The sequence below is a fragment of the Calidris pugnax genome, unplaced genomic scaffold, assembly GCF_001431845.1.
Source record: "Calidris pugnax isolate Ruff unplaced genomic scaffold, ASM143184v1 scaffold516, whole genome shotgun sequence".
NCBI lineage: Eukaryota > Metazoa > Chordata > Aves > Charadriiformes > Scolopacidae > Calidris > Calidris pugnax.
The window spans coordinates 151,138-221,074 of NW_015091408.1; the positions used below are offsets into that span (position 1 = coordinate 151,138).

Consider the following 69,937-nt stretch of genomic DNA (forward strand, 5'->3'; position numbering starts at 1 on the left):
CTGCCTGTGGACCAGGAAGAACTTTTTTGGTGTGAGGGTGGTGAGAGCCTGGCCCAGGTTGCCCAGAGAAGCTGTGGCTGCCCCATCCCTGGAGGGGTTCAAGGCCAGGTTGGATGGGGCTTGGAGCAACCTGGGCTGGTGGGAGGTGGCCCTGCCCAGGGCAGGGGGGTTGGAACTCAGTCTTTAAGGTCCCTTCCAACTCAGACCATTCTATGACCAGGGCTGCAACCCCGAGCATCTCCCCTCAGGGTGCTGCCCCAAGTCAGCTCACCTGGAGCTCCTGGAGCTTGCCCCAGGCCCATCCACAACCCCTTTTTGACCTCCGCTTTGTGTCTGAGATTAGCATCGTGTTTGGCAGGTTAAACAAAGCCCCAAAGAAGCCAGCTGAATCAGCAGGCAGAGCATTTTAATGAAGAAGCACTGGAAAATCTCGTTTTACTCTCGATCTGAGCTGCTCTAAGCCTCTGCAACACAGAAACAGAAGAGGGAAAAAAAAATAAAGCAGAAGCCACAAAGCGAGGACACAATCCTAAAAAGTAAACATACACCTTTCAGCCACGCCTGGTCTCCACAGCTTAGAGCACATCTTGGGTGGGGAGAAACCACCCTTCATTCAGCTCATCTGAAGAGCTGTAATGAAGCTCCTGGAGCTCCTCCAGGTCCGGAACCCTCCCTGTATTATTTGTCTTTCGTAGAGCCGTTTGCTGCAGGCAGGGGATGGTCCCCCAGTGGTGGGACACGGCCTGTGTCACACAGGCCACCCTGGCCATGGTGGGCTGTGCAAAGCAGCAGGATGGTGGGATGCTGTTGGGTGCAGAGGACCATGGCAGTGCTTGCATGCACCAGGTCTGCCAGGATGGGGATGCTACGGGGCCAAGCAGGGCTGGGTCAATGGGCAAGTGCGGGCACGATGCTGTGGGTCCCTTTTGCCTCATGGCATGAAAAGGCACCCCTGTAGAGGAGAGTGAAACAGGTGAAATCAAAGAAGCTGAAGCGAATGAACTTCTGTCAAGAGTTGACAGGGAATTACAGCCCCAACAACCAGGTGGAGGGGGTGAAGGGGACACGGCCATGCCCTGGCCACCTCCCTGCCAAGGCAGGCAGAGTACGTGACATCAACCTTGAGGGGAAAAGCCACAGAGATCCCTTTTAAGGAACTACCCTGGAGCCTTAAGCAACGTACAAGTATGTCATGAAGATGGACTGGAATTGGGTGAAACAAAGGCGTTTCACAACCGGTGGCGTGGCACAGGGGGACGGCCAGGCTATAAGAGATGCCGCACTTGGGACCGGCCCTGCTCCAGCCTGAGTGGATCTCGCTACTTCGTCAAGATGAGCAAGGCAAGTCCAACGGGTGACTCGGGCACGTAAGGTCTCCATGCTCTTTTCCAGGTACCGGCTGGGCCATCGGAGGTGCAAGGACCCTTGAGGACCCTTCTCACCTTACGTGCTGCCATCAGTCACTGGCAGGGGATAACCATCTCTACTCAGGCTCACGCGAGTGGAACCCACCAGGAGATGTGTCTCCTCCTGGAAGAACTTCCCCACAGCCCAGTGTGACCACCAAAGGAGATCCTGGGCATCAGATCTTTGTATCTCTACAGAGATTTTTGCAGGGCCACCAGCTGCTTTGAGAGTCTGGCTCCAACAGCGTCTGACTTACAGAAGGCATATTTTGGGGGCAAAAAAGTCAGCTCTCAGCTATTACCTGTAGCTGCAGATCCTAGAGCAGAAGCAGCCAATGGCTGCAACCCCTCTCTGGTCTCCTTTGGCTTATCTATAAGAGAAAACTCAAGCCAAAGGGCTCAAATTTATCTCCCCTCAAAAAAGAATGAAAGAATGACTGAACAAAGCCAGGCTGTGTCCTCATCTCGGGTGAATTTGGTGGCTCTACGGGACCCTCGCTTGTTTACATCAGCCTTCCCCATCTATTGTGATTCCTGACATTACTCAGTGTCACTTTTTCTTTTCCAGACCCCCCAGTCCCAGGAACAGCTCTCCGAGCTGGAGAAGGCCATGAATGTCATCATTGATGTCTTCCACCAGTACTCAAGACGGGAGGGGGACAGAGACACCCTGACCAAGAACGAGCTGAAGCTCCTGATTGAGAAGCAGCTTGCAAACTACCTGAGGGTGAGTGGGGTTTCTTCTGACCCACATGGGGATGGAGGGGGGCTGGACTCTGTTGCCTGAACACCCCCAGGGGTTGGGTTCACCCCCTCCCCACTCTGGTCTCCTGCTCCCCAACACCTTCTGCCCAGACTCTCCCTGTCCAACTGCTGCTTTCCAACCGTGCTCCATAAAGACAGACTAAGGGCTTGGTGAACCCCCAGATGGGTATTTACCCTCATCACCTTATCTGCAAAAATCAGGGTCATGTTGCCCAAGAGCTCCTTTGCCATCTAGGAGTGATGATGTCAGAAACATCAACCCAAAAAAGCCCTTTTTTTCCCCCCAAACTAATTTGGCTAAGGCAGAAGGTAAAGCTTTTAACCCAACATGCTCAAGGAGAGGTTTGTGGCTGACATGACACAGCTGCCTTCACCAGTTTCTACATCATACAGTGTCCTTGCGTTGACACTAACCTGCTGCTCTCCGGTTGCTTCACCATCACGGGTGGATCATTGCTGTACCCAAGCAACGGGTGATGATGGCATGAGGCTGGAGCCACACGCAGCACCCAACTCTTGGGGACCTGGCACCCGTGAGGGTCCCAGACAGGCTGGGGGAAGCTGTGAGTGACAGGACTTCACCCTCGCCCTGTCCCTTCCTTTTGCAGAACGTGAAAAACAAGGCCACCATCGACGAAATCATGAAGGACCTCGATATCAACAAAGATGCGCAGATCTCCTTCTCCGAGGTGATGCTGCTGATCACCCGTGTGACCATCGCCACCCACGAACACCTCCACGACGTCGAGGACCACCAGCAGCAACACCAGCACAAACACCAGCACCACCACTGAGGTGGGAGGTGGTCCCCGGCCAAAGGCAGCCATTCGGTGCTTGGAGCTTTCTCCACCCCTCTCTGCCCACTTCCCTCCTCCCCTTCCCTCGAGTTTAATGCTTTTGCTGCCAAATAAAGATTTGCCCTGAGGCTGTCAAAGCTCATCTGTGTGTCTGCGTGGGTTTTCCTCCAGGCAAGTCCTGCACCTTGGTCTCTCCTGGCTTTAAGCTAGGCAAATCCACCTCAGAGACAGGTTTCCAGGGGTGAGGTGGATGCCTGGGGAGGGCAGGGTTCATTGTAGGGGGTGCTCACAATGCTCCTCACATTATAATATGCTCCATAGTTCAGGGAAGGCGGTATAATTTGACAGGTCTTTGCATTTCTAACTATAAGAAAAACCTGTTTTGGCCTGAAAACACTCTGTGTGTCTCCTAGGACTGAGCTGTGGTGGTAGGCAAGAGATGGAAGGAAGAACAGGGATGGAGAAACACCTTTTTTGGGGCAATTTTGTTCTGCGAGGGCCCTGGCATGGGGCTGGAAGGGAGCTGGGTAAGAGCTGGAAGGAAGAACAGGGATGGAGGAACACCTTTTTTAGGGCAATTTTGTTCTGCGAGGGCCCTGGCATGGGGCTGGAAGGGAGCTGGGGGGTGGATGAGTTTAGTTTTAGTGCTACATCGAGGTCTGACTGCTGGGATTTGTGTGGGCAAGAAATGAGAACAACCCCAGCTCCTCACTAGGAGAATCCAGAGTTTGCACCGAGGAGGTGCCCCTCATTGATCGTTGCTTTCCAGAGTGGGTGGCTGGAAATGCACATGAAGCTGCCGAGCAGCCTCCCACTGTGGGTGCTTAGAGCCTGGCTACCGATTTGCAAACGCCTTTTAGAGGTGGGGAAGGGGGAAAAAAACCAAAAAGGAACAGATGTGATTTCCTAAGGGTGATTCAAAGCCCTGAAATCACCCCGAGCTGCTGAAGGAACTTGCCACGAGCTTCCCCAAACCAGCGGGGCTGAAGCAAGCCCCCTGGTTAACACAAGGCTGCCCACAAGTTTGCTTCACCCCTGCTGGCCGGGTTGCTTCAGCTTCCTTTGGAAGTCCATTTTGACATCTGAAGTGTCAAACACCTTCTCATGAGGTGAAGATCTGCTACAGGGACCGGCGTCCGCTCAGCTCTGCCTGACCCTGCCCAGGGTGGCAGGTCCCCTCTGGAGTCAGTTCAATGCTCAATGCTGCACCCCAAAATGAGTCACGCTCCCCCAAGACTCAATCCTGCACCCCAAAATGAGTTATGCACCCCATCCCACAGCACTTTAGGGTCTCTGGAGCAGATACAAGCCCCGAGGGAGAGAGAGTGGAGCTGGATCATTGCCACTACCCTGCCAGGGCAGAAGCACATCACCTCCAAGAACTGATCTCATCCCAGGGTTGTCCCATAAGAATCATGGGATCATTTTGGTTGGAATAGACCTCTAACATCATCAAGTCCGACCGTTAACCCACTACTGACAAGTTACCACTAAGCTGTGTCCCTCAGCACCACAACTACCCGTCTTTTAAGTACCTCCAGAGACGGTGACTCCACCACAACCTGTTCCAATGTTTGACCACCCTTTTCAGGTCAAAATTTCAGAAGAAATTTTTCCTAACGTCCATCCTAAACCTCCCCTGGTGCAAGTTGAGGCTGTTTCCTCTTGTCCCATCGCCTGTTCCTTGGGAGAAGAGACCGATAAGGGGATGTCCAGCTTTTGGGACAAGGGTGATTTGGGTCCTATGTGCAGCAAACCAGCTTTTCAGGAGCTCAGCACCCTGCCGGTGGGTGGCCAGCCCTTCTGCTCTCTGCAGCAGAGGGGTCCCCCTGTGCGGGAGTCAAGCACATAAATCTGGGTGCTGGGGGCACCCACAACCCACCCCGGGACCTTCTCCCCAGGTCCAGGCATGAACCAGCCTCTTCAGCGGTGCTGATGCAACAGGATATTTGCCAAGACAGTAGGACTTTATGCACCCCTGAAACCCGGGGTGCCAGACTGTTGTTGTGTCACCCACTGGGGCTGTTGGACCATCACACCAGAGGTGGAGAAGAACGAGCTACCACACATCCTGAGCAGAGCAGGACCAGGATGCAAGCAAGCAGAGGTGATCACCGGGTCCTCCAATAATAGCAGGACAGTCCCCAAATCCATACGCATCCTTTTGCCCCCAAGCAGAAGCCACAGCTCCCAAAAAGAGGGGACGTCAAAGCAACGCAAGGAAGAGGGTGTTGGATACACCTTGGCCATGCCACAGAGGGATACTCCATCAGGTGGGTGGGCAAAGTGCTCCTCTACCCATGGCCACGTTGTTTGGGGATGGCATCTGGGTTCCTCCAGCCTTGCTGCCCCCAGAGCAGTTCTCCAGCAGCACCAAGCAGGGGGTGTGCAGCCCCCAGCCCCCCTCTCCGCCTTCACCCCTAGGTTTTAAGGCCGGATTCCATCTTTGCAAGCTGAGGACCAGGCCATCTGCGGCAGGTTCCTGCTGCCACCTGGTGGCATCTGCCACCGAGGCTGCTGGGGGGGCCACCAGCCCGGGGAACCCCACAGTCCTGCCCTGCTCCCTAGGGTGGCACCCCGACCCACTGATGGGAGGCAGAGCCTTGTCCTGTGACCCCCCCTCTTCGTCACACCCCCTATTTCTACACCACAGAGCTGTTTGCAATAAGTAGGATTATTCTGATTTATGTGTCAGGAACTAAACCTAATTTTTTGGGCTAAGCTGGCATCACGAGGACATGCACTGACTTGCAAACACCCAAGACTACTCTCTCACACCCCTCTGCTCAAGCCACCGTGTGATTTTGCTGGTATGGGTTCTTTTTTTTTTTTTTCAGACTCGATATTTCCACATCAGCTCTTCTTACCTGTGTCCCGTGAGGAGCAGGAGAATGGAGAAGCACCATGGTTCCTCCAGGGGACACCTCAAAGCAGCAAGCAAAAGGTGGATGCAGATGAATGCTAAATCCTCCTCCTTTTCCTTTTTTTTTGGAGGGGGTTGTACCCCACATCCCTCTCCCTGAGCTTTGCCTCGATGAAGTGCAATGCCATTGGACCCTGCCTACGGACTATGTCTCCCCCAGCTGCCACCCTGTCCTGTCCCATCAAAACAGCCTCGGGGTGGCCCTCACAGTGCTGAGCCCCTCCCAGAGCTCCCAGGCTGGAGAAAAGTGGTTGAAATCCCCGAGGGATGGGTTTTATGAAGGACTCTGCAAGCTCAAAGCAGCAGGCAAAAGGTGGATGCAGATGAATGCTAAATCCTCCTCCTTTTCCTTTTTTTTTTGGTGGGGGTTGTACCCCACATCCCTCTCCCTGAGCTTTGCCTCGATGAGGTGCAATGCCATTGGACCCTGCCTATGGACTATGTCTCCCCCAGCTACCACCTTGTCCTGTCCCATCAAAACAGCCTCAGGGTAGCCCTGCCAGCTCCTCACACTGCTGAGCCCCTCCCAGAGCTCCCAGGCTGGAGAAAAGTGGTTGAAATCCCCAAGGGATGGGTTTTATGAAGGACTCTGCAACGAGGGGATGTGATCCAGCTGGGGTTGAGCAGTGCCTCCCAGCTGGGACCCAGCACAACATCCCCAACCTGCCTGGTCTCCTTGCCCACCACGGACCCCCTCCACCCATGGTTGACCTCCTCCACCTGCTGCAGACTCCCTTCACCCCCTGAGAGCCCTCCACGCAGGTCCAGCAGCCCGGTGGCTGGCACAGAAAGGGTTGCACAATGCCCAGAGCTGTGGCAATTGGGGACTTTGATGCACTGCGCGCGTCGCGCTTGTTATCAGTCTAGACACGCCGATAAGGATGAGCCACAGAGGGGTAAAACTGGTCGGTCCTGGGGCGCCGGTGAGGCCCATGGCCAGGAGCCGACCTGCTGTCGTGGGCAAACTGGTGCCCAGAGCCCAGCAAAGCCACCCTGACGCCGCTGTGGATGGGGACGTGCTGCCGCAGGATGGCACCGTGGTGGCAGCAGGCTCGGAGGGAGTAGCCGGTGGAAGGGACCAGCTCAGGCTGATTCAGAGCAATTTTCCTCCCCTATTCCACTCATTCCCCGGGCGGATGTGTGCTAATCGGGGCGGTAGCGGTGGAGGGAGGAGTACGGTGGTTGGAGGTGCCATTGCCATGTGTTGCCCTCCCGTCCTCCATCCTCCTTTACAAGTGCTTCCTGCCTGGTGTGGTGGCTTCCTCACCACCATGCCTGGCCACCCTCCAGTGTCCCCAGTCCTGGGATCCTTCCTGCAGCTGGGCATGCACTGTCCCCATGGCAGAGTGATGCTCTTCCCAGACCGTTTGTACAGAGATAGGGTCCTACCAACATAAAGCCTTAAATCCTGAGCACTTGGCCATCAGGATGGCTCCAGGCCATAAGAAAACACTCTTGTGTCTCCATCAAGGGCATGGCCGGGAGCAGCAGGAGCTCCAGCGATGTTGTGGGGATGTTGGTCTCTCTGTGGGGTTCGTGCTAAGCAACCTGGCAAGGCTGTACCCCAAAAGATTGCGGGGCAAATCGTGCTGCTGTCTGTGCCCAGTTGCCCAGCCACCCCAAATACAGCCCTGAAGTGAGTCCCCCAGGGGTGGGGGTCTCTCAAAAACTCTGGCTTCCAGGGACCATCTACTGCAAGAACAGCCCCTGGGCTGATCAAGCTTCTACCAAAAGCATCCGTGTGCCGAGCAGCCTTTGCTGCTGAGGGCCTGCAGCGACTTGCTGCCTCTTGCTTCATTGTGCCAAGGTAAAATTTAGCTCCAGACCATGGTCTGCATCTCATTTGCAACCCACTTAATTGCAGAGGTGCCTTGTGCTGCGCTGGCGGTGTCAGCAGCCGTACGTGGGCGGCACAGGTTGGCTCCAGCAACCCCTCCTCTCCCAAAAACGCTGCTACGAACCCGGCCCTGCGAACACCGCCTGGGAAGATTGATGTCGAGCGTGATCTCATCTGGCTTCGTACCGTATCTGGCAATCTTGGGACGGTGCCTGAGCCCTTAATGAAAGCTGGCACACCCTTCATAGCAGGGATGGCTTGTTACACCCCCTTTCCAGGTGAGCAAACCTGGGGTCATTGACTTCTCCGAGACCACACAGAGAATCGGCCGAGAGCCAGGCGTCCTGCCCCAATGCAGCATCCCCACAGCCCCTATCCTGTGCCTTGTTCTTTCCCTGGGAGCCCTGGGGCAGCCTGGCCCCACGAATGGCTTGGTCTGCTCCATCGGGGCTGAGATTCATCCTGTCCCGATGTGTGGCTCGGTTTGCTCCAATCGGGGCTGAAATACAGCCTGGTACCGTGGTCTCACTGCTGGGACGGGTGGTGCCTGTCCCTGTCCCATCGAGATTCTGTGATTCTATGATTCTACAACTCTGTGAGATGTAGAATGGGCCACACCAACCCCCTGCAGCGCTACAGGCTGGGGGAAGTGTGGCTGGAGCTGCCTGGAGGAAAGAGACCTGGGGGTTCTAGTTGCCAAACGGCTGAATATGAGCCAACAGTGTGCCCAGGGGGGCAAGAAAGCCAATGGCATCCTGGCTTGTACCAAAAATAGTGTGACCAGCAGAAGTAGGGAGGTGATTGTGCCCCTGTGCTCGGCACTGGGGAGGCCACACCTCGAGTGTTGTGTCCAGTTTTGGGCACCTCAATCCAAGAGAGATCTGGAGGTGCTGGAGCGAGTGCAGAGGAGGGCAACGAAACTAGTGAAGGGCCTAGAAGACAAATCATATGAAGAGCGGCTGAAGGAGCTGGGGCTGTTTAGTGTGAGGAAGAGGAGGCTGAGGGGAGACCTCATCACTCTCTACAACTACTTGAAAGGACACTGTAGAGAGGTTGGTGCTGGTCTCTTCTCACAGGTAATTAACAATAGAACGAGAGGGAACGGCTTCAAGCTCCAACAGGGGAGGTTTAGATTGAACATTAGGAAGGAATTTTTCACCCAAAGAGTGGTCGGGCGTTGGAACAGGCTGCCCAGGGAGGGGGTGGAGTCCCCATCCCTGGCTGTGTTGAAGGGCCGTTTAGATGCAGTGCTGAGGGACATGGTGTAGGGGAGGACTTTGTAGAGTAGGGGAGATGGTTGGACTCGATGATCCCAAGGGTCTCTTCCAACCTCAATGATTCTATGATTCTATGATTCTATGATTCTATGTGTAGTAAATGATTTTCCCACCGGAGGGAGCTCATAGCCCCGTTGGCCATGGCCAACCGGGGCTGGCGTCACCAGGCGTCCCCACGTCCCACACTCTTGGGAGCACGCTGCCCTGTTTGAAAAGCAGCTCAGGGCTCTTTCTCCGTGCTCGTAGAAGAAACCACAGCTCTGCTGCCATTGTCCAAGCCGGGCAAACGTGAATGTGGCCAGTGGCAGCCCATACGAGACATGTGGGACAGCCTCAACAACATTTTCTAAGATTCTATTGCAACCCCCCATGAACTCACAAATGGTTGTAAAGGAGAAAAAGAAAAAAACCCATGGGGAGAAGCTAAATGCAAACTTTCATGTATGAAGAGAAAAAATAAACCCTTTTGGGGCAAGATAAATGCAAACTTCCATATATGAAGAGAAAAAACCCTTTTGGGAGAAGCTGAATGCAAACTTCCATGTACCAAGAGAAAGAAAACCTTTTTGAGAAAAGCTAAATTCAAAGTTTCGTATACAAAGAGAAAAAGAAAAAAAACCTTTTAGGGGAAGCTAAGTGGAAAGTTTCGTATACAAAGAGAGAAAAAAAACCTTTTAGGGGAAGCTAAGTGCAAACTTCCATACACGAAGAGAACTTCTCATTAACTTTTTTGTTGACCCAAGGAGATGTCTCCAGTGCTAAACCCCGGTGTTCCCCGCTCGGATCCTGGAGGAACGCCGGCGGAGAGCGGAGCTGCAGGCTGACCTACATAGGTCTTTCCCAGGTGTGCTGGTAAACATCCTTGCCGGGGGAAGGATAATAAGGGAGGCTCCCTGGGAAGCGCAGCAATGCGGAGAGGCAGCCCCAGAACAGGACTGACCGGAAGAAATCCTCACCCTCCACCCACTCCCCGGCAGCTTGGCAAGGAGTTTGCCGAGAGCTGCTCCCACCAGTCCCATCCGCGCCCGTCGGCTGGTTGATGCAGGTGAGCAGGGTGAGTCTCCGCCGTTTCTTTTTCATTTATGGACTTGAAATGAGCTTTTATGTTTTCGGGGTCATTTTTGCAACCGGTCTTTCCCAGCGGGGCTCGGGGCAAGCAAGGACTAAAAAGACACAAGCACAGGATTAGCTGCCCGGGCTCCCTCCGCCCAGCCCCGAGAGAGGGGGGTGTGTAGACACAGCACTTTCTTTAGCTGCAAGAGGTGATTCATTCAACCCCACAAGCGCCTGAGATGGCTACAGGGAGCTCCGACCTTTTAATTTAAGCAGGGAGTGGGGAAGTGGAGAAATGAAGTGAATTAAGGTGAAAGTTCCGAGAGGAGCCAGGGTGGTGGGCAGCATCCACTGGTTTATTTTTATCTCTGGTAAAAAAAAAATTAGAAACACTTAAAATGAACTGAATATCTTTTGAATTATTGGAAGGGAATGTGGGGGTTTTCCTGTGGGCAGCGCTGCCCCCTGCCACCTCGCTGCCTCCTGAAGTTCTGCTCCTTTCCAGGGCTGGAGACATGTCTAAGCTCATTAAAGCCATCACAGACATGATGGAGAGTTACCAGGGCAATGCCAGGAGGGGGAAGAAATCGGAGCCCTTCAGCAGAAGTGAGTTCAAGAAGCTCATCCAGCAGGAGTTTGCTCCTGTCAAGGTAACTGTACGGGGTCAAGGGTGCAAAGAGGGATGGGGAAGGTGGTACTTGGGGGCGGTCAGGGGTGATGGGGGGTCCTGCAACATCCACCCCACATCCAGGGGTGGAACTAGATCTCTCCAATCTTTCATTTTCCCTGGGGTAGAGCATCACGGGACGGGGGTGGTCAGGGGTGATGGGGGGTCCCGCAACATCCACCCCACATCCAGGGATGGAACTGGATCTCTCCAATCTTTCATTTTCCCTGGGGTAGAGCATCACGGGACCCTCTCAGTCCCACTGACCCCATTTTCCTGCCAGGAAGGGGAGGTGGAGGGTGAGGAAGGGGTGTTTGGTCCCACTGTGCCTCAGTTTCTCCCCTGGGCAAATCCAGGTGTAACACCATGCTACAAAACCTTAGCATTGGACTCTGCACAGCCTCTGCTCCCTGCTGCAACCAGCTTTTTTGTTGCATTGCTCTTGCAATAATATGGGCACCCAGCCCTTGCTGGACCTCCTTGTCTCTTTGGGAAAGTCTGATGGGCTCCTGTTCTCTCAGAGGTCACCCACCAGCAAATACAGATACATCTCCAACCTGCCGGATTCGGACACCGAGCCCATGAACAAGAAGGAGAGGGGCTCTGTCAAACACTGCGTGTATTGAAGGGCAGCTGCTCCTGGGGCACCGAGGCGAGGAGGTAAGGGAGGGCTCGGGAGTTCAACAAGTGGGCAAAGCTCTGGAACAACATTTGCATTGCCTCGTTAGGTGGGGACAGATTCCTTCGTTGGGACCGGTGTCAACCTGAGGTGGTGCATGGCTCCCCAGGTCTGATTTATCATAGAATCACAGAATGATTTGGGTGAGAAGACACCTTAAAGATCATCTAGTTTGAACTCCCTTGTCACGGGGGGACACTTCCTACCTCCCACCAGCCCAGGTTGCTCCAAGTCCCGTCCAACATGGCCGTGAACTCCTCCAGGGATGGGGCAGCCACACATCCAGGGATGGGGTTGTCCCAGCAAGCCCAGTCCAGCTACAGCTCCACGGGGACCCAGAGGCTATTTAATCAGCTCTAATAACTCCAATAAATTTGCACAAGTTTATCGGGCACAAGCTTAGTGTGAAGCAGAGGTGTTGCAGGGTGGTCGGTGGGGAATTGGGGGCTGTCGGGGAGGGATGCAGGGCTTTGGGGTGGCTGTAGGTGAATTCCCCTACAGGGTTTTCTTCCCTCTTCTCTAGGATCCCTGAATTGCCCCGTGGGTGAAGGACAGAGACGCCAGCACCCTGTGGGCACGGTATGATCACCTTTTGGGCTTTCCCTGCCCCTCCGGTGCCCGCAGCACCTGCCCTCGCACCGGTGGTGATGGGAGAGATGTGAAGACCGTGCCCTGCTCCACGTATTACCTCCGTGAGGCAAAAATAACCCCGGGTCTCTTATTTTGTCCCCAAGCTCCACAGGCGTCTCTTTGGGGTGCTTTGCAAATGCAGCTTAAGGACAGGGGCAGATTTGCTGTTTTCTTCTCCTAAACACAGCGGCAGAGCAACGGCTGATGCATCAACCCCTTCTTCCACGAGCTCCTTTTTTTTTTAATGAGTAGAAAGTGAAAAATCCCCAGTCAATAGGGCTGGAATGAGCCATACAATTAGTTGAGTCAGGCTGTATAGTAATGATGAATGAAGAGCAGCAATTCTTCAGGGAAAATTAAAAGCCTGCGGTTGGGAGGTAATCTCCGGCTCATTTGAAATGAACGGCAAAATTCCTACAGGTTTCAGGGGGGGGACAACACAGCAGAGATGCACCTCAATATCCGTGAGGACATTTCAGTCTAATAAATGCTGGGGCAGCATACAGGCTCTATTTTCCATTTGAAAAAAAAGGGGGAAAAAGGGAGGCTTAGCCCTCATTATTTTTTTATTTTAGGAAAGCCTTTACCCATGTCTTCGTGTAATTAACCTGCAAAGAAACACTACTGAGAGTGAACGGCCAGAGGACTAGGAAAAGGGACTGTTTTCCTTGGCTGTGTTTGGTTAAAACGTTGCTCCCCGATATAGAAAGCAGTAAACAAGGCCGTTTTAATGACAAGGAGGGGATGGTAGAAACCCTGAGTTTCACTGGGAAGAAATCTTACAGATAGTTATCAGATTTGTAATAGTTATATCCTCACCTGCACGTTTTTTTGGAAAGTCAGGGGAAGACGTGTCGTTTCTGACAAGGATTTGCTTTATGGTCACTTTGTGACACAGATGGATGTTTTCTGCAGTAGTTTGTTCCTCTCAAGCGATGGAGGTCCGGTCCTTTGGCTGCCACGTGACTGAATGGGTTAATACATCAGCTGCCTTAACTGTGATGTTTCTGCATTGTAAATAGCCAGAAGGAATTTTGGGGGGCTTATTTTTCTCTTTCTTATGTAAATGGTTGTAACACCATAAAAAAAAAGCAATAAAAACTGTACAACACGATGCCTGCCTGATTTTTGTGAGCCACCAGGTGACCACCAGTAGCCCCCCTGGGCAGAAGGTTGCTCAAAGCTGTGTTAATAAAGCTGTCATGGTGGAGAAGCCCCAAGGGGATGGGGCAGGAATGCAAAGTCCTGGGGGTCTTGGGGCACCGGGGGCCATCCTGGGTATCTAGAACCATCTCCACACCCTGGATGTAGGGCCCAGACAGGACATGCTGTGGGATGGGGAGAAGTTTTTGTGTTTTTCCCATCACCTGGGACCTGTTGGCCCCAGCTGGTGGAGGAGAGCTGGTGGAGGAGAACAGAGCTGGTGAGCACCCAGGCATGATCCACGCTGGTTGTGGCTGATCACTGGAGCATCACAAGGGTTCAGAAAGAAAATAGATCTACACAAATGGCACGAGCATGTTGGTTAATCCAGCTGCCCCCCTATAGCACAGACAGAAAACCACAGAACCACAGAGCCACAGAATGATACATGTTGGAAGGGGCCTCTGGAGATCATCTAGTCCAACCCCTCTGCCAGAGCAGGGTCACCCAGAGCAGGTTGCACAGGATGGCATCCAGCAGGGTTTTGAATGTCTCCAGAGGTGGAGACTCCACCACCAAATGAGGATGAGGGGCTTAAGGAAAGACCGACACAAGACAGGTCTGGGGAAGTTCATGCTTTATTGTCTCATGGGCACCTCATGGGGCCAAAGCACAGCCTGGAGCATCAGGCGGAGGCAGCAGGGAGGCACACGTGATGCCCCTTCCCCAGGGAGTGTTGCTTCTTGGGGGGCTGAGGAGAAGGTGCACGTCCGGGCAGCCCCGGGGCTTGCAAAGCTTTGGGGAGCCCAGAGGGAGCTGGTCCGTGCGTGGCCTTTGCTGCTGGAGACACCCCATCACTTCATCTTCTGCGAGGGCAGCTGGTGGACCTGCTGCTGCTGCTGCTGCTGGCAGTGGACCTGGGGCTTCCCATGGCAGCCACCACCGCCGGAGCTGTGGCATCCACCACCGCCGGAGCTGTGGCATCCACCACCACCGGAGCTGTGACAGCCACCACCGCTGCCGCCGGAGCTGTGACAGCCACCACCACCACTGCTGTGACAGCCACCACCGCCGGAGCTGTGGCAGCCACCGCTGGCCTGGCGGGTGTAGCGCTCCTGCCTGTGGCACTGGTCTTTGTCCTGCCGGGAGCACATCGTTGTGTTTTGGGGTGACCTGTGGGGAAAGAGGAGCTGTCAGGGGCTGCTGCGCTTCCCACCGCCCCTGGGATTGCCCCACCGCCCCGATCTTGGGGTCTGCCCCAGTCCCACCGCCAGCACTGTGGTGCAGGATTCCAGGAGACCCCCACAGGTCTGGAGCAGTGCCCTCCATCCCACCAATGGAGGATTTCATCACCAGCCTCCCTCCATGCACCCCATCACCCTGTGAACATCCCCTCACCCCAACAGCGACGTTCGCATTAAACCCGCGCTCCCCATCCCTTGCTGGGAAACGAGCCCCCAAAGGAGGAAAATCCACCCGTGCTGCCAGACTTACCTGAGCTTGGGGGGAAAGCAAGAGGAGGGAATGAAGATCCCCAAGACTGGAGCAGTTTTATAGAGGTCTCGGGTCCCTTTGCCCGGAAATGAGACAGCTCCCTGTCATAACGATCTATTAATTTAATACCCAATCCCCATCAAACCGCCCTCTGTTTACATCTCTCGCCTGACTCATTTGTGATGGGTATCATTCCTTTTTTATCTGTTTCCTGTGCCACATAAGTATCTAATTGCCAGCCTCACCTGCCCATCATAGGAAAACCCGTGGGTGCCTGTGTTTCCAAAGGCTCGTCTGTTTGGGGTTTGTTTTGTTAAATTAAATCCAGGCATAATTATAGCCCCGTCCCATGAGGCTCTGCTCACAGAGTCTAATCCCTGCTATTGAGTCGGCATGAGATAAAGCCAGAAATAATCCAGGTAGAAAGGAGTGGAAAGTTGCTCTCCTCCCTGAGATGCTCGGTCTGAGGGAGCTACTGTGGCCATGGGGACAAAGTGGTCCTGGGCTTCCTCTAGAGGATGGCCTCAGGTCTTCAGCAGGGGTTTTCTAGCACCCGTCTTTGACCTAAAGGGTGTGAATTACCCCCAAAAGGCACCGGAGAGGTAAAAAGACAGTCTTGGGGACTGCTGAAAGCCTTGCAACCCTCCTGTATTCACATACATCTGAGTAAGGTCCCTGAGTGTTCCGTTGACAGAGACTAGCTATTTCCATCCTCTTAATGACAAAGATCAGGAAATGAAGCCTGAGGAATTAAAAAACCTATCTGGTCCTGGCTACCTCATTGGTCTGTCTTCTGGAGCAAAGCTGGAGCTCCAGAGATGGCCCGTCTGCACAGCCCTGTCCTGGTTGAAAAGCTGCCCCACGCTTCATCACCCCACAAAGTACATTGACCTCTAAAGGCTACAGCTCCATATTTAGAGGATAAAGGCAAGAAAAAGTCTGAGACGTAGAAGATAACCTTGGGAGCTGCTCAAAACAGACATGGAGATCCACCTTGTTGCCAAAGGGAAATGTTTTGGTAGCTCTCCAAGGGAGGAGGGGATAGCACCGACAGACACCTTGGACTCTTTGAGCTGAACTCCAAGACACACATCAATGAGGGTTATTTCCTTGTGCTCAGCACCGCTAGTGACACTGAAAATTAGCTCCTTCCAGCTTCTCCTGGACGCCGTTGGGTGATTTCTGTTTGGCTTCAGGCAAACACCCATTGGCAGGGGGTTGACCTGGCCCCCGGGGTCCCTGCGTCCTGCATGTGGCCACTCTTGAGTAGAGGGGGATGTGGTGACGACAGGATGAAACCTCACTGGAGGTGTTCCCAGAGTGTGGGTGGCTCACTCTGCTCACACCCAAAATTTGGGATATTTGAGCTGTTCATCACGAACCTCCCACCTGGTGGCGAAGGCTGTCTGTCCCACCCGAGGGGTCGGCTACGGGGAGGATTGCAACCTTCTCCTCCAACCTCCCAGACCTGTGGCTCAACCAGCACGAAATGCGGTCGGCATTTACCGTGCTGACTGCTGCTGATGTCATAAAATTTCATACAGAAACCGGTGGCTGCGGTTGTAATTAGCAGAGGAGCCGGGCAGACACCCACTTGGAGCTGTGTGTGCTGGAGGCAAAATCCATGTGGCTGGTGGAGCAAGTGCCTGTGTGCACAGAAGGGGACGGTTCCTGCACGGGCTGAGAATGGTGTCCACGGGGCTTCCTGCTATTGCTGTGTGCACCCCTCCTACCACCCAAAATAACGACTGGTGACTAAAGTCTCAAGGACAAATGCATTTCTGGGCATGAGTCTTTTGCAATCTGTTTTTGTCTTTTTTTTTTTTTTTTTTTTTTGAGGGTTTTTTGAAAAAGAGTACACTCGTTTTTTGCTAGCTCCCTTCCATTTTGCATGTCCACTAACCCTTCTACAGATTTTTTTTTTTTTTTTTTTTTCTGGAGGATATTAATAACAAGTCGCGTCTGGCCCGGGTCAGGGGTGATGTTCTGCACCGGAGAGTTTAACTCTGATTTGCTTTTCATGATGATGATCTCGTTCATTCAATGAGGAGGGACATGTGAGTGTTGTCAGTGTAACCAGCTCTGCACCAAGTTTCATAAAGGCTGGTGTTTTTCTCGCAGTCCCCAGACTCTCAGACATGTTAGTTCAGCTTTCAGTTCAGAGCAGAAACCACATCAAAACAGAAGCAGAGAAGCCTCTGTCCTTTTTTTTTTATTGTGGTTACAGGAAAAAAATAAATATCTTTAAACAGTCAAAAACCTAGGGGGCAAAAGAAAGGAAGATCAAAAAATACGGCTAGTAATCACTTGTAGGGTTTTCTTGGGATGAGAGGGGTTAGCAGCAGGGGGTGGTTGAACTCCCCAGTTTCCCTCTCTCAGCCTCAGCTGTAACACATCTGGGCCAGGCTGCTCCCAGTTTCAACCCCCCGGCACCAGTTGCTTTTCCAGCAGCACCTCTGCCAGGTCCTGGCTGTGAAGGGAGATGGATTTGGCTCTTCTTCCCTTGACTCTTGGCATCCCTTCGCCCAGCTCATGGGGCCAGATACCTGCTGGGTTCATCTGCCATCGGCACAGGCACAACAAGCTTAGGAAAATGCAAGAATTAAAGACTTTGCTGAGCTTAATTGCACTGTTTTAGGCAGCAAAATCATTCTCCCTAAAAGGCAACGTTAAATGATCTCCTTGTGCACACCGGCTGAAGGGCTTGGTGCTTTCAGGGGTGGATTCCCCTGGTTAAGATATATGACCTGTTGTATAGACCCTATATTCCTCTACACCCAGTTGTCCCCTGCCTATAGCGTGCATGGAAAATGAGGATGAGGAGTTTAAGGAAAGGCCAACACAAGAGAGGTTTGGGGAAGTTCATGCTTTATTGTCTCATGGGCACCTCATGGGGCCAAAGCACAGCCTGGAGCATCAGGCGGAGGCAGCAGGGAGGCACACGTGATGCCCCTTCCCCAGGGAGTGTTGCTTCTTGGGGGGCTGAGGAGAAGGTGCACGTCCGGGCAGCCCCGGGGCTTGCAAAGCTTTGGGGAGCCCAGAGGGAGCTGGTCCGTGCGTGGCCTTTGCTGCTGGAGACACCCCATCACTTCATCTTCTGCGAGGGCAGCTGGTGGACCTGCTGCTGCTGCTGCTGCTGGCAGTGGACCTGGGGCTTCCCGTGGCAGCCACCACCGCCGGAGCTGTGGCATCCACCACCACCGGAGCTGTGGCATCCACCACCACTGGAGCTGTGACAGCCACCACCGCTGCCGCCGGAGCTGTGGCAGCCACCGCCGCCACCACCGGAGCTATGGCAGCCGCCGCCACCGGAGCTGTGACAGCCACCGCTGCCACCAGAGCTGTGACAGCCACCACCACTCCCGTGGCAGCCACCGCTGGTGTGGCGGGTGTAGCGTTCCTGGCTGTGGCACTGATCCTTGTCCTGGCGTGAGCACATCGTTGTGTTTTGGGGTGACCTGTGGGGAAAGAAGAGCTGTCAGGGCCTTTCCTTTCTTTCTGCTCTTCCAGGGAAGAGGAATCTGGATGAACATTTATCCAGTCTTAGTCAGATCCCACAATCGTCCTTAAACCTTACACCAGCTTCTTATACCACCCCTGGGATTGTCCCACCAAAGCCATAAAGATGCTGGGAGCATCCAGAGCTGACCATGCCTGGCTTTTTGGAGTCATCTCACTCCTGAAGGGAGCAGAACACCCCAGAGACAAGTCCAAACCTCCCTTCTCTCCTTCAGCATCTCTGGTGCTCCCTCCTCACCCCACCTCCCTGCTCACAAGCCCCAACCCAGTACAAGCCATGGGGCTCAGCCTGTTCCCAACCCATCTGGAGGCTTCCAAAGCCCCGCAGCATCCCCGGTCTTACCTGAGATGCTCGTGAAGCGAAGGTGCAAGGAGGGAATGAAGCTTTCTGGAACGGGACCGCTTTTATACGCTCCCAGCGCACCCCAACTGGAAGTGAAGCACCTCCCTGTCACAGAGGTTTGTTCATTTTAATTCGTCGATGGCTTTTGGTTTTGGGTTTTTTTTTTTTTTTTTTTTGCCTCCCCACTCTTCAGGTTGCCCGTGTGACTCACTCCATCCGCGCCGGGTCTCGCCTCTCGTTATCGGTCGTCTTTCCTGTGCCGCAGAAATATTTAATTGCCAGCTCTGCCTGCCCATAGCTCCAGTGGGGGAGTCGTGTGGGTGGCCCCGGTTTCCACAGCTTTGCCGGTTTGGTTTTGGTGTTGATCACATCCTTTGGGTTTAGTGGGGGGATTTAAGTCATATATGTAAATCACACCATCCTTTTAAAATGTCTTGGGGTGCCTTAGTCCTGCAAATGCCCATAAACCCAGAGATGAGCCTATAAGTACCAATAATGTCTTTGGAATGGTAGAACAACTCTTCCCGAGCAGCAATTTAGCTGGTACCACCATTGGCTGGTTTTGCTTTAAACCAGGTGGTGGAATGGTGAAGAGAGAGAGAAGACAGCCCCTGTGGAACTCTTTTTGTCGGTCAAAAGTTTCTTGCTGTTGCCAGAATTCTCCACCAAAAGCAGTTGGGATTTTTATTTTTGGAAGGGGCAAGACCTGCCCTAGGTAGTGATCCAGGATTAACGAGGTACGTAATTACGTGGTTAACTTTCAGTCGGTGAGTAATGCCGGAGCCGAAACGCCGGTGGTTTTTTTCCAGGCTGTGAGTGGCTCCGGTGCTGTCACACGGAGGAGAAGGGCTCCCGTGGGTGCTACCTTGGGTGACGCAGGGTGGCCTGGGGTGGCTGCCGCATTGCAGGGAGCTGGCAGACCCCAGGGACTTTCTCCAGACTCGTAGGAACATCATTTTTTGGAGCACTTTGCCCTGCTCCCCAATTAGCTCGTAATTGGCCAACAAATCCAAGTGTTATTTGGATGCACAAACCCACACAAACCTTGAGGCCAGGCCAGGTGCCATGTTTGCAGTGAGAGCTAATTGTGAAGAATAATTTGAGTTATTCCCTGTACCTTTTCTGTACCTCTGTGACATCAGTTGGGAAGTGCTTAGGACCATGGACCTTGTTTTGCCCTTTTCTGCCACTACTCATGGAAGCCCTTTCAGTTATTAAACAGGCAGCAAATAAAAGACTAAAATAGGTGTTGTGAGCTGAAATAGGGGACTGCTGTGATTTTCTCAGTGCAAAACACTGACAAAACCCTTCCCCATCCCTGGAGGAGTTCAAGGCCAGGTTGGATGGGGCTTTGAGCTGCCTGGTCTAGTGGGAGGTGTCCCTGCCCAGGGCAGGGGGTTGGAACTGGATGATCTTTAAGGTCCCTTTCAACACAAACCATTCTATGATTCTATGAAAAATGCTTGGAAAACACTACCTGAAAAAAATTTCACCTGCCTGCAGAGATGCTGGAGCATTTGGTATTCTTGACCTGTCTTTCCTGCCTTTTGTTTGGCTTTCTCCATGCTGATGAAGTTTTTATGCTATTCCCAAATGCTGACCACGGTGAGATGGAGCCTTAACTCCATCCCGCCTTTGCTAAGGCTGTTGGAGAAGCATCCTCTGGGAAGCAGCTGGAAAACTGAACAAGCTGCCAGGCACCGAGGGGTCTCTCCAGTCTCTTATGAGCTCCTGCTTTGAATGCAGGTGCCTTCATTAAGGCACCACAAGTATTGAGTGGTTCCCACAACCCGAAAAACATCTGACACGTTTGCTGTTGCTGAAACATGGAGGATTTTTGGAAAGGCGGGCAGACAGGGCAGGGTTAATGAATCAGGTATGCAACCTAAATGCTTCTTTTGTATTGCTTAATTGCTATAATGAACGAGAACAGTGTCAGGGCAAACTGTACCCAGGTTTGATCACTTTTGTTTAATTGTGTTTTGTTCTGCCATCAGAAGAAATATGGTAAATACTATCCGTGAAAAAAGACTCGAAGTACTTTTTGCCTCTCAACATTGTGCTGCATTCACAGAAACACAGAATGGTTAGAATTGGAAGGGACCGTAAAGATCATCTAGAACAACCCCCAGGTTGCTTCAACCTTGGCCTTGAACCCCTCTAGGGATGGGGCAGCCACAGCTTCTCTGGGCAACCTGGGCCAGGCTCTCACCACCCTCACACCAAAGAAGTTCTGCCCCACATCTCAGCTCAATCTCCCCTCTTTCAGCTTAAAAACCTTCCCCCTCATCCCATCACTCCCCTCCCTCATCCAGAGTCCCCCCCCAGCTTTCCTGGAGCCCCTTGAGGGACTGGAAGGGGCTCCAAGGTCTCCCCAGAGCCTTCTCTTCTCCAGGCTGAACCCCCCCAACTCTCTCAGCCCCCCCTCCCAGCAGAGGGGCTCCAGCCCTCCCAGCATCTCCGGGGCCTCCTCTGGAGGTCCATGTCCTTCTTACGTTGGGGTCCCTTGAGCTGGAGGCAGAGCTCCAGGTGGGAGTTCCTCATGTTAGAATTGTTCTGAGTTTGTTGAAGATCAGCAGCACCCAGCCAGCAGTCCTGGGCACCTCTAGATTTTGTGGTTGGCCACCTTAAAACGTGTTGAAAATGGGGTTTGTGATGGGGCTTAAGGCAAATGCCGGAGTCACACAACCAGGCTTTTCAAACCATTCCTACACCCAAAGCCTGTTCAGGGAGGCATCTGCTGCTTGCACCCTTTTCAGCAATGCCAGATATTTCTGATCATCGTGACACACTTGAGAATAATCTTATCAGGGCGACATCCATTTCATGAATGGCAATACCAAACCAATAAATTACACAAGCCATTTAATTACAAGCTGAGAAGAAATTTATCAGTTCATTGTGTAACGCTTGGCATCTTGCAACGCCCCTGGCTTGACCCAGGACTCTTGAAATGCTGAGGAGAGGGTTTCTAGAAAGGCTTGTTGAGGGGTTTCTGCAAGGATGTGGAGATACCTGCCCCAGGGGTGATGCTTTGGGGCCAAATGGAAAAAAAAAGGGGTTCTGTCCCATCCCAGGATGCCTTTGCTTATAGGACTTTTTCTGCCCCATGGTTGTGCCCATAGCCAGCCCCGAGGGCTTGTGCAATGCAGCCCATGGGATCTTGGTGGGGGATTTGGGTCTCCAGTTCTGTAGGAAGGTGGTATGGAGGAGAGCTGCCTACACTGCAGAGGCCTGAGATGGCCTCCTAAAATGTCAGCATTTAAAATTCTTTATTCTCTCTCTTTTCCTTTGGAGTCCACAGGGGAGAGTGTGGCAGTGCCCAATCCCTGTTGCCTGAGTCTGGGCAGGGTAACTGCAGGGCTGTTGAAGAAGCACAAGGTGTCTTGTGTTGCGGTATGAAATACAAGGTGAAAGAAAAATCACGAGCACGAAAATCATGAACTCTGAATTGATGATACAGAGAAAACCGCGCCAGTGTGAATGTACACAGTTTAATTTTAGCACCCACAGCTAAGCTCATCGGAGGTACAGGACTCCCCAGGGGAGGGAGAGGAGACATTTTCTTTGAAGATTGCTAGGAGACATGCAAAGCTTTCTGAACTCAGCACAACATCAAGGACATACATGTGGATGACACACAGATAATGTCCTGCTCACTTCATCTTTGAGGAGACTTGATAAATTTGCTGCTGGCAATCCTGTGGCTTTCCATGGCAGGATCCTCCGCTGCTCCCGTGGCATCCAGATCCACCACTGCTCCCATGGCAACTGGATCCTCTGCTCCCATGGCAACTGGATCCCCCACTGCTCCCATGGCATCCAGATCCACCACCACTCCCGTGGCAACTGGATCCTCTGCTCCCATGGCAACCAGATCCACCGCTGCTCCTGTGGCAACCAGATCCATGGCTGCTTCCGTGGCATCCGGATCCACCACTGCTCCTGTGGCATCCGGGTCCACCACTGCTCCCATGACACCCTTCACTGCTGTGGCATGAGGATCCTTCTTGCCGGTGGCACTGGTCTTTGTCCTGGCGGGAGCACATCTTTGCAGACCTACCAGAAAGACCTTAATCTTTGAGCGGGTGCAAAGGCAAGAGGCATTGTGATGTTGGTCAGCTAACAGTAATTGATGTCTAGTGAGATGGAATTATATATCAAGAATAAACTCTCATTATAAACCAGATTCTTGAAGAAGAGAGAAAAATTAGTGTTGCATGTAGCGGTCCCTGAATTTTACAGAGTACTCTGTGGATCTTCTTTTGATCAAGTCTTTCCTTTCTCTTTTATGTTTAGGAAATATATAAGATAGAAGTTAAAGCACTTAGTGATTAGTGAGAAGTGGTGACCAGAGTCCAGAGCTAGACCTGAAAAGTCCAGTCCTCAGCTGTCTGAACCAGTAAGTTTTAAGTTTGACTCATTCCTTCCTACTATTTATGTATGGACATGGATGGGAAAGACAACCCAGGCAGAAGGACTGTGTCCAGAGAGAGTCACAGAGATGAGATGTGTAAGAGAAGTGGTCAAGACCCCAGGATCAGGACAAAGCTGACGATCATTAAAAGTGCAAAAGTCTGATCAAGCTCGACTTACCCTTTTCGGCAGGAATTTGAGAGGAGGCGTGAAGCTGAGACAACGAGGAGAATGGGGGTGCAAGATCTTTTATAGGGCGCCCAGTATTTTTCCTCCGGAAACAAGATGAGGTCCCACCGGAGGGACTTGATTGTTCACCACCCCGAGCACTTTGCTAATTGGAGAGTTTTTACACTCCTGTTTTGACTCATGGTGTTGCAAGCAGATCAATATCCCGCCTTTGGGATCGCCATTCCTCTCGTTACTCCATAAAAATGTTAATTGCCCACCACGCCTGGTGTGGTTCATGCGTGAGGATGGGGAAGTTTCTGGATGGTCTTGCTGCTTTTGCCTAAAACATTCACCTGTTTCTTGTGCCTATTGCAAAGCAGTCCAAATTGGAAATGCGAAAGTATTAGTGGATGGGAAGGTGGGATAGTGGGGTGGGCTGGTGGACTGGGCTGCAAAGGGACCCGGAAAATAGAAGGGGCTTGAAAGAGCAGAAATAGGGCCACAGTGGTGCGTAGGGAAAATGGGTGCGTTTGGGCAGCTTGGGAAAAAAATCTAGGTTGTGAGTGGGCGAAGGAGACAAAGGGAATTAAGGATGCAGGTATGAGCACATGATGGGGCGGCAGAAGGCGAGCACAGAGCCTGGGGCTGATCTGTGTGTGGGGTGCCCTGAAAACAAGGAGTGTGAGCATCCTCCACTGAGTCCTGGGGCCAGCACTGGCCGTCTGCCTCTGCTGGGGCGATGGGGCTTGGCCCTGGTGGGTTACAAAAGGAGTCAAGGTGCCTCTGGGCTCTAAAGCCATCACTGAGGTTTGGGGTTTAGAGGTGGGAGACGGCAATGAGAGACTTTGAAGCAAATTCCTGCTGGACGTGTCTGGTTGGAAGGATGGGAGTGGGCAAACGCAGGTGGTGGGATGTGGCCGGGGAGTAGCATCAAAGAGAAGCCTATTTCTGAGCAAAACAACAAAGAAGCACTAAAAGGAATGTTGCAATATTACAAGTTGGTCCTTTCTTTGCTCAAAGAGAGACTTTTAACCTGAATAGAAAGTTTTAAAAACCCCACAGGAGACAGCATCCAGGCAGGATGTTCGGAAGGACAAACGGTTTTCAACAGCGTCCCATTCTTACGATATTTGTTCCAAATGTCTGCTATTAGTTACCATTATTACATTGGAGAAAAAAGTTGGGAGAAAAGTGTTGAGCTCTCTCTGTGCCCCAATCCTCACATATACATTGGGCAGGGTGTCGGGATCTGCGTCGTCTCTGCTGATTAAATGCTCTGCTTTGGGGAGAAAAGTGTCTTTCTGCCTCCAGAGCACACCAGGCCTGATCTCACCCAGGACTCTAGAGGCCACTGTAATATTAACAATAGCACAGATCGAATTAAAATAGAATAGAGAGTCGAGGACCAACTGATGGAGCTGAATCACTTGAACAGATTGATACATGAGGAAATCAGACCGTGTCTGAGGATATTTCACAAACGTCGGAAGAACAAAAATTCTTGTGAAACTATTATTCACGATTCACTAATTACACCCTAGATCATGTGGATGGTGACAAACACATTTATCACTTCTCTCGGCGATAGAGACAATCTGCCTGAGCGTAGCCTGGTGGGGAGAACGCTCACGTGCACTGGATGCGTGTTCAAGACAGGACCACACTGACCCTAGAGCTGGTCTCTGAGCCCCACATATCTCCTGCAAAGCTCCTAGTTTTTGGGAGAGGCTTCCCTGCATTCCTTGATCCTATTCTGGGTGGATGACAGTGTTTTCCTTTGGGTCGTTTAATGGTTTTATGGAAGGAATTGTTTCAGGAGCCGGTTTGTTCCCCAGTTTGGATCACGGTTTCTGGGTGCTTTATATTTGGTCATGATTCTTCCATATTTCAGTTATAGGTTTTCTGCTTATGAAGGAGGTACATGAGGCACAGAAAACCCCAGGATCTTAGGAGGATCTGGGGGACACCAGTTAAAACGTGCAAATCCCTGAGAGGTGATTTAAACACAAAGAAGATCTCTCTTTTGTTTCAGACAGGGATCGCTTGTGTGAAATCCCTCTCATTAGAGGTTGGACAAATATATGTCAAAATAGCTTAAGCAGAACAACTCCTTCCCTGGGATGTGGGAAGTGGGAGCCAGCCCTCTCTTCCACAGCCCAGCAAACTCAGAAGTGGGAGCTGCCCTCCTGAGGTCTTCTCCAGCCCTCTCTTCCACAGCCCAGCAAACTCCAGAAGTGATTGGAAAGTGGATTGTGATGCCTTTTCCACCACCCCATCCTTTGCTGTGATACTTTTGCTGGCACTTTTCTTTCCTCAGAGCTCCCCGAGGCTTGCATGAGTGGTGCTGCCATTGCAGCCCACCATACAGCCCGTGGGGTGGGCATCTGGGCTGCCCCAGCCCACCGAGCCCGTCGGGGACTGTGTGCTCTGTAACACATGTTGGCATCAGCCTCTGCACGTGGTCAAAGAAGAGGATGGTGAGGAAGGCTTCTGCCGTGTCCAGGCAGAGCATGTTGGCAGCCCCCGTGTGTCCACCATAAAACCTCCATCCCAGTCAGGGGCATCCTGCACCTGTTTTTATTTCCTTGCCTTATCCAGAGAAATCTCCATCATTAACATTGCAAAGCAGCTGGTTCTGTGATGTGTCACTTCCTGCCGGCTGGGCCAGGCAGGACACCGGGAGATGGAGACGATGGAAGCTCTCGGCCGGGCTGGGTGAGATGTGAGGAGCCACCTGGGACACGATGCTGTGAGTCACTGACTCCAGATCCCTCCTTTGCTGCAAAAAGCCTCCTTTTCCAACCCGACCAGGCCGTATCTTACAAGGAATTTGGGGCTTTTTGTTCTGTTAAAGAGAGCGGGTCCAACCAAGTCCCCCCGTGATGTCTACAAACCCCTTTCTGATTTCCATTTTCATGTATTCCTGGCCAGATGATCCTCATTTCTCCCTGAGCCAAAGTCTTCAGCTCTGAGAGGTCTCACCCTCCCCTGGTCTTTCCCAAACCTCTCTCAGCCGTCGGAGTGGCACCGAGCATCACTGAACACCGGCTACTGGAAGACACGTAGGTCTTGCAGGAGCTGCTTCCCTTGGGGTCAAGATCTGTCATGTTTGGGGTCTCTGAATGTCTAATGGACCATGGACCAGAGCATTTCTCTTTCACCAGCTTCAGCATCCCCTCTTGCTCTGCACTAGCTGTACCATTCCTCTTTCGGAATCCTCTTCCTGGCTTTTTTCCTGGAGCTTATTTTGGAGGCTTCTAATATAAATCAACCTGCACCCATTGCCTCATCCATGAATGAAATGATGTGCTGAGCACACCCTCGCATTTTTACCTCCCTGATGAAGTGTATGTTTTTTTTTTTTTTTACATGAGTATATTACTATTTAATTGCTGGGTTGCATCAAGAGTCCGTGGTGAAAACTGTTAGTCCCTTCTCCACGAGGAAGTTGTCTGGAGTAGGAATAAAAAGACACCAGGTTGAATCAACCAGCAACCTCGATGTGAGGGGAAACAGGAACACCGCAAACACCAACTTTGGCCACAAGAAGGAACAGAAGCAATTCAAAGGAGTGAAGCGGAAAACACTGATGCAAGGGGGTTACGACCCATAATTCTTTATTACCTCCACGTCTGCTGTGAAATAAGGAGATGAACAGCACTTAATATTTCACAGAGACAGTGGGTTACACTTTCAAAGCACGTTACAAGCGAAATAGGAAGAGTGGAGATACACGGGCGACATGGGACATGCTGACCATCACGGCAAAGTTGCAAAAGTGAGAAGTTTCTCTCATTCATCCTCATTCCTCGTGTCCTCTACTTTATCTTCCGGGCTGGCACTTTGCAGGGTTGCTTTTGCTGCTGGCTTGGGATGCACTTTACCATGGGTGGCTGTGTTGGGATGCATTTTGCCACGGGCTGCTGTGCTGGGATGCATTTTGCCACGGGCTGCTGTGTTGGGATGCATTTTGCCATGGGTGGTTGGCTTGGGATGCACTTTGCCACGGGTGCACAACCTTGCTGCACCGGAGGAGGACAAGTTGGAACGGGGCAGCACTGAGGAATGTGTCGTGTTGGCTTGCTGTAGCATGGCTTTCCCCCCTGGTAACCTCCTCCATGGCATGTCTCGGAGCAGACCGACCTCCCATAGCCGTGGCATCCTCCTGATGACCCACAGCTGTACGTGGGCCTCCTGACACAGCTTGAACCACCTCCATGGCATGAACCTGAGGACCCTTGGCATCTCTCAGAGCAGACCGACCTCCCATAGCCCTGGCATCCCCCTGATGACCCGTAGCTGTACGTGGGTCTCCTGACACAGCTCGAGCCCCCGCCGCCGTGGCATGAACCAGCTGCAGAGTAGCCATGGCATCTCTCGGAGCAGACCGGCTGCCGGTAGCCGTAATGCCGGTAGTTGTGCCCTCTCATGCCTTCAACGCCTTCGCCCTCGCACCCTGAGGAGCAGGTGTTGTAGCCATAGCGGAAGGGTGTGCGCCGGGTGTCCAGCCAGGACCCTGAGGGATCGTACCAGGTTGAGTTCAAGTTGAAGTACGATTCTCTTCCAGAAGAGTATATCATGTTCGAATTGTAGGGAAACACCTGAAAATCACACGGACAGATAGGCTTGCATTTCCATCTCCCCCGTTTTAATTTAATTTCCCATAAATTCACTTTAGTGAGCCATTCATAGGTCAATCTTGCTTTATCCTGAAAGCCTGGATCTAAAGAAAATTCCTGCAGTTGCCCAATACTGGTCATATTGTGCCCAAACCCTCCTTCTGACTTTACTCTTGAGTTTTTTCCCCTCCAAGAACAGATATAAGGCACCGCAGCACATAGTGACATTGCAGTAAATCCCATACTCAGTCCCCCAGTAGCTTCTTTCTTGGCTTCACCCACTGTCCTCTAGTCCTTTTGTGTAGAGCATTGTCTGAAGGACAGTGCAAGCGTGCCAGGACTGTGATCTCCTGAATCCAGACACCCATCCCAAAAAAAACCCCTGGCTGCTCCAGAATGTGTCTTACCCAATTCGTGAGGGAAGGCAGACGCTGACCAGGAGACCAGATTATGAGAACCAAAGGATCGGAGGCCTTTTATATGGTTCCAAGTCTTCCCCTTGTAAATGAAACACGCTGCAGGAACGAGGACTAAATTATTTATTGGCAAAACATCTCCTCCATTTAGATGCTGTTCCCAGCACTTGGCATGTTCTGCTTGACTCATGATTCCTGATAAGCATCTCTTAATTATAATGTAGTTACCGAGTGGTGCACATAAAGGACTCACATCATTTAAGCCACACATTGGCTATGTGAGGCAGGTAATAATGTACTTATTCACCATCTCCAAGGGACCGAGACACTCAGTGGAGGCTGACGGGTGACCTGTGAGTCAGGAGCTATGATGGGCACAGTGCTAACATCCCAGCCTTCCCCTTCTGCTACCCATGAGGAGCATTTCCAGGTGCCTGAAGCACAAACAGGTGATAGGGAAGAGCCAGCTCAGAGTCACCAAAAACAAATTGTGCTGATGGGTTTCGGTGATGAAGAGGTTGGCTCTGTGGATGGTGGAGTGTGATGGATGGTGCTACCTCAGCTTTTGCAAGGCTTTGGGCACAGTTTCCCATGGCAGCCCTGTAGTTAAACTGGTGGAGGTATGGACCAGATGGGTAAACTACATGGTGGATGAAAAACTGGCTGATACTGGTACTGGAGCTGTTTGACAGCCCTGAGGAAAGGGACTTGGGGGTGCTGGTGGAGGAGAAGCTGGACATGAGCAGGCAGTGGGCACTCACAGCCCAGAAGGTCAATCCCATCCTGGGCTGCATCAAAAGCTGCATTGCCAGCAGGTCCAAAGAGGGGATTCTGCCACTTTACTCTGCTCTGGTGAGACCTCACCTGGAGTCTTGTGTGCAGGTCTGGAGCCCTCAATAGAAGAAGGACATGGACCTGATGGAGAGGGTCCAGAGGAGGGCCACGAGGATGATGAGGGGGATGGAGCACCTCTGCTCCGAGGACAGGCTGAGGGAGCTGGGGTTGTTCAGCCTGGAGAAGAGGAGGCTCCGGGGAGACCTAATAGTGGCCTTCCAGTACCTGAGGGGGGGCTACAGGAAGGCTGGGGAGAGCCTGTTTAGAAAGGGCTGCAGTGACAGGACGAGGGGCAATGGCTTCAAGCTGGAGGGGAACAGATTGAGACTGGAGATGAGGAGAGGGTTCTTCACTGGGAGGGTGGTGGAGCACTGGGACAGGTTGCCCAGGGAGGTGGTTGAGGCCCCTTCCCTGGAGATATTCAAGGTGAGGCTCGACGAGGCCCTGGGCAACCTGGTCTAGTTGGGGGTGTCCCTGCTGACTGTGGGGAGGTCGGACTAGATGGCCTTTGGAGGTCCCTTCTAGCCTGGGCAATTCTATGATTCTATGATTCTATGACATCTTTATTAATGCCCTGGATAACGGGGTGGAATTGGTAAATCTACAGGTGGCACCAAATTGGGGTGAGAGACTGAAACTGCTGGAGGATGGGACCTGGGCAGGCTGGAGAAATGGTTCTGCGGCTAACTGGGCGGGCTAACTGGGATGGGAGGGCTGGGGCAGCTGGTGAAAAGCAGCTGGGAAGAAAAGATGGACCAAAGTTGATCTGGAAACACCTTGGTCTGTGGGCTCTGAGTCAGACCCTTGGGCACCGCAATGGGACGGTGCCTGGGAACTGGCTTCAGTGAGAAAAGGCTGGGAAAAAAAAAACAAACCAAAACCCGACTAATAAAAAAAGGGATTTCTGAAAGTTCATATGAAAGTGGCTTTTTGTTTGGTTAAAATTAGACATGAGAAAAATAAATTGCTGTGGTTTTCTGCGTTTAAAAACCGAGAATTAATTTCTTTTTTTTTGTTCTTTCTGGTTTTCCTTGGTGGTTGCCAGCAGCTGTGAGGACACACTGGGGCTGTGCTTAGGTGCTACAGAGAAACAACAATAAATATTTTAGTGCACTTAGTGGAAGGCTTTTCGGGCAAAAGGAGAGAGAAACAGCACATTTCCAGTGTGCCTGTGAGAGCTGGGCAGAGGGGAGCTGCGGGGGAAGAGCCTGCACCGAGTGAAAGGCATTCCTGGCATGCACAGACACGCCTCACGTGCTGGGGCACACGCTTATTATCATAATTAACATTTCCATGATGGATGGCCTCCCAGTGCAGTGTTGCTGTCTAGCTAATGAAGGGGATGGCACACTTTGTAGAGCAAACTGTTTATACCTAGATCACTCGCCGATGGACCACAGCGAAGTCCGTCCATTGGTCCTGCGGTGGGTGACCACAATGGAGAAGGCTTTACAGCACACAGATGGACTTCATCCTGGTGTAACCACTACAGCTGGAGCTGAGATCCTCGTGTGTGAGCTCTGATTTTGGTTTTAAATATACAAATTTCTTTGTGAGAATTTAAGTGACTTTTAACATCATCTCATTGTCAGGTTGGCGATATTTTAGGGGGTAAAAAAAAAAAAGGAATCGAGTGTCAGCTAAATATTTCCAACTTTATTCTTGAATACACAGGGAGAAAATCAAATCACATGAGTCCTTGATGCTCCTGCAGTCACAGTGTGTACTTTTTTCCCAGTACAGTCCTTTGTTTGTTCTCGAACAGCCTTGAAATCACAGTCTGCTGAACCCATGAGAGAAGGCAAATCCAAGGCAGGCAGTTTCCCCGTCCTTGCTCCAGCTCTTTCCCTTTGGTTTCTCCATCTCCAGGGTGTTCATCTTCTCAGAAGAGCTGTTCTACCCTCAGGAGGAGCAAAGTGGGGTTTGGATGGTTAAAGCCTGTTCCCTGGCAGGGCAGGACCCTGCGAATTTAAAGTGTCGGTGCTGGGGTCAAGCAGGGGACTGCGGACCCCGGATCCAGTGTGCAAAGAGCAGCAACGAGCCACCGGCCACGGCGGCGTTGTCTCGTGCCAAAAGCAGAGGGAGGAGCATCGGCAGTTTGGGGCAAAACATCCTGGTTTGAGTCTGTTCAGCAATTTGACTTTTTAGCTAGTTAGCTCCTCTAACTAACTGAACTCTCTGAAATTAACGGCATATTGTGGAGACACTGTTCGTTCTCAGAGTGATAAGATCTAATTATTTATAATTTATGCCAGGGAATGGTATGCAGAAAGGCTCCTGCTTCTACTTACTGCTATAGCAACCGAGCTCAGCTAATTTTGGTTTTTTGCCCCATTGGAGGGTCAGAAGTGGAAAAAGTGTAGAGGGGTCGTAGTTGCGGGGAGGAGCAGACAGGAGAGGTGACCCCAAAGTGACCAACAGGGTATTCCATCCCATCAGTATCATGCTCAGGATAAAAGCTGAGAGATCAAAGGGGTCAGTCGCTTTCTTCAATGGTTGGTGTCCAAGGAAGATTCTGTTCATCTGCCTTTGATCCTGATCCGTGGTTGGTGTCCAAGGAAGACTCTGTCCATCTGCCTTTGATCCTGATCCGTGTGTTCTGGAATCCAGATCCGGAATCCAGATCCAGAATCCAGTCCCTGTCCATTACTGAGTCCAGTCTGGGACTTCCCCAGTGCCTGCCAGTGATGTGATCGTCATCCTGGGAGCTCCATATGGCTTTGTAGATATTGTATATATTTCATTATTTTCTTTTTCTTATTTTATTAATATTTCCATTAAAGCAGTTTTGTTTCTTCTAAACTCGTAAGTCTCTTTCTCTCCCTCCCCTCCTTGGAGAGAGAAGTGAGGGACAACATTTGTCGTTCCTCTTGGTGACCAAGGACGGGTCCCAGCTCATTTCTTCTGCAGACAGGGTGGCAAGAGAGTGACCTGCTTTTGCTGGTGATGGCTGGGATGCGGTGGCAGGGGCACAGGGGCCGGGCAGCAGCTCTGGACGGGTGGGCAACAACGCTGGATGGGTGGGCAACAACGCTGGATGGGTGGGGGGCAGATGGGGACGCAGGGGCAGTGATGCTGCAGTGGCCGGGGATGCAGTATCACGGGGGGACAGGTATCCTCCACGGGACACTGCTCCACTCGCCGCCGGGGTTTGCGGCAGCACCCCGGTTCCTCGCAGGGCAGCGGCGGGCGGTACTGCTGCAGCGGCCGGCGGTGGATTTTCACGGGTGGGGGGCAAACAGGCTGGACGTGGCTCACCTCCACCCGCCGACGGGGCTTGTTGGGATTGCAGCTTTGCTGTGGTGGTGGGCAGCAGGTCATGGGTGGGCATGGATCCACGGGTTGGCAGCCCTGGGGCTCGCTCTGGCAGGACCCCTCAATGTCACGGCTGATGCTGCCGGGCTCGTGGCAAGGGGAGAGGTTTGCGGTGTCCAGGGGGCTTTCGTGGCAGCACCCCGTGGAACCGTGCCACGTCCAGCCCTTCTCTTCGTGGCACAAGTCCTGGTCACTGTCACCTTTATGGTAGTGCATCCTGTGGCAGAGATGGCCAAGTCTCGGGGATAAACAGTCTGGGAAAAAGGGAAAAAAAATATAATCCGCTGATTCTTTTTTTTTTTTTTCCTGCTGTTTCTATGGAGAAAAAAATGAGGAATCCGAGACAGCTGAGAGAATCCAACTCACCCTGTGACCGGTGACAGACGGGCTGAGCAGAGTGTCCAAGTCCTGAGGACAACGCTGGGGCCGAAGCTTTTATATGCGGCCAAGCTCTCTTGGACATGAGGCATCCCCTGGGAATTAATAGTTGAGCACTGAGTGCCACTTCTGCATGTATATTTTTTCTGGCACTTGCTATTGGATTAATCAGCTGCAATTAGCATCTCCCTTGATGTAATGTCAGCTTAGCTCTTCGCATATGCAGTGGCCATTATCTAATTAGTTCTTCCATCGGTCATGTTCAAATACGCTGTTACCTAATGTTAGTCAGATGGGATCCTGGGATAAGGATACCTGGAATACCGTGATGCTGAGTGATGTGGCCAAAAGGAGTCTCTCGTGGCAGTGGGGAAAAACACAAAAAGACCCAGGAGTCCAGGTGTCCAGTCCTACGTCCAGGCGCCCAACGGCTCATGCCTTGAAATAGGGTTGTTGGAGCAGAGGTACTCGAATGGTAGAAAGAAAACAGAGAAAAATCTCTCCATGAAAACAAGCAAGTTTCCTGCCAGAATAAAAAAAGGAATTTTTTTAAAAAAGGAAAAATCGGAAACGCAGTGAAATTCTGTTTTCAACATGAAGTGGTTGATTTTTCAACTCTATTTCAGCTTAACACCAACCTGACCAGCCCTGAACCAGGAATCGTGTTTGTGGTGTGCTCCATGGAGTTGGGTTTTTTTGCCCAAACTGCTCTCTGGATGCTTCACCCACAGCTGGAAACCCCCCTGAGGGGGCTGGATGTGCCCCCTGATGGAACAGGTGCTAGAATAGATAGCATTGGATAGAATTAGAAGCAGGAAAAACTCTTTATTTTATACTAACTTTGTGAAACTGAGATTCTGTTTTGTAATCCACTCTGAGTGGATTTCTATTACATCTAAAAAACTCTGAATTAGCAAGATTCAGAAAAAACATAATTTGAAACTTGTATTTTAATGCTTCTGCTCTTCAAAAACAGGCATTGTGTTTTAATTAACAACATCTTCCTGATGCGATGACCTTTCCTCACAGAGTACCCCAGCACTGGAGTTGTGGAAGGCATCTAAAAAAGTACAGAGAGTAAAATTAGTTCTTGAAAAACTGCAATTTCTACCAAACAAACCCATTTTCTGACACTGAAAATGTTATCAATGAATAGGGCTTTTTCTTTTTCCTAAACTTCCACCCGAAAAATCTTTGGCTTTTGATTTATTAGTGGAAAATTGAAATTTTCTGTGAGAAAACGGAGGTTTTTCAGTTGGCCTTGTGGATGGGGCTGCTGGATGGACCTTGTTTGTCAGAGAGGGTCTGTGATATCTTGGCAGGATGCTCATGACCTTCCAGAGCACCGAGAAACCTGACAGCCGGAGAGATGGTGTTGGAATGAAGGGTGACCTCAGGACCATGACGAACTGCAGATGTTGTCGCCCTGTGTGTGGCACGGATGACTGGAAGAGGTGAACTGGAAGAGGGTGGGATGTGTATTCCCTTATTTAAATGACTTAATTCCCTTCCAAATGAGGAACACCTCTCTCAAGTGAGTGAGTTCAACACCAAAAGCCCTTTTAATGCCCTGCAAATCCGGAAGGAAGACACTGTAGAGGAGTCCTGACCTCATGAACTAACAATTTCAGGCTTTGTCAAGCACCGTATCCACCTTCCCGACGTTTCTGGGTTGACTCATTTTTCTGTAGAGCTGCTCCACTTGGCATTTCTGTGGACGGCTGAGGCATTTTTTAAGTACCAGCGGAGTATCCCTCCCGGCAGCCCCGGGCTGTCAGCACAGGAGGTATTTCCATGCACTCACTCCATGGCACAGCCTCGGTGAGAGACGCTCGGAGCTCTTTGTCCAGCGGCGTTGGAGTTTGAATCACTGGGAAAAGCATGTGCAGAATTCAGGGGTGTGACTCCAGGGCGCGTGCTTGGACCTGACGGCTTTGCTGCTGCTGCTGAGTTGATTTATTCCTCAGCTACAGGAAAAATGTAATTGCCCTGCAGGAAGCCACGGGACTTGCATGTAAGGACGGAAAAGACCTTGGTATCTGTCAAGGGCCAACTAGGATTTTAGATTTATAACTCATTGCCGCAGTCCCAAGATTATGCTGGTTTTGGATTGATTTTTCATGTGAGAAGAGATGTTCTGGAGTCACTTCCCTTCCTGAAGATTTTACAAACCACGAAGTGCAAATATTTAATTTCTGAATCTCATCTCTGAAAATTTGCCATGCTTTAATAGAATTCCAGATGAAATATTTGTGAATCCTTCAGGCTAGACTTAAGTCTCCACATCTTTCAATCACTCCCTCCCTCCCTGCACTGTGCAGACCTTGCCTGCTGGTCTATTTGATCTTGTTGACAAGATATCAAGCCTTTTAAGAAAGCAGTTTTAAAGCTCAGAAAATTTGCTGGAAAGATTTCCATTACCAAAAAAGGCCTTTAGCTCTGGCTTTAGGACCGTAGAGATGCTTCAGTTGTGGACTGTGTCTCTTCAAAGTCATAAGCAAGGGAAAAAAACCAGCATGAAACTGCATGGCCAGGGGGATACTCCTGTAGCTTAAATAACACACTGACAGTAGCAAGAGCTATTTTTCCCTGGATGAAAGACTGACCCAAGAAATTTCCTGCATATGCTGGGGCACTGTCATCAGTAGCGTGGCAAATAGTTGAAAAAAATCATTGTATTCAGCAACTGAGGAACTGCTAAAAAAGTCCCAGAGCAGAGCTAGAGTTTAAAAGCCAAAGATAAATGAATAAACACATACCAGAAGTTTGCAGTGTCATAACTTATAACTTTTATTGGCTTTCATGACTAATTGGAGATTAGAGCAAGAAAAGGGTGTATGATATAGCAACAGAATTAAACATCCCACGCACCAAGAGGAAAATGAACAGCAGGACTAGCCCTTACAAAGGAAAAAATCACACTGATCAGTGGGCAGCGACTTCAAAGCACGTTACAAGCATCTAGTGATTAAAGGCAGGCAAAGAAGAAGGGAGATGATCTACAGTCTCTAAGCAAAGGACTAAGAGTGTTGAGGGCCGTATCCGTATCCGTATCCATATCCGACACCGAATGGGCCAGCAGTGGAAGCGCTTTGCCGAGTGGGTTTAGTGGCCACCGCAGCAGCCCCCGCGGTTGCCACCGCAGCAGCCCCTGTTGTTGCTGCTGATGGTGTAGCAGCAGCTCTGCATGGGCATGCAGCAGGTGGTGGGGCAGCAGTACTGCGGGCAGCACGGCGTCTTGCAGCACTTGGGGCTGCTGTAGCAGCAGACGGTGTAGTTATTTCCGCCGCAGCATCCGCAACCGTTGGGCATCTTGTCGGTTGGAGGTGGAGGCAAAGCTGAAAGGAACAGAGAGGGTCTGTCTGTGACTGGGAGCAGGATATTTGGAAATACAGAATTAATTAAGAGCTCTCTTTATGCTAAATTCAGACATTCAAGGAGCTAAAACCAAGTGCTGCCTTGTGAGTAGTAAATCTTGCTCAGAACTCTTCTCTCTGTCTTTTTCCTGCAACGTAGATGCCCACCAACTCCTTCCAGACATCCCTAATGTCTTAGCAAGAATCACACAGCACAGTGCACATAGTCCTCAGCCTGGGCCCTCCTGAAATGTTCTCCATCCCCTTGCTCTGCATGAGGATATTCAGGAAGAAATTTTTCACTCTGAGGGTGGTGAGACCCTGGCCCAGGTTTCCCAGAGAAGCTGTGGCTGCCCCATTCCTGGAGGGGTTCAAGGCCAGGTTGGACGGGGCTTGGAGCAAGCTGGTCTGGTGGGAGGTGGCCCTGCCCACAGCAGAGGGGTGGAATGAGATGGTCTTCCAACCCAAACTATTCCATTATTCTATGATTCTATGGCCCCGTTGATACTCCTGTAGCCTCTCCACCCTTTAACCTTCTTCTATGGCCCTGTTGATAACTCCTGTAGCCTCTCCACCCTTTAACCTTCTAGCTTGTCCCCATAGTTCCTAGTACTCAGTTCATAAAATCCCAACTTCAACCCAAGTCCCAGTCCAGATTCCCAGTTATATCTGGATACTGTTATAAGATATCCATAGCATTTTTCTTTTGTGAAGAGGAAGGAAGATTTAGAGCTTCTCACTTACCCTGTTGAAGAGTGAGGAGAGGTGAAGAGAGGAGAAGATGAGCGAATGAAGTGAGCTGGGCCAGGAGACCTTTTATAGTCCTAGACACCTTCCTCCTGGAAGTGAGACAGCCATTGACCATTCAAGCTTCCCTGTTTACTAACCCAAACCCATACTTTTTAGTTATACGTGTCTTCTGGTATTTACTCTTTGCCTTATTATTTGTGATCACTACCTTTGTTTTGCCTCATAATTGTTTAGCCTGCAGATAATCAAAGGGCTTCCATGAATGCTAATGAATTTGTCCTCTCTGCAACCTTGCAAGGGAGCCAAAAAAATGCATCCTCGTATCTGTTTGACAAACGCAGACAGCGACGGCCGAGGATTCTACGGGACTTACTCAGCAGCGGCTGGTGCTGAATCAGTGCACGAGGCGAAACTGAGCCCCTGGGTTGTGACTTTCGGGCACGTGATGGGCTGTTTCATTGGACTGGTGTTCGAAAGAAATATTCGGGAAATTTCATGAAAATAGGTATGTTTGTTCCCGGTCACAGGACCTGCACGTGAGGAGGGAGCAAGAAGACCATGTGTTTGGGATATGTCGGGACTCATGCTGGCTCCTGGGTCTCAGTCACCTGCACGTGACTTCATGCAAAGTCATCTTGCCCTCGTGCATGGTAAGAGCAACTTTGTGATGCCAAAGCTATCTTTGTCTGCTGGTTTGCCTAAATTTTTTGCAAATCCTCCAATCTGGGGGGTTTAGGTTTGCACGAGACATTACTAACATGAGAGTACTTCAGCTCCTGCTCTGCTTTGCTGGGACTGCTCTCCTAGAAATATATGAAAACTCTAAATTGAGTATTCAAAAAATTTAGCATTTTAAATAAAAAATTACAGGGCAACACTGCCTGTGCATGCTGCAATGAAGAGAGCCATGGTTCTGGGACTGAGCATGATGGTAAGAGCATGGTAAGAGCATCTTCATGATACCAAAGCCATCTTTGTCTTCTGGCTTGCCTAAATTTTTTGCAAATTCTTCAATCTGGGGAGTTTAGGTTTTCACGTGGGCATCACTAACACAAGAGTGCTTCAGTTCCTGCTCTTCTTTGCTGGGGCCACTTTCCTAGAAACATTTTTGAAAGCTCTGAATTGAGTATTCTCTTCAGAAAATTTAGCATTTTAAATAAAATTTTACAGGGCAGTGCTGCCTATGCATGCACCAATGAAGGGAGCCGTGGTTCTGGGACTGGGCATGATGGTAAGAGCATGGTAAGAGCATCTTCGTGATGCCAAAGCCTTCTTTGTCTTTTGGTTTGCCTAAATTCTTTGCAAATCCTCCAATCTGGGGGGTTTAGGTTTGCACGGGGCATCACTAGCCTGAGAGTGCTTCAGTTCCTGCTCTGCTTTGCTGGGACTGCTTTCCTAGAAACATTTTTGAAAGCTCTAAATTGAATATTCTCTTCAGAATATTTGGTATTTTAACTTCCTGCGCATGCGGCAACGCAAGGAGCGTGGCTCTGGGACCGGGTATGATGAATTTCAAGTCAACACATTCCTGCTGCAACCTCCCTTTGCATCCAGCTGAAACCCCCTTGGGTGCTGGAGCCCTGGAACCCATCAGGACCACCCTGCCCAGCTCCTCAGCAGAGAGTTGGAGGTCGTGCAGGCCTCCTTGTGTGTGTTGGAAAAGGTAAATGAAAGAGCCCAGCATGGACCGAGAGGGTGAGAGGAAGATGAAGGTGGAAGAGATATGACAAAGCACAGAAAACTGGTCCTAACTGGGACTGTGGAGCTAAGTGGGAGGCAGGGACTCAGGAAGAGACTGTTGCTGAGGTGGAACCATTTTCTGGGAGGGAGAGAGGAAGGGAGGAAGGTCAAGGTAAGGCAAAGCCTTGGGCAACTGAGCCGGGGTGGATGAATGCTTATTTAACGCCAACCCCTGCCTCCAACGCACTTTGCTGTGGGGCCAAATGCTGGCAGGAACACAGGGTACTTGGGAGGAATATTTTCCACGGCCTAAAATTGCAGCTCTCGTTTGAAGACCTCGCCACATTTTCCTGAGAGGAGTGCTGCCTAATGAGAGGATGGTGCAGCTTGCCTGGCAAGTTCCCTCCCTGCTGCCTGACATCTTCTGGGATCCCTGGGGTGCTTCAGAGAGGGCTACTCCTAGGTGAGCTCCTACCAGCCCCAAGGATGCTATCAGGGGTCTTGGTTTGATTTCTGCACAGTGCAGGGGAAGACCCATTGTGATTTTAATGCTGCTTTGCCCCGGCAGTAAATGTAGCCAGCTCCTTTCCAGATTTTCCTGGAATGAGAGCAATTCCTTGAGCCAAATCCTGGAGAAGCAACGCATGTAATTGTGACTTCTCTGGACAGGGTAGAAGAACATGCATGGCATTTCCTTTCCAGCAGGTCCCATCTGCAGAAGCACACACTTGCCTGCCCATGAGAATTGATTAATTTACAAGGAATTAATAGGACAGAAACAAAGGGGCTCCCTTCACTTTGCCTCCAGAGGCAAAACTCTTATTGGCAAATCCTGCAACTGCAAGAAGTGATGATCTAGGCATTTCCCACCCATGATAGTTGCATTCGTGTAACCTGGGTATTTGAATGGTCTCTGGTGAGCGGGATGTGGATTTTAATGCAAAAAGGGACTGAATCAGTGTGGAAAGAGGGTCAGTAAAGGGCATTAGACACAGAATGAGGATTGTGGTGCAGTTCTTGCATGCCATGTTTTGGTACAACTCTCATTGGCGCAATCACTCCTTGAGCTTTCTCACCATTGGCTCTAACAGCTCAACCCAATATCTGCTAACCCAGACATTTGGGCAGAGGCAAGACCTCCATCTCATAAATGTTACACTGTTTTTAGGGACTGTCTGTAGGTTCTGAAGTAGACCTCTAGCTGGTTGAAATCCATGGAGCTGTCCTAGTCGGGACGTGTCTTTGTCACATCCTTTTCGAGTTTATGTATTATTTTCTTCCTATTTCTTTGTAGTTTTCTAGCGAGAGGAGAACTATTTCTCACAGAGATGCCAGGCACTCAGCTTGTGTTTGAACAGACCTAGGCAGAAGCTGAGAACTGCACCGGAGATGCACTGATTTTCTTTGTGTAGGCAACCCCCCCTAGTTAGCACCTTTTATACCAGAGTATCCCAACACTGGAATAAAACGCAAGGAAAATGTGGTAGGTCTGGTCATGCACTCTGGATGCACCAGCCAGCAAACAGATAACCACCAGGCATTTTGCAGGGTCAAGAACTACAGATTTTATTTTTTTTTTTTTTTTTCAGACAGTTGGAAGCAAATCAACAAGGAAAAGAATTAAACATCCCACATACCAAGAGGAAAATTAACAGCAGGACTAAGGGAAATCACACCGGTAGCAACTTCAAAGGACGTTACAAGCATTTGATGATTAAAGGCAGGAGAAGAGGAAAGATATACAGTCTCTAAGCAAAGGAGGAATAGCATTTAGGGTGGTATCCATATCCATGTCCACGTCCATATCCATATCCATATCCATCGTCAGATGAGCCAGGAGGAAGGCAGCAGAGAGTGGAGTTTAGTTGCCACCACAGCAGCCACCGCTGCCACCGCAGCAGCCACTGTTGTTGCTCATGGTGTAGCAGCAGGTCATGGGCATGCAGCAGCTCTGCATGGGCATGCAACAGCTCTGCATGGGCATGCAGCAGGTGGAGGGGCAGCAGCACTGCATGGGTTGGCAGCACGGCGTCTTGCAGCACGACTTCTTGGTGCTGTAGCAGCACACAGAGTAGTTATTTCCACCACAGCATCCGCAACCGTTGGGCATCTTGTTGGTAGTAGTGTAGGCAAAGCTGGAAGGAACAAAGAGAGTCTCTTTTACTGTGTGTAAAAATCCCAGTTGTTTAGGCAGCTTAAAGCACGTTTATCCCAAAGTCCATCCCAGCCTTGCTGGGGAAATCCCCACTGTCCAGAACCCCCCAACAGCCTATGCCTGAGATCTCCACATTTTCGTGTTGGACACTAGACGTATTGTCCACCACTGGTTCCATCAGAAAAAAGCCACCCAAAACCAATCTCCCAAAACTGGTCCCAAACCAGAGAGTGCAGGAAATCCAGGATGGTTTCCTGCAGAAGCAGACAGAAGTACGGTAGAGTGCAAATGAAAAGCAAGCTTTGACTTACCCTGTTGACCTGTGAGGACAAGAGAGGAGAAGCTGAGATGAGCGAATGAAGACCTCTGTGCTGGGGAGCCTTTTATATGGTCCAAGCCCCCCCTCCCTGGAAATGAGACATTATTTGACAATTCTGACTTCACTGTGTATCACCCTGCACACGTTCCTCACATGTCTTCCGGTATTTAATCTTTCCCTCTTTCTGTTTGCTCACCACCTCAATTCTGCGTGGTAATTAGTTGTACGTACAAACAACAGGTGCAAATTTTCTAATGAATTTGCATTCATGGGAGCCGGAGATAGCTGCTAGGTGTTCCTAACCATCGCCAAGGAATGACCTTGAGACACAGAGACACTTAACAATGTGCCCCGGGGGAGGCGGGTGCTGAAACAGTGGGAAAACCATGCCTGGAACTTGGAAATGTCACCCATCATGTGTTGCCTCTGCCCCTGGCTGGGATTTTGGGGGACCAGTGGAAACTATTGGTCACCATGATTCCTTTTTCCTGCCTCTGAGAGATGGATGATTGGTCAAAGTTAAGACTGAAGAGTTTCTCCTTTCTCAGGCTTGTTCTTGGGTCTCTCTCCATGGTGCTTGGTCCTCACACCCTCTACTTTTTATATCTGCTAAACTATTAAGAATTTTTTTTTTTCATTTTCATCCATGGAAGGGATGGATTAAGCCTAAATTAAGTGGCTTTCAAAGCAGCAGTGCACACGTTTAGCTTTTTGGTGTGTTGTTTCCATATAACACACCAAATCTCCGTTTTCTGAGATTATTTCTAAGGTCTGTGGGACCAAACCACCTTGCATTTAAGGGCATTCGTGATGATCACATTTGAGTGTTTCACACTAATAGTTTGCTTCTGGTCACTGTAGGTAAACATGAGGTTCAAGACTGGAAATCCAGTCCTGAGTGCATTTATTCATGTCTTTCCCCAGAAGAGTGTGGCCCACAGGTGAAGACAGTGGCCAGCAGGTTGAGGGAGGTTATCCTGCCCCTGTAGTCTGCCCTTGGGAGGCTCCATCTGGAGCACTGGGACCAGTTCTGGGTTCCTCAGTTCAAGAAGGACAGGGAACTGCTGGAGAGGGTACAACAGAGGGCTACAGAGATGATGAGGGGTCTGGAGCATCTCTCTTGGGAAGAAAGGCTGAGGGACTTGGGTGTTTTTATTCTGGAGAAGAGAAGACTGAGGGCTCTGATCAACGTCTATACATACTTAAAGGGTGGTGCCAGGAGGATGGGGTCAGTCTTTTTCCAGTGGTGCCCAGGGACTGGACAAAAGGTAACAGGCAAAAACTTGAACATAAGAAGTTACATCTAAACATGAGGAGGAACTTATTTCCTTTGAGGGTGGCAGAGCCCTGGAAGAGGGTGCCCAGAGAGGTGGTGGAGTCTCCATCTCTGGAGACATTCAAAACCCATCTGGACACGTTCCTGTGGGATCTGCTCTGGGTGGACCTGCTCTGGCAGGGGGGTTGAACTAGATGATCTCCAGAGGTCCCTTGCAACCCCACATCATTCTGTGATTCTGTGATACCATGGGAGCACAGCAAATCTCTCAGATGCTCTAAGTCCAGGCACCCAAGAGGACTTCTTCAACCACTGCTTATAATTGTTTTGGTTGCCGTGTGCTATGGCCAAGGCTGCTGTGTGTGCAAAACTTGGCTGACCAGTCAAGAGGCGAAAGATAAGATGTTTGGAGTCAAGGCATATAGTACAAAACAGGCTTGGGGACGGAGGAATTGTGGTCATGTGAAGCACCAGGACAGCTTCATGTGAGAAGAAGGAGGTGCTGACGGTGCTTTCATATGATGAGAAGGGCCACCAGTATAAGAAGACAGTGCCAAGATGCTGAGAAAGCACCTGTTCATGGTAAATAAAGTCTGCCATCATATTCAGCAGACTCTCAGTGTGAGGCTGGAGTGGTGGCAGGTCATCCCGGGTGGCTGAGACACATAGTTTCTTCCCAAGATGTGAACATAACCTCCTTAGGATGTTGGGTGACTCTTCTGGAATTGTCCCTAGGGGAGCATTATTTCGTCACACGATAATAGCCAAATACCTGCCTGCAGGAAGTGATGCCCTCTTTGTGTAAATCCTCAAACATGCTGTCCACCGAATAAATAATTCATTGCCTTTTTATCAGGCTTTATTGTTGCCATATTGGCCAAGATGATCCCTATGTTAGAATCATAGAATTGTTTGGGTTGGAAGACACCTTCAAAGATCATCTAGTCCAAACTCTCTTCAATGAGCAGGGACATCTACTACTAGACCAGATTGCTCCAAGCCCAGTCGAACATGGCCCTGAACACCTCCAGGGATGGGGCAGCCACAGCTTCTCTGGACAACCTGGACCAGGCTCTCACCACCCTCATAACAAAGAAGATCTTCCCCAGATCTCATCTCAATCTCCCCTCTTTCATCTTCAAACCCTTCCCTCTAGTCCCATCACTTCCCTCCCTGATCAAGAGTCTCCCCCAGCTTTCCCTGAGCCCCTTTAGGGTCTGGAAAGGGCTTGAAGGTCTCCCAGGAGCCTTCTCCAGGCTGAACCCCCCAAGTCTCTCAGCCTGTCCTCACAGCAGAGGGGCTCCAGCCCTCCCAGTATCTCTGCAGCCTCTTCTGGTCCATGTCTTTCTTAGAAATTGATGTCAACCCTACAAGGCTGTTGCTAATATGGGTTTTGTACAGATATTGAGGCTACACTGGGAATTTAATGTATAGTTGGGTGAGAAATAACATGTACACTAGATCCCTTTTACATGCCATGACATATCATTATGACTTTGTAAACTTCCATGGTGGTTATGTGAATTTGAGATCTGCAGTACATTTGTAAATGGGGAGGAATCAATCAGGGCAGCTTTTCCAGCATATGATGAAATTAATATTCACAAGATTTCCTTAACAGAATGCATTTTTGATATAGTACGGTATGGTATAGGATATCCTTCTGCCAGTGCACGGTACCTGATTTACTATTAATAAAAAAACTCCTGAAGACCTGAGTAATGTTTTCAGAAGGCTCTAACGTGGCAGCAAAGATTATTCTAATGCAGACTCTGTGTTTGCGCTGAAGATTTGGTTGAGGGAAGCAATCAAGACAGTGCTCAAGGCGGTTTCCTGAGACATGCAATTCAGAGCCGAGTCCTGAATTTTAATGGTAAAGGAAGTCCCAGCCAGGTAGAAAATGCATTGTTGACTCATGGGTGTGCTATTTTAGGAATGAAGCTTTTAAGTTGGATGCTAACGCCTGGGTTTCATTCCACTGCTGGTAATCCAGGAACGCTGCAGATGAAAATCTCTGCTCAGGTAAAAATAATTCCTTGATCTAAGGGGAAATTTTATTTTGGAAGATGGTAGTGGAAGAAGACGGTGTCTGCTGTCCAGTGAGTAGTGAATTCCTCTCGATAACTATTGAAATACTTATTCCAGTATCAGGGGTGGGGTCCTGTGTATCTTATGGTGTGGTGTGTTCTCAGATGGTGGAATTATGCACACTTCTTTCGGTCTCTGTCCTTTGGGTTTTATTTACCTTAACCGTTTAGTTTCATAGTAAAAATTGAGTTAACCGAGGCAGATACCAGTGGGTTCGAGAAGGGGTTCAAGGGGCTCCTTGTCTTTAGATGTGACTTGATTTATGGCAATGGGAAGCCTGGCTGGGCAGCTCTTTTTTCCCCTAAATGTTCTGCTGTGCCACAGGAGCACATTTGTGGCCAGTAAGAGCCTGGCTGAAGGCACAGACACCGACACCAGAATGAGGACACACCCCAGATAAAGCGATGTAAGAACAACCAAAAGACAAGATTTTGAGTTTTGCTTAATGCTAAATTTTATTGTCTACAAGTCAAGAGAGAAAACGAAGAACGATCACAGAAACAGAAAAAGGTATCCCATGTCCCATACACCAAGAAGAGAATTAACAGCTCCACTAACATCAAACAGCTCTTTGCCTTGTACAGTGGGTGACATATTCAAGTGCGCTGCAGATGTTCCGTAATTAAAGGACAGAAAGAAGAAGACAGCTCAAGTGGGAAAACGAGAAGAAAATCGCTAGGTGTTTACTCCATCGTCGTGTGAACCAGAAGCAAATGAGCAGGTTTCCATCTCCTTGTGCCTGTTCTTCTGGCACCCCAGAGATGGCAGAGCTGCTTTTGCCACCTGGAGCTGGCTCAGCAGCACTTCTTGATGCTGGCGCAGCACTGCTGGATGGGAATGCAGTACTTCTTCGTGCAGCACTGCACGGGGGTGCAACACACCACAACAGGCTTCTTCTTCACCACGTAGGAGCAGCAGGAGCAGCAGCAGGGGTAGCAGCCACAGCAGCAGCAGACACGTGGGCAAGGGTGGCTACAGCAGCAGAGGGACTTCTTGCACACCTTGGTACAGCAGACGGACTTCTGGCACGGGTCACAGCAGGACTGCTGGCAGCATGGGTCGCAGCAGGACTTCTGGCATGGGTCACAGCAGGACTGCTGGCAGCATGGGTCGCAGCAGGACTTCTGGCATGGGTCACAGCAGGACTGCTGGCAGCATGGGTCGCAGCAGGACTTCTGGCATGGGTCACAGCAGGACTGCTGGCAGCATGGGTCGCAGCATGGGTCACAACAGGGCTTCTGGCATGGGTCACAGCAGGACTGCTGGCAGCAAGGGTCACAACAGGGCTTCTGGCATGGGTCACAGCAGGACTGCTGGCAGCAAGGGTCACAGCAGGGCTTCTGGCATGGGTCACAGCATGGGTCGCAGCAGGGCTTCTGGCAGCATGGGTCACAGCAGGACTGCTGGCAGCATGGGTCGCAGCAGGGCTTCTGGCAGCATGGGTCACAGCATGGGTCACAGCAGGGCTTCTGGCAACATGGGTCACAGCATGGGTCACAGCAGGGCTTCTGGCATGGGTCGCAACAGCAGGACTGCTGGCAGGGGTCGCAGCAGACGGTCTTCTGGCACGGGCTGCAGCAGATGGTCTTCCGGCATGGCTCGCAGCAGACGGTCTTCTGGCATGGGCTGCAGCACACCGTTTTGCTCTTCACGACGGAGCAGCATCCGGTAGAGCAACATCCAGTAGAGCACATGTTGTTTGTAGGGTAGCCGAAGCTGGGAGGAGTGAGGATCTGAAACACAGAGTACTTTCAGATACAACCCATCTTTCCAAGGGTGGTGTTGTCTAGGCCCATGGGTGACAGCCACATCACACACCGTTTCCTATTTATCTATCTTGAGTTGCAAACCAAGATCCTTACAGAAACCAAGTCACCTGTCACTATCCCACCGATATTTAGGCATCTTTTAAACTTTTCCTGGAAACTATCTTTCCTCTGCTCATCCATGAAGACCACACTCTGAATTTCCATCCCAAGAAGCTCATTTCCCACTGTGCTCTCTCCATCCACTGTCTTTTGCAACAAGCAATAGGCCAACAGGCTTGGAAAAATCTCTGGATTTCAGAGAGAGCTGTAGACCAAAGAACCATAGAATCATAGACTATTTTGGGTTGGAAGGGACCTTTAAAGGTCGTCTAGTCCAACACCCTAGGAAGTTCAGTTATGAAGATGCATTTCCATTCATTGCTTGACCAAAACCAACTGAGAACCATTGCTCCCCAGGACCACTGCTAACACTTACCGTGTTTGACTGAGTGGTTCAGTTGAGTGAGGAGCAAAGGGAGGGGGGACACCTTTTATTCAGCCCGAAATTGTCCTGCCGGAAATGAGGTACCCCACAGCAATTTGTGATTTACGCACTAAGCCTATACTTATTTGTTGAATGTGCCTTCGTCCATTTAGTCTTTGCCTCATTGATTTGACCAACCCCTCAATTTTGTGTTATTAGCAATTTGTTCTGTAAATTTTTTACAATTTTTTAATGTCAAGTTAATTCTTGTGTGATGCTTGTGAACTGCTTCAAAGGTATGTTTCTGCGCATTTTGCATATGGTAACGCTGCTGCATTGAGGTGCTACGTGGCTTGTTTGCAGCTAGTGAGTGCTCAATTAACATACAAATCATAATTAAGATTTAGGAGCAGTGGATTCCAGACATATGCAGAGGCCTTCTGGACGTCAATCACTCCTCGATATGAATTTTTTTTAAATTGAATTCCAACAAGTGTAATTCCGTGGCCACGTGTTTTGGTTTTGAATGCAAAAATGGTGAATCTTAATGTCTTTATTTGGGGTCTTTGGTCATCAGAAGGGCAAAAATGTAACAGAAAGTTCTTGACATCTCAACCGTTGCTGCATCATCCCATCCATGCATGGGAAGACACATGCCCTTGGCCTTGCCAATGTCAGCAATTCTAGGTGCAAAGAATTGTGCAAATTCATTGTGAAAATTTGCAGTAGAGTTTGGGTCAAGCCGGAGCCCGCTTTTTTCCACTTCCTTTTTGACATCTTTAAATAAAAGCAAAACGCAAAACTTTTCTGGAATTTTTACATCCTGTTTCTGCTTAGCATAACTTGATCAGCAAAATTCCTCTTCCATTTTTTAAGTTCTAGTGTGCCCTCGAGTAATGAAAGATCCACCTACGGAAGGTATTTTTGGAATAACTCTATGCTCAGTTCTCAGTCACCCTTTGGCAGTCATTAATGTTGATGTAAATGATTGTGTTGCAATTATTCATTAATGATGTTAATATTTATTTTGCAGGAAAGCCCGAAGGCCTCACGTGATGCCTTGCGCATTTTTAGAATTTCAAATTAAACGACGTCTTTTTAAAAAAATTATCTCTCTCCGGTCAGAAGGAATTCATGGGACCCGGGACTGTGATTGACGTGATTAAATATTTCATTTCTGAGATCACACCAAGGAGAAGGGCTACTCCTGCTGTTGCATGGCTGTGCCTCTGGGGGAGCAGAGCACGAAGGAGCCTTGACCACCCTCCCCTGCAGAGTACGGCTTCCTAATTTCACCTGAAGTGAAGGAGAGAAGATTCAGGTTGTTTCTGTTCATACAGAAACAAGGTGAGATCCGGATCAGAGATGCTGAGGACAGGATAGGTCATGGTGAACCTTCAGCTTGACTCTGGGTGACACAAAGCCCCCATTTCCACTCAGTTTCTGTTGAGCAGTTACTGGTTTTATTTGGCCACATACCAGTTTTTAGAAAGCTACCCAGTCCTGCTTTGAAGAACTCAAAGGACCATGAGGTCGACACTTCTCCAGGCAAGGAGAAGCTCTTTCCAAGGTCAAGGTGCCCATCCCCTAAAACATAGGCTTCATTTCCTATTGAGATTGGCTTCATGTTAATGACCGGGTTAGACAAGGTCACTGCCACACATTATAATCTAATTAGTGATAGAGGTTGACACCAGCTGAGTACCTGCATCTCACCAGCAATAAAAGAGGCTCATGGCAACCTGGGAGATGGCCCAGAGGGGCTTTCTGAGCCTGCAGAAAAATGATAAGAGACTCCGACATTAGAAAGACGGGATCCTGAGCCGTGAGATAAAGTAAGAGGTATTGGTTCAAAATGAGGCAGTTTTATGAGTGATTTTCTGCAGCTTTGTTTCATCCAGTGTCCCTCTGAGTCAAAAAACCCACTGCTGCTGTTAGAGCTGGATGTGGACATCGGAGATGACTAAAGCCACTTGAGAGAGACCCATTTGTGGCTGGAAGACCCATAACCGATTTTACAAGAGGAGTTTTACAAAAGAAAAGTTTCAAATTAGATCCAAACAAAGATCCCAATTAGATTTCACGTTGAATGAATGAACTTAGCCCGCTCCGTAAGACGGGCAGGGTGACACCTCTCTGTTTGTTTGGATTTGGGAATGATGGGTGCAGTGAAGCAATCCTCGCTGTGAAACAGTGAAAGCAAATTCCTCCTCATTAATCCTTAGGGGTTTGCTAATGGTTTATCCTGGTTGTGGAAATCCACTGTTACATCGTTTAACACAGACTCAGCAGAGCAGAAATGTTCCTCTAAGCTATCATCTTGAGCGTTAGGTGTAGAGGACTTCTCTTGCCAAATGTCTATGGTCTCTGATTTTTTAAAAAAAATATTCTAATAAGGTAAAGCATTCATAAAGCCTTCAAAAAGTATTCTAATAAGGTAAAGCATTCATAAAGCCTTTGGTTCCAGGAGCTGGATCTCTCCAGGGCTGAGAAAAGCTTAGAATGGAATGGAATAGAGTGGGGTAAAATAAAATAGAAATTAACTTCATTCTCGTTTCCCCGCTGTTGTTGACATTTCCCATCCTCAAGTAAACAAGTAAACAAGTAAACTTCAAGCTTGAGCACAGCAGAAAGTGCATTGGATCTCTCCAGGGCTGAGAAAAGCTTGGAATAGAATGGAATGGAATGGGGTAAAATAAAATAGAAATGAACTTCATTCTTGTTTCCCCATTATTGCTGACATTTCCCATCCTCAAGTAAACGGGAACTTCAAGCTTGAGCACAGCAGAAAGTGCAACCAGTTCAGAGGTTTTGTGCTTTTCGTAGGACTTGGAAAGGGAAGAGGAAGTAAAATATGTGGTGATTAGTCACAGAATAGAAAGTTGGAGGCCTGGGGCAGCGAGGGAAAGTGAAAGTATATCCTTGAAGACAAAACCATTCCTATGGACAGAAAGCCTTTATTGACTCAGAACCCAACTCGAAGAGGTGAAGAATGAATAAGGAAATGTTTTTTTAACGTAGCTGCCAAGGGTCGCATGAAAATGAGCTGTCTTTTAGTGATGACAACAACTTGAATGTGGGTGAGTAATTAATTTCCCTCTGCATCCTGTTTGCAACTTTTCCTTTTTAGCAAGCTATTCCTTTATAATGACAATTTTCTCCACAACCTATAAATAGCAAATTCAAATTACTTATATACCAACCACTCATTTACTCCGTACTTGCAGTACCCAGCTCATCCAGCCTATTTCCCATGCCTGCCCTGGGATGGGTGAATCACGCTGGGGAAACCTTCTCTCATTTCACACTGTAGAAATTGTATAATTGAGGATGTTCCAGGCCCTGCAGGATTTGTTTTGTTTTGTTTCCAAATATATCAGCGGCTTTTAAAGATTGCATCTGCAGTAAACATATGAACGTGTAGGCCAGGCCCCCTGGCTGTAACCCTGAACCCCCCGTTGCATCTGCTGAGCTCAGTGCAAATAGTTTCACCAGGAATTAACCCGACGTGCTGGGACTCTTTAGTCTGGAGAAGAGAAGGCTGAGGGGAGACCTTATCAACGCCTACAAGTATCTCAAGGGAGGGTTGAAGGAGGAGGGAGCCGGACTCTTTTCAGTGGTTCCCACTGAGAGGACGAGGGGCAACGGGCACAAGTTGGACCAGAAGAGGTTCCACTCAAATCTGAGGAGAAACTTCTTCACGGTGAGGGTGACAGAGCCCTGGAAGAGGCTGCCCAGGGAGGGTGTGGAGTCCCCTTCCTTGGAGATCTTCAAGACCCGCCTGGATGCTCCTGAGTAACATGCTCTAGCTCTAGGCAATCCTGCTTCAGCAGGGGAGTTGGACTAGATGATCTCTATGGTCCCTTCCAACTCTAAAAAATTCAGTGAAATTCAGTGAAATTCAGTGTTTCTCCCAGCCCTCGGTGCGAGCTGCAGTGCTCCTGGCATCCCTAGTGGGCGCCGCAGGCATTTCCCTTGCCTTTCATTTTTCCTTGGTGGTCCTCCTACTTTAGCTATTTTCACCAGTGATAAAAGCATAGCTCTAAAACCACGAGAAAAAAAAAAAACACAGATGCTGCCAGGCCAGCAGATATGATGGAGCGGTGACTAAAAACATCCAGAACTGTTAGGTAGGCTTGAAATATAATTTTTATTGTCTTGCTGGAGAATCAAGCGGCAGAGAACGAAAGAAGCTATTCCCAGCTGACAGCGTGCTTCGCATCGGCAGAAAGAAGATAAACAGCTCAAAACTGATTGAACCGAGAGACTTCATCCTAAAACCATGCGATTAAAAGCGTTTGCTGGCAGAGAAGTGATGGGGAAGGAGACGAGCTGGAGGCTTTGGGTGAAGAACAGGCAGGTGGGTCCAGGTGCCGGGGTCGGATCCTGCTTCTAGTACTTGGGGCATTTTGGTGGCAGGTTGCAGATGTTCTTGGTGTACTGGGGGCAGTAGGGCACCTGGGGGCAACAGGGCTGCACCGGGGGGCAATAACGCTGCACCGGGGGGCAGTAACGCTGCACAGGGGGGCAATACTGCTGCACGGGGGGGCAGCAGGGTGTCACGTAGCTGTACTTCTGCACGGGCTGCCTCTGGATGGTGTAATGGCAGGAGGGTCTGGAGTCGTGGCAGGAGGAGCGGGATCCATGGCAGGAAGAGCTGGATCCGTGGCAGGAAGAGCTATAGTCGTGGCAGGACCCGCGGGAGCACATCTTTTTGGAGTGTTGGCAAAGCTGCGCAGGTGGGTCCAGGTGCCGGGGTCGGATCCTGCTTCTAGTACTTGGGGCATTTTGGTGGCAGGTTGCAGATGTTCTTGGTGTACTGGGGGCAGTAGGGCACCTGGGGGCAACAGGGCTGCACCGGGGGGCAATAACGCTGCACCGGGGGGCAGTAACGCTGCACAGGGGGGCAATACTGCTGCACGGGGGGGCAGCAGGGTGTCACGTAGCTGTACTTCTGCACGGGCTGCCTCTGGATGGTGTAATGGCAGGAGGGTCTGGAGTCGTGGCAGGAGGAGCGGGATCCATGGCAGGAAGAGCTGGATCCGTGGCAGGAAGAGCTATAGTCGTGGCAGGACCCGCGGGAGCACATCTTTTTGGAGTGTTGGCAAAGCTGTCAAGAACAAGAGATCAACATGGTGAGAGGAGCCCCAGATCCACTTCTTATATTCCCTCTCCCTTTTAAAAATGAAATTTTTCTTTAGCTCCCAGGTGAACTGTTTATCTCTTTCTTTACGACCACCTAATCCAGACTGAATGCACCCTTGATCCTGCCTAATCTGGCAACTGTAGTCGGAATTTAGATCCCTTCAAGCTGACGTATGAGCTCCATGAGGCACTCCCAAACCCCATCTCCCTTGGGGAACAGCATGGAGCTGGTGTCTCCCGAGGATCCCATTGTGTGCTCTTTCTGGACCTTCCCTGGTGATCCCCATCCCTCCATCTGCCGCTCGTCGTGCCTGTCTCCAAGTATCACAAGATCACAAGGAGAATGTATTTAGTTAAGTCCCAGCTCCCAGGAGGTCCATAAAAACCTCTAGTAGACGTTTCTTCTCTCTCAGCATGAACAGAAATAGTAAAATCGGTCTTACCCTTTTCAGCTACAGGAAGAAGTGTCTGGAAGCGAAGGTGAGCGACTGAAGAGGACTGGGCTGAGCGGTCTTTTATACAGCTCCAAAAGGTTATCTCGGATATGAGACACCTCTTCGCAATGACAATTTAATTATTTCCGCACTCAATAGTGCAGATGTTTGCGCTATCCTATTTTTAGTGTTTCCTCTTTGACGCACTGTATTTCATCCCCTATGTAATTCCTAATGCATTTCCCATAAGGATTCTGGAAGACGTTTCTCTCCCATTTCCTGAAGAGTGACACTAATCTCATAGGTGTTAATTAGCTTGCCAATTGGCAAACGGGGTTGCATCAGGGACAGAAAGGTCCTTAAGTCTCAGAAATGCTGACTGCTGGAGTAAGCCCTACTGTTTTTCAGAGGTGACAAGTCAGGATTTTAATTTGCCTGTTGTTGAATGCCAACAGGAAATGGGATTACCATCTGCAAGTCATGGATATGGCACGATGCTGGGAAGCCCAGCGTGACCTGCTTGGTTCCCTGGTGCAGCAAAAAATAAAACACTTCCAATTCTTCACAAGTTCCTTGACTTGCCAGTTGACTTGAGTGACCCCATCAGATCATTCCGCATGTTTCCATGGTTATTTTGTACTTAAGATGAGAGAAAAATGTCTGGTGATGAGGTCTGTATATGGTACGAATACATTAAGTTTTCCTGTTCCTTGGTTTCTCTTTCCCTTCACTGATTTTTTATATTTTTTTCACCTGGCCTCACCTGCAGAGATGTCTGGAAAGCAGAGAATTCAGAGAAAAGGAGCGTTTGAACTGAAGTTTGAGCAGAAGTTTGAGCAAATACTGGATTCTCTCACTAGTGGCGAAATTATGGGCATTAAAACTGGATTTATAATCCCGTTTGACTCAGTCTTTGAAGAGTAGTAAAACGGAGCCTTTAACTCATCAACTTTGGAAAATGTTACTCATTAGAGTAATTCACTAACTGCTAACAAGAAGCTCTCTCTAAAGTATGGGTGTCCTACAGGTTTTCTTCAGGCTAGAGGTGATATAATTGCTTGTGGTGAGTTTTGTGTAGCAAGGGAGGATTGCATGAATTCCTCAGGGACATTTTGTGACTCCGTTACGGGTCCAAAACCAAGAGAGGCTGCGGCTGCCCAGTCGGTGAAGCCAGTGCTTGTGTGACAGTTCTCCTTTCCACTGTACTTTGGCCTGGAGCATGACACCAAGGTTCTTCTGGAATCTTTCTACCTCCTCAACAGTCTTCCAAAACTGGGGTGTCTGAGGTTTACACCCACTGATAAAATGTTTCTTAATCTTTCAAATTCAGATCCTGCTAAGAAAAACAGAACCATAGAATGGTTTGGGTTGGAAGGGACCTTGAAGACCACCCAGTCCCTGCCCTGCCCTGGGCAGGGACATCTCCCATGAGACCAGGTTGCTCCAAGCCCCCTCCAACCTGGCTGTGAACCCCTCCAGGGATGGGGCAGCCACAGCTTCTCTGGGCAACCTGGGCCAGGCTCTCACCACCCTCACACCAAAGAAGTTCTTCCCCACATCTCAGCTCAATTTCCCCTTTTTTAGCTTAAAACCCTTCCCCCTCATCCTATCACTACATGTTCTTGTAAAAAGTCCCTCCTCAGCTGTGTATAGTTCCCCCTCACAGACTGGAAACATGATCTTTAAAGAGTTATCATCCACTGCTTGCATTTCTTTTAGGGGAGTTTATAAGGCAAGCCCAATCTACAGTGATGCCATGTCATTTTTAGAGCAGTGTGGGGGTTGATATTGCTGAGTTAATGCTCAGCAGTGTTGGGTTTATGAGCTCTCCATAATAACAGATTGTGGTGTTCAGGTCCTTGCTGTGCGAGTGCACAGGAGTCTTACATGAGATGGACCTTCTCTGGAGTAATCCATTTCTCTGCTCCAAAGTATATACCACTGACAAGCAACACTGGAATATGTAAAAGAAGTTTGTGGCTTCTGTTTTCAGAGGCTCAGAGGGACTAAGATATTTGAAAATATTTGTATGTCCAAGTTCTGAAGTTGAGCTCAGAGTAAATTACTGCATTTATTGAGTAAGAATATTAGCAACTGTGAACTACTTACTCCTCTTTCATTTAATGAGCTGTGCTTGTCTCCAAAACAAAAGAATTTCCATTCAATTGTCTTTGATCTCATTGTTTTCAAAACAACAGGACAAAAATCTGGTAGAGCAGTCTGGTGTAAGCAGGAGAGGCTTTGATCTGCTCAACCGTTTATGTCCATGTAGATTTTGGTACTTGAGAACTTTTCCGCCTACTAATGTGTCTGTTTTTTTTCACAAATGAACATGGGAATTGCTATTGGCCACCAACTGTTGGGACACTTTGAGAATATCAAGGTATTTGACTGAAGAATCCGGAAAATAAAAAGTCTAAAGGAAAAAGTGAATAACGAAATTGAAATACAATGCAGGTTTGATGAAATTTAAGATTTATTGTTTCCCACACCCAGATGAGTCTGAAAAAAGAAGTGCACGGCACAGAAAGATTTCCAACAGTAATTATACGCTGAATAATTAAAAAGCACATTTCCTGAATAATTAGAAAGAATGACACCTTGGATGATAATTAGGGGAATGCTTCACCCAGGCCAGCGGTGAGACACATGGCAGAGACCCAGGGATTCAGCAAGGATGAGACGATCCATGGACACGGCGTCCACGAGAGGAGCGAGCCGGTGGGTCCAGGTGATGGAGTTCGGATCCTGCTTCTAGTACTTGGGGCATTTTGGTGGCAGGTTGCAGATGTTCTTGGTGTACTGGGGGCAGTAGGGCACCTGGGGGCAACAGGGCTGCACGGGGGGGCAGTAACGCTGCACAGGGGGGCAGTAACGCTGCACAGGGGGGCAATACTGCTGCACGGGGGGGCAGCAGGGTGTCACGTAGCTGTACTTCTGCACGGGCTGCCTCTGGATGGTGTAATGGCAGGAGGGTCTGGAGTCGTGGCAGGAGGAGCGGGATCCATGGCAGGAAGAGCTGGATCCGTGGCAGGAAGAGCTATAGTCGTGGCAGGACCCGCGGGAGCACATCTTTTTGGAGTGTTGGCAAAGCTGCAGGGAAGAGAGAGATGCCATCAAGCTGACACAGCTATAACCTTCTGCGTTTCCTGTGCCTATTTTTCTGTAGTGGTCTGAGAAATTTTGTTTTCCTCTCCTTTGTGACATATGAGATATCTTGACCACCAAATTGCTACTGTCTTGTCTTTTGGAAGACACTCTACAACAGTCCAGCTCTGATGGGAATTTCCCATCCAAGATGCTACTGTTGGGTTCTTAAGGTAAAATTTACTTTTGAAACCACACAGCCTTGTCTGAGATACCTCTCCCTCCACCCCACCACCAGCTAGTTTGGGAATTAATTCTGTGCTGGGTCCCAAAACTCTACAACAGTCCATCTCTGACAGGAATTTGCCGTCCAAGATGCTACTGTTGGGTTCTTAAGGTAAAATTTACTTTTGAAACCACACAGCCTTGTCTGAGATACCTCTCCCTCCACCACCAGCTAGTTTGGGAATTAATTCCGTGCTGGGTCCCAAAGACTCTGTGTCTTTGCAGATTCAGTCCTTCAATTACTCCTATTTTTCTGTCGTCCCATCTGCTGTGAGGAAACCATGAACACCCTTTGCGTAGTTTACACCCATTCACCAAACATAAGAAATTTCTAAGACTGCGTAGTTTACACCAAACATTAGAAATTTCTAAGACAGAGGCAAGGTCCAATTGCAGAACTTGCCAGCTAGAAGTCCTATGTGAGTAGATAAATCAATATAATCCAACTTACCCTTTGCTGGAGCAAGCGAGAGAAAGAGAGGACTGAGAGCTGATGCTGAATGAAGGAAGAGCAGCGGATGGTGGACTTTTATACCTTCCAAAGGGTTGTCCAAGAAATTATGCATCTCTTAGTAATGCTGACAATTAATTAAGTAGTCACGTTCATATTTATCTTCTGTGTCTAGTTTTTAACATTTCCGATTTGACACAGCCAGGAAAACCAATTATGACTTTTTCCTTACCGTGTTAATAGGCAATGAGTTTCCCAATCTGCTTTATAAGGGAATTTTGAAGGCAGTTGCATATTTACATATTAAAAGCCAACCTAACCCTAGAGTTATTAAGTGATTTGTCGTTGGGCAACCAGTATTGCATCAATGTACAATTCAATTGTGTTGACTCCTACCTTGCCTGCTGCCCCTTGGTCTGCATGGCAGACTCACATTTGATTGATATGTTTTTTCTCATGACACAAGGGACTGTAATTAACAGCCACAACTCACATGGGCTCTACTTAGAGGGAAGTCCTGTTGACTGGTTCAAACACACTCAGTGCCTTGACAATGGAGGTGACGCTACAAGGATGTCCCCTATTTCAGTCTTTTTCATTCTGTTGTGAGTCCACCAGCCATGAGCTGTTTTTCCCTTGTGCCATGATTTTATCCTTTATCATATAAGAAGGGGATTTCACATTCTAAGTAGGAAGGATTTGTGCTGGGAAGGTATCACTTATTAGCATCCTGTTTTCACGTCCCAAATTGCTCCGGGCTTCTGTCTTACTTAAGCAGTTTTGTAATTTTTACTCATTGCAGTGTTTCACTATTTACTACCAAGTTTCTCTCACAGTGCCCCAAGACTTTACTTTAGGGCAATGAAACGGGTAATTGTTCCTTTCCTGTGACTTTTACCCAGGTGAATGATGAAGGAGCTCCTTGGGAACACCTCATGGGTCAGTTCTGAAGCAAGTAGAACAAGGGGTCCTAAAAGTTGTTTACTGAATTCAGAAGGGGGCAGCTATCCCTATTGAGATGGTCTTCATATCTTTCAGGGTTTATTTTCATGTCAAAGTTGGGGAAAAAAAAGAATAATTTGCTACTCTGACAAGTTTTGTGAGACGCTAATTCATTCTGAAGTTGAAAATACATCCCACAAGAGCGTGGTTTCTTGTTCTGAATGGGGATCTTTTTGTTTATTTTTCAAGGCCATGATTCAGCAAAGAGAGAGTTTTTAAAGTCTTTTAGGGGTAGCCCTTGTTTAGGAAAATCTCACCTGCAGTTTTCTGAAAACTGTTGTGAGTTATGAACAGTGTAGAAGTGGTTCATCTAGGCTGGTAGAGCAGTACTTTTTGGGGAAAGCCCTTGCGTCAGCGTTCATCTCTCCCTTTTTGAGATACCCGAAGTGAAGGGGTAGCCCTTGTTTAGGAAAATCTCACCTGCAGTTTTCTGAAAACTGTTGTGAGTTATGAACAGTGTAGAAGTGGTTCATCTAGGCTGGTAGAGCAGTACTTTTTGGGGAAAGCCCTTGCGTCAGCGTTCATCTCTCCCTTTTTGAGATACCCGAAGTGAATAATTTCAGCTGAAGTCAGTTGTCGAGCTCTTTGTGAAGCTGATGCAGAGAAACAGGCACTGGCAGAAGGAAGCGAGCGATCCTGTTCTAGAAGAGATGGCTCAGCGAGATGGGCTGGTGACTGCGGAGATAAGGATAGTCTTAGGTTGTAAAAAGTTGAGAGGTTTAGCATTTATTTTTAAGTGTGTGCAATCTTCACTGGAAACAGTCACATGAAGTTCAGGGAGAGAAGGAGGGTTAGAGAAGACCTCTGGGTGCCTATTTGCATTCATTTAGACACCTCAAAATGTTTGTGATTCTGAGTCAGAGTGACAAATGAAGTATGAGGTACTGCTGGAGTAGCGAACTGGGACAGTCCTAGGCTAAATAGGGTATGGATGAGGTCCCTGAATGCTGTCCATAAATGCATCAATCTCCCACAGAAATGTGTCTGGAATCATAGAATGGTTGGAGTTGGAAGGGATCTTAAAGATCATCAAGTTCCAACCATGCTGCCTGGGTCAGTAATACCCCCCGCCAGACCAGGTTGCTCCAAGCCCCCTCCAACCTGGCCTTGAACCCCTCCAGGGATGGGGCAGCCACAGCTTCTCTGGGCAACCTGGGCCAGGCTCTCACCACCCTCACACCAAAGAAGTTCTTCCTGAGATCTCATCGAAAATCTTTCCTCTTTCAGCTTAAATCAATTCCCCCTCATCCCATCACTCCCCTCCCTGATCAAGAGTCCCCCCCCGTCTCTCCTGTAGCCCCCTTCAGGTACTGGAAGGCTGTTATAAGGTCCCCCTGAAGCCTTCTCTTTTCCAGGCTGAACAATGGCACCTCTCTCAGTCTGTCCTCATAGGAGAGGTGCTCCAGCCCTCTGACCATTTTTGTGGCCCCTCCATTGGACCCGTTCCAACAGGTCCATGTCCTTCCTCTGTTGAAGACTGCAGAGCTGGACACAGTACTCCAGGGAGGGTCTCACTCATTTTGAAACTTTAGAATATGGGCCTTTTGTGATAAGTCTGAGAAGAAAAGAATGAGAAGCGATGACTAAGAAGTTAGAGGTAAAGGTAATTCTCAAGCAAAGAGGTCAAAGAATAAAGAAATCATAAACTTTTTATATTTTTGTAAATGAAATTTTATTGTCTCATGTGCCTGGTTTGGAGGTTGACACATCTGTGTAAGCCCCTGCCAGCAGAAATCATGCCCAGCCTTTTTGGAAAAGGCTTGCATGCTGAATAAATTAAAACAGATCTGATTTATGTTTAGAAGAAGATTCTAATCACAGATGAGGTATTAGAAGATTCACTCAAATTGAAAATAGGAAAAGACAAGAGTCAAGCTTTAGGCATTGAGATCATCCAAGGGAGGAGCGAGCCGGTGGGTCCAGGTGCCGGAGTCGGATCCTGCTTCTAGTACTTGGGGCATTTTGGTGGCAGGGTGCAGATGTTCTTGGTGTACTGGGGGCAGTAGGGCACCTGGGGGCAACAGGGCTGCACCGGGGGGCAGTAACGCTGCACAGGGGGGCAATATGGCTGCACAGGGGGGCAGCAGGGTGTCACGTAGCTGTACTTCTGCACGGGCTGCCTCTGGATGGTGTAATGGCAGGAGGGTCTGGAGTCGTGGCAGGAGGAGCGGGATCCATGGCAGGAAGAGCTGGATCCATGGCAGGAGGAGCTATAGTCATGGCAGGACCCACGGGAGCACATCTTTTTGGAGTATTGGCAGAGCTGTAGGAAAGAGATCAACGTTAATGCTGGTGGTCCAAATGTATGTGAGCATACCTGCATTCTCTATTTTGCCCTGGAATCCCCCATTTTCTTCCTAATTTCTAGTTCTTCAGGGATAAGAAAGTGATTTGAATTCTTATTAGCTATTGGGAGATTATTTATATCGCTCACTAAAAACCTGACTTTTTATGGAAGCAATTTGCTTTTCAGAGAAAAATGACTCAAAACATCCATTTCCCATCTGCAGTCCCAGACCTTCTACTCCAAGACTTCAAAGCCTCTTTTCTATAAAGTTCTCTGACTGTCCTCTCTCTGTATTTTCCAGTCTTTCTTTTCTTTTGGTTCAGCTCGAGCCTCTGCCCCCTAAGCCTATATTCCACTTGCCATTTGCATTAATAAAACAGCTCTTGTGGGTAACAAGAACTTGGACTCTGGCATGACCAAGGTCCAGAAGTGAGGAGTGTCATGAAACCGCTCAAAGGAAGCAGTCTTCGAGAAATAAGGAGTTAAAATGTAAGCTAGGTTCCTTCTTTAAATCCCCTATCTCCTAACAAGGTCGACAATACTGTTTTGCTGCTTCAAGACATCATTGTGCTGGTCTCAGGACTACTCCCTACATTCCTGCATCCTCTCTTGTCATAGCTCTGAGTAGTTGCAGGCCCCGTTTGTGGTCAGTCAGGCTATATTTGCTGGATCTTACCAAATCATGAAGGTAATAAATTGTCTGAGAGAACAGAACGAGTTGATAGGAAGGAACACCAGAACATGAAGTAGTGGCTTCAGCAATTTTAGGATGAACCAAGGTCACTCTGACCTTGCCAAGTACACCAAGAAGCTACCCAAATTAGGAAGAGTTCAGAAGTTTAACCTGAGGAAGACTCACAAGACAATCCCCCACCCTGATGAAGGCACCGGAACTCCCACCAGATGACTACCCAAGATGGAAGACTCCGCCTATATATGAATATGCATGTAAAATATGAATATGCATGTAAAGATTATGTAACCTACACTCAAACTTGTATAAAAAAGCTGCACTGATTGCTAACCGACGGAACTCTTTGTCCAGGGCGGCCTGGAGAGTTCCCCAACGCGTTGTTAATAAATACCTCCTGCTTATGGACTTGAAAACTTAGTCTCTGAGCAGTTTCTATTTTCTGAGCAGTTTCTATTTTCTGAGACTGCAGTTTCTATTTCGCCTTTTGGGGCAAATTCGGCATCAGTCACACTCCAACTCTACCAAAGCTTGTATGAAAGCAGTTGGTTTCATAAAGAAACCCAAGAGAAACAGAAGAATTGGACTTACCTCTTCAGCAACAGGAATGAACGTGTTAGAGGAGCAGAGAAGCGAATGAAGGGAACTGGGATGAGAGACCTTTTATACTCTTCCAAAGGGTTATCTGGGACATGAGACATCTCTTCACAAGTGTAACTTAATTACACATCCCAGCCCATTTCTATCCACTGTATTCAGCTTCCGACATTTTCCCTTTGATGCACTGTGCTTTTAGCATTTTAATTGTCCCATGGGTTATTAATAGCACTCTAATTCCTTCGCCTCCCTATGAAAGAGATTGGAAGGTATTCCATGCAAAGCGACGCCAATGCTGAAGGAACTCATGGATCTGGTCATGGACAACATGTATCAAGCAGAAGAGATGTTTGGAATTTGGAAGTACTAATTCCTCAGATTGTGCCAGGACGTCACATGGCTCAAGAGCTAAACGTGATCACACCTCCATGTGAAATAAAAATGATTACTAATGTTAACTCATACGGCTTATGTTCAGGGCAGGAATACTCTGGATGGCTTGCCCAATGGTACCAGATATATTAATGAGACATTCGGGATTAGCCCAAATGCGTCCTTTGTTGGTAATTTCAACCTGTCTCTATGATGTGTCCTGTTAAGGATTTCTTTTATTCTTGCTACAGATGCTGATAGTCTAGTTCTGAAATATTGTGTTCATGGCAGTGGTACTAAATCCCAGAGCAGAGTGGTTTGAAGTGAACCCACCACCCTAAGTCCTGCTCAGGCTTCCAGAGGTGTAGTTAGTTTCTGTTCCTATTTTCTTGTGTTCTTCTTTAATTTTCTTCTAATTTCTCCCCCAATATTTTAAATAGAACCTGTCTTTAGTTTATTTTCTGGAAATATTTGAGCAGTTGAGGCTGTGAGAAGGTGGGTCCTGTGCCTTCTTCCTGAGTAAGATCTTTAATTTCACAATAATGTTAAAGATGATGTTTGTAATATTAGCTGGGACAGAGGGCTAGTGTTGCTGTCCTGCTTTTGGTACTCGGCCATGGCATCTCTGCAGCTCTTATGGAAACCGAGTAAGGTTTTAAGATCTTTAATTTCACAATAAAGTTAAAGATGATGTTTGCAATATTAGCTGGGACAGAGGCCTAGTGTTGCTGTCCTGCTTTTGGTACTCAGCCATGGCATCTCTGCAGCTCTTATGGAAACACACATTATACAGGACTGTAGCTCAAGAAAACATAAACAAAACAGTGTAGTGTGGTAAAGGTAAATGCTTCTGAGCCTGGATTTTCCCGTGAATCAGGGATGAACTTCGGTCTTCCTTTCCACGTCTAGTACAGGTCATGCCCATCTAACCTGGCAATTACATTTTCTTGTCCCATGAAAGGCAAGAATGTGTCAACACTGGGATGGCATCGTGGATTAGACGTCAGGCACAATTGATTTTGGGTGATGCTCTACTGACTCACTGGGATCCCTCAAACAGGTCCATTCACATCTGTGCTTCCGTATCACGATGTACGGAAGTAACCTACAAATACAAAGTTTTATTTAGGCTGTAGTAACCCAGTGCCTTTAGAAATCCTTGATTGTGCACGGGTGTAAATTTGCTGTCATGTAAAAGAGAGAGGATGGTAAAAATTAAAAAAAGAAAAGCGCGTCAGATGTAAAAATTTGGAACCAAAGGCATCAAACTGAAGTGGCTGTGGTCAGGGGAGAGCAAAGCCCCATTCTCCAGGAGTTGCTCATGGCTGAAGCCTCCAGCTCTATAAAGGTCCCCCGTTTCAGGCAAAGCCCCATTCTCCAGGAGTCACTCATGGCTGAAGCCTCCAGCTCTATAAAGGTCCCCCGTTTCAGGCAAAGCCCCATTCTCCAGGAGTCACTCATGGCTGAAGCCTCCAGCTCTATAAAGGTCCCCCCGTTTCAGTTTGACTTTACTTCTCCCTGTTGTTGACTAAGATTTGACTCTTGATCTGGAACATTTATGGAAACTTATTTGTAGACTCTAGCTCTGTGTTTACACACTTGACTTCACTCTGCCTGAAGCCAAACTCGTTGTTTATTCCAAATAGTGGTAGACAGAGGTGAGTTCTATGGAATATTTCTTGTAGTTCATTGATAAATGATATATAATTACTAAAAATAACAATAAAAATGAGGTTTTTGGACAAAATAGCTCACTTGCAGGAAAGTATCTAGTAAGTCATCCAGAATATTTCTTATATAAAATGATAAAAATGGGGAAAAAAAGCCCAAATTTGCTGTACAATTCTGCTTATCTTGAAGTGCGGTAGATAAAAAATTGCATAAAAAGCTTTTGTCTTTCTTCTGTCGCTGAGCTACTACCCCTTTAGGCAGACCCCATTGCCTGAAATGGCGTGTTCTTCTGGGAGGGAATACTTCTTCAACATGAACTCAATCTGGTACGACCTCACAGCCTCCTGGCTGGACACCCGCTGGACGTCCCTCCTCTGTACCTACAACCCTGGTTGTGCCCGTGGCAGGAACTCGTGCCAGGGTGGCCACAACTACTGGCACTATGGCTACCGCAGCTTGGTCTGCTCTGAGCCATCATGGTGCCAGGAAAGTGGGTCTTCTCTCCGTGACGGGCAGCTGGGGGGCAGCTACGAGGTGTGTGGGGCATGCCATGGCTATGTGGTATGCTCAGAAGGGTGTTATGGGGGATGTTACAATTAACGGGGTACCAGGTTGTGTGGGACCCTCACCCTGGTGTGGTCCAGGACCCTCACATTGCAGCATCGCTGTATGGAGCCATGATGGCCCAGCCAGAAATGCCAGCACTTACCCAACGCTTATTTAGTGCTGAGAAATGTGCTCTACATGCAGGGCTCCCTTTTCTCTTGCTTTTCTAATGTTTGCCTTGGGGTTACAATGCTTTTTGTGGTCTTTTTTCTCACCCATTCTTCTCCTGTTGGCTTGATTGAGGCAACGTCCAAAAAATGTCCTCTGCAGAGGTTGCCCTCTTGCTGTGGCCTTCACAGCAGGGGGAAGATGGGGACAATTTCCTGCTGAATTGATGCAATCCTCTTTCCTGCTTCCCTTCCCAAGGGTGTGTGCTGAGATAACAAAACTGCAGCTCAGAAGAGATTTGCTTCTCTGTTCCTCAGGCTCTTCCTAAGTCTCTCCTTAAAGGAATGACACAACCTGCAGCCCTTCAGCTTGGCTGAGAGTGAGAGAGCGTAGGTGAAAACTTGGACTGCCTAGAAAGACTTAAGATGGGAGATTTTTATCTCCCCTTCCCACAAACACTTTCAACCAGAATCAAACCCAGCCTGGAGCCTCCAGTCTGGCTTGGTTTCAACCTCCCGTTTGGCACAGGGTGGGTTTGGCCCTGGCAGAGGGGTACCTGGGTGACTGGGGGGACAGGGAGGTGGCATCACACAATGCCTTCATGCTCAGTCAGAGCTGCCCATCTCTGACCCTGACGTTCATTCTTTGCACCTGCAATTATGCACCTTGCGTAGGGGAATGATGCGCCTCGTTATTTTAATTAACAGTAATAATAAAACAAGTGCTAATAATAAGTTTCTTGTTCCTTTCAAAGGTTGAGTGCAAGCCCTTTGCTCATTAAATATCTAGCACATTACACACAATACTGCTCTCATCCCACAGAGGCACAAATTCCTGCAGCAATCTGCCTCCATGCTGGAGAAGAACCTGGGGGTGGACTTGGTGCAATGGGAGATACAACTGCTGGCTTTTATGGCCCTCTGTGGACACCTCCCACCTTTTTTTCATGGGATTATTATGGTTTCTGCTGAGAAAAGTCGACTTAAACCTTGGCAGGAACTGGGAATATTTTTTTCTTTCGCAGTCTTTCTCTTGTTTTCCAGACACGAGTGGTGTTTACAGGATTAGAGTTCACATTGGAAGTCAATGTTGCAGTGCATGGACTGTCTTGAACCCAGTTATCATAGAATTATAGAATCATGAAATGGTTTGAGTTGGAAAGGACCTTAAAGGGACTTGGTGCAATGGGAGATACAACTGCTGGCTTTTATGGCCCTCTGTCCATTTGATGTTCCTTTTTTTCATGGGATTATTATGGTTTCTGCTGAGAAAAGTCGACTTAAACCTTGGCAGGAACTGGGAATATTTTTTTCTTTCGCAGTCTTTCTCTTGTTTTCCAGACACGAGTGGTGTTTACAGGATTAGAGTTCACATTGGAAGTCAATGTTGCAGTGCATGGACTGTCTTGAACCCAGTTATCATAGAATTATAGAATCATGAAATGGTTTGAGTTGGAAAGGACCTTAAAGGCCATTTAATTCCACCCCCTGCCCTGGGCAGGGACACCTCCCACCAGACCAGGTTGCTCAAAGTCCTGTCCAACCTGGCCTTGAACCCCTCCAGGGATGGGGCAGCCAGAGCTTTTCTGGCAACCTGAGCCAGTGCCTCAATAATGTATATCTTTTACATTAGCTAGTATTTAAGCACGATAATGTATCTTTTACATTAGCTAGTATTTAAGCACGGCAATATGGGCTCTTACTGGGATTTTCAAAGAGGATAGAGTTACCTTGCACAAAATATTGATCTAACCCCATATTCTCTATTCAGAACAGGTCAGAAGGAAGATTAAATATGATGTAGTCCTTCCTCTGCCTATACTTTCTTGTTTATGGTGATTGGTGATTTCCAGACTTCCTAGATGGAGTCTGCTTTTGTGCTTACCAGCCATGTGCATTTTACAAAGATGTAGCTTTAGTTTTAGCTCCTTCAAAATGTGCCTGTGAGGGTCTAAGGCTCAGGGCCAGCTGTCACAGAGCCAAGGGCTGGGATTAATGAGAGATGCTGATCTCCACCTCCAACCCCAGACAACTTTTCCAAACCCGGCCTCTGGGTTTGTCTGGCAGATGCACAAGGTGTGGGGTCTGTGGAGCTGAGCATTGACACGTTGCTGCCATCAAAGTGCAACGGGAAGGGGAGGAGGCTGTGAAAAGCAGCTCTCGTTAACAAAGGTGGGCTCAGGAATGATGTTGAAGACAAGGAGGAGAGTAACGGTGGAAAAACACCAGAACACCAGCGAGTTTTTTGAGCTTTAGATTTTAATATCACATCTTTGCTACTGGAGACAGAAGCAGGAAATTAATAATAGATTCAAATTCTCGCGCACGCGAGCGCAAATCACGATTCTGCCATGCTAATGCCACGTTGCCTTATGGGGAGCAGGGAGAGGTCGTACGTGCTGGAGGGAAGGAGCAGGACCTGCCCAAGCTCAGGGCTGCTTCTTGCGGAGGAGAAAGGAGAGGTGCAGCACCGGGGTGTGCGCTGACCGTCGGCTCATCCTCCCCTCTTCACTTCTGCTGCTGGGGAGGCCACTGCACCGGCTGCTTGATCTGCTGCTGCTGCTGGCAGGGAACGGGGGCCACCGGCACCTGCCCGGGGCATTGGGGAGGGAGGACCACCACTGGTGTCACATCCTGCACGGCGCTCACTTCGTGGCAAATGACCTCCTCGGAGCCATGGCAAGACCTCTCTTTGTCGTGGCAAGAGGAGCCTCCGCTGTGGCAGGAGGAGCCCTCGGAGCTGTGGCAGCCTCTGTCTGCACGGGAGCACATTTTTCAGCTGGTGCGGCGAACCCTGGGGAAGAAGAGACCTTTGTGGTTAGATCCATGAAGGGAACAACCTTTCCCTGCTCTGCTTTGGGTTCAGATTTCCTTGATGTATTTACAAGCCTCTCAGGGCTTGGCAGGATTTGCCTGTCTCTGTTTCCATTTCTCCTGCTTGGTGCTTCATTCCCCCAGTGCCAGATCAGCCCCCACCATCTGAACACCCTCTTGAGCCCACCCAGCAACCCCAAATCTCCATCTCTGCTGGGCTCCGTGAGCTGTTTCCCTGCTCTCCCTTGGGGCATCCCATGGGCACTCGTGGAAGACACCCTGGGATTATCTCAGGGCCGTGTAACGGAGGAGGAGACGTGCCGTGGGCTGCCAGTTTGTGCTGTACTGGCAAGAGGCATCTTGGCAAGGGTCTGAAGAACTTGCAGCCTCCAGGGATGCTGGCACAGCTGATGAATTTACAGCCAGGACTGGTGGTATTAGAACCTGGGCAAAATATACTTTCAAAGCCAGATGTTCAAAATGAAGAGACTCCTGTGTCTTCCTCCCTCCTTGTACCCTCTGCTCCCTCCATGCCCTGGGGACCCTTGGTGCATCAGTGTCCCGTTTCTTGAGGCATGAGGAAAATCCTCTCTGCACATCTAAACCCTCTTCTGAGGACAGCTGGGATTTCAAGGAGGCAGGAGCCATCCAGGATGAGACCAGCCAAGCTGAAGGCTGTTTATTCTGCTCCTTCCTCTCATAGTTTAAATCTGCCTTCTCAGTTCTTTTCTAAATTTCTTCAAGGACAGCTGAATAATTCCAGCTCCTGAAGATTTATATTTCCAAAGGAGCTTAGTAAAAGAGTCAGGCTTATAAGTGCAATTAAAATTCCCAGCTTAAACCCAAGGTTTCTTGTGAAATATCAACCTATTGTCTCCCATTCATTCCCAAATCCCACTCTTTACTTTTCTACTTCCAGTTTGTGCCTTGAAAACTAGGAATCCTGAGCACTGAGGTAATCCATATATATCTACATATGATAAGAACAATAAATTTTGCTTCTTAGCATAGGCAGACTGAAGCCCAATTTTGATAGCGCCAAATCGCCCCAGCCACCGAGGAAAGAACTTGGTTCTCAATAAACCCAGCACCTGCAATAGACCCGTCTTTGTAAGAGCGTATCTCAGCTCAGTTCAGCAAATTTTCACAGGAATGAAAAGTTAGCGGGGTAGTAGCAACTCACCTTGGCTGTGAAGGCTCTGAAGAAGGAGTGAAGCTGAGTGAATGAGCTGCTCTCCAGTCTGAGAACTTTTATACGGTTCCGAACTCTCTTCCTGAAAATGCAATAAACCCCTGGGGAAAAATGACCAAGGTATTTACCAAACAGCCACACCTCTAATTACCCACAACCTTCAAAAGCTTATTCAATCCGGTTTCTTTGATTGACTTGTCATACAGTAGATTGTCTTCCTTGTGTTACACAGCTTTAATTGCCACCCTGCCCCACGCAGGTTGTAATGTACGAAGAGTGAAAACCGTGTGGGTGGCTTGACTGTCTCACCGTCATGCCTGGATGAGTTTTATGTTGCAAAATGGATGGCAAAGGTGGCGCTTTTGGAGGTTTCTACCCTCCTGAAACCTCTTGCCCAAAGTCTGGCAGGGAGGAGAGGTCATGATTCCCGGTCACCTCTACCTGCTCTTGGCAGGACAGGGGTCTTGCGCAGAGGACAAGTGGACAAGGCCCACCACTTTCAGGTCCTTGCCATTAAAAAATGGCAAGTTTTTAGAAAGTCCTCATCACACTTTCTCTGAGGGCATCTTTAAAGTTGTTTTCACTCTATAAGACAGGTACCAGAAGCTTAGCAGCTGAGGGTCCCCCTCTCGACCTCTTCTCTTTGACTCTGTCATTTCCCAGAGCAATAAAACCAGGATAATGAAGCCTGTGGCCACTGTGGCAAGCTTCAGGAGCTACGACTGGAAAGTGATCTGTCAAAGCCAGGTAGCGGCACAGGCCACTTCTGGAAGTCTTGGCTTATACCTGTGAATACCCCCAAAATGTAGTGTGGTTTCTCTACCTGTGTCCATCGACTTCAGGGATGATTTTGTAGTTATTTCACTGATACTGACACAGTTGCCACTAATTTTTATTGCTGACATTTTCCCTGGCCAACACAGAACAGATTTGCTCTTTCAAAATTTCTGTTTTTCTAATATTTTAATATTTTTTTTTAATTGCCTGCCATTGTCTGTGGTGGGAAATGTGTGCCTACAGAAGCCACTTGGGCAAACCTTGCTCTCATGAGTAAGCTGTGAGTAAAGTGCTCTCTCAGAGACTGTGTACCTGAGCTTACCCAGCATCTGGAACTCACCACACACCTTGAGCTCACCCAACACCTCGGGCTCACTCAGCTCTTCCTGGGCCTGCTGCAATCAACCGTGCAACCAAGGCCTTGCAACAGCCCTGGTTTCTCCTTTTACTTCCCATTAGCCGCGTGGCCGCGCGACTTCAGCAGGGCTCGCTCTGTGTTTTTACTCATTTTGCATCTTAACTCCCTCTGCCAACAAGGGAGCCACAAGGTGTTGTTGGGCAGAGATTGACTGAACATCTGAAGCGGAGGGGTGGCTCCCGCTTGCTATCTCTAAAATAATTTCTTTAGTTTCTATCCAGAGGCGCCAGTTAGTGACTTTCATCAAGAAACCAGGTTTGTGTTTACCGTTCAGCCTGTTTACAAACAGCCAGAGTGGAGGGGCCATGGCTTCTGCAAGCACCAACATGCTGGTGGACCAGAGTCCTGCGTTATCGCGTTTCCTCAGCCACCAGGGATGACTCGTTCCTCCCCTTCTTGCACAACGAGCGGGGCGGAAATCTGGATGTGTAAATGTGTCTGGGTATGTAAAATCCAGCCTCACACTCCAGCGTGTCAGGAAAGGGAATGGGATGCAGCCCCAGCTCCTCATGTTCAAGCTCTGAATACAAGACCATACTCCTCCTCCTCTGGGTCTATTACACTATTATTTAATCCAGCTCGATTAACACCGAAACTTATGGAATGCTTTTTGATACAAACCTCAAAGAACCAGCCAGGTGGGATAGTGACCAAGCAATACATTTTTAAAGTGTTTTTCTATTTTCCTTTTTTTTTTTCTGGGAGGACTGGAATTTCGGGATGGTTTTTGGTCAGTTAGTTGAATAGATGAGAAGTTTTTCAATACTCTCTAATCATTTTTCTGGAAGTCTCTCGGAAGTTGTTTGAGCTTTCTGAGGAAAGCTACTTTTGATGCTATAAGGTGAAGTAGGGAAAGTTACTTTTTTTGCTACTTTTGATGCTATAAGATGAAGTAGGGAAAATAACAAATCAATAATGAAGTGGTCGATTTCAGAAATATAAGTAGATGCAAATAAACAATAATGCTGTCTAATTTTAGAATGGAATTTAATATAGCTGGTGACAAAACCTGGTGTAACGTTCCCTGATTTTAGAATGGAATTTAATACAGCTGGTGACAAAACCTGGTGTAACGTTCCCTGCACTGCAGCCCTTCAGTTTTACAACATTTTACAGTGTGAAAATGCCCATTGTGGCACCAAACACAGGGCTAGAGCTCAGAGAATTTTTTTTTCTTGTAAGCAGGGCAAAATTTTCTGGGTTTTTATTGAGCTGAAAGAGTCAAAATCCTCATAGGTGGGTGAAAGCAGCAATGGCAAGAAATATTTTACAATGTAATTTTATGCTCTTTTGTCTCCCTTTTAAATGAGCATAGATCTATGGGTGTTTTTTTTCCTTTATTATCAATATTTGGAGGAGTCAAAAAACCCCAGAGAATAGTCCCAAAATGCTAAATATTTGACAAATTCCACTAAAAACCTGGCACAGGATATTCAAGCCTCCCCCGTACTGTCACATCAGCA

At 48.9% G+C, this 69,937-nt stretch overlaps 5 protein-coding genes and 1 long non-coding RNA gene across 6 annotated transcripts; 2 read left to right on the forward strand and 4 right to left on the reverse strand.

The window, feature by feature from the left end:
* Positions 1-1,200: 1,200 nt before the first annotated feature.
* On the forward strand, positions 1,201-3,110 carry LOC106899555 (protein MRP-126-like). Its single transcript, XM_014961429.1, has 3 exons — positions 1,201-1,341; positions 1,975-2,133; positions 2,780-3,110. The coding sequence occupies exons 1-3, from the start codon at positions 1,333-1,335 to the stop codon at positions 2,963-2,965; spliced, it is 354 nt and encodes a 117-aa protein (XP_014816915.1). The 5' UTR covers positions 1,201-1,332; the 3' UTR covers positions 2,966-3,110.
* Positions 3,111-14,031: 10,921 nt separating this feature from the next.
* Positions 14,032-14,331, reverse strand: LOC106899590 (loricrin-like). The gene has a single exon (XM_014961467.1). It carries the CDS (start codon positions 14,329-14,331, stop codon positions 14,032-14,034), a length of 300 nt encoding a protein of 99 aa, XP_014816953.1.
* Positions 14,332-17,635: 3,304 nt separating this feature from the next.
* LOC106899586 (loricrin-like) lies at positions 17,636-18,110 on the reverse strand. The gene has a single exon (XM_014961463.1). The coding sequence runs from the start codon at positions 18,108-18,110 to the stop codon at positions 17,757-17,759; it is 354 nt and encodes a 117-aa protein (XP_014816949.1). The 3' UTR covers positions 17,636-17,756.
* A 13,774-nt stretch (positions 18,111-31,884) lies between these two features.
* Positions 31,885-32,520, reverse strand: LOC106899592 (proline-rich protein 4-like). The gene has a single exon (XM_014961470.1). The coding sequence runs from the start codon at positions 32,518-32,520 to the stop codon at positions 31,885-31,887; it is 636 nt and encodes a 211-aa protein (XP_014816956.1).
* An 11,685-nt stretch (positions 32,521-44,205) lies between these two features.
* On the forward strand, positions 44,206-49,151 carry LOC106899569. The gene is made up of 3 exons (XR_001414062.1): positions 44,206-44,240; positions 47,572-48,935; positions 48,976-49,151. It is a non-coding gene; the product is annotated as an uncharacterized LOC106899569 (long non-coding RNA).
* Positions 49,152-54,579: 5,428 nt separating this feature from the next.
* On the reverse strand, positions 54,580-55,189 carry LOC106899589 (late cornified envelope-like proline-rich protein 1). Its single transcript, XM_014961466.1, has one exon. It carries the CDS (start codon positions 55,187-55,189, stop codon positions 54,872-54,874), a length of 318 nt encoding a protein of 105 aa, XP_014816952.1. The 3' UTR covers positions 54,580-54,871.
* Between the last annotated feature and the right edge of the window lie 14,748 nt (positions 55,190-69,937).

Coding starts and splice junctions, on each gene's coding strand:
- LOC106899589 (XM_014961466.1), bottom strand. CDS start 55,189: ATGTGCTCCCGCGGGTCCTGCCACGACTATAGCTCTTCCTGCCACGGA.
- LOC106899555 (XM_014961429.1), top strand. Junction 2,134..2,779: donor AGCTTGCAAACTACCTGAGG/GTGAGTGGGGTT, acceptor TTCCTTTTGCAG/AACGTGAAAAACAAGGCCAC.
- LOC106899592 (XM_014961470.1), bottom strand. CDS start 32,520: ATGCACTACCATAAAGGTGACAGTGACCAGGACTTGTGCCACGAAGAG.
- LOC106899586 (XM_014961463.1), bottom strand. CDS start 18,110: ATGTGCTCACGCCAGGACAAGGATCAGTGCCACAGCCAGGAACGCTAC.
- LOC106899590 (XM_014961467.1), bottom strand. CDS start 14,331: ATGTGCTCCCGGCAGGACAAAGACCAGTGCCACAGGCAGGAGCGCTAC.